Consider the following 72,089-nt stretch of genomic DNA (forward strand, 5'->3'; position numbering starts at 1 on the left):
ATAAAACATATTTTAATGACTCAGAAATAATCTTGAATTCTTTGTTTTAGGAAACCCGCCTTGTAGAGTGACAGTTTCATAATTTCCACAGCTGTATGAGCTGCTAAGTGTTCATTGAATATACTTCCCATCTCCCACCGTGTTCTGGAGATTTGGAGATTTGAAGAGACAGGGGGAGAGGGATGTCTTCTCTGTCCTCAGGGAGAACCACATCTTCTTAGGGAGGCAACATACTTCTTCATTAATCAATGAAGGTATGAGGCAGCTAAAAGCATGGTACTTGCTTCATTTAAATACCTGGGTTTCCAGTTCTCTGGTAGGTGGACCAGAGGAGGTGTTATAAAAGGTTAGAGTATGATGAGAGGCCCCAAATTCAACGTGGAAAATCTTATGATCAGGGACCATAATGAGAGTAACAATTGGTCAGCAACCTATATATCATTACTGGCTTAGAAGCTGCATTTCTTGTCTTGTTTTATCCTCAGAGCAAGCCCTAACACTAATATAATTATTAGTATTGCTGTTTTGATGATAAGCAGCAGAGTACCTCTGCTTTCTTACTAAAATCCTGCTAGGGAAGTATCTATATGCCTGTAAATATTTCCTTCTGGGAATCTGAATTGATAAAAGCAATAAAATGGCTAAGTGAATTTTGTTCTTAAAACAACATGTATCTTCTTAGCATATGATACTGTTGTGTGAAAAGTACCCAGCACACTGCTTAGTACAGTGACTGGTACTCAAAACATGAAAGCCATTATGATTGTATTTATACTTGAAAGTGAAATTTTTGTTACACGCACACTCTAAAGAATATTTTTCTATTATTTGATGTCAAGTACTGCTTTAGTGGCTCAGTTTCCTATAGAAGTTTATGATGACAGAGATCTTATTAGTATCAGAAGACTGATACATCTTTAAGAGGCTATTGTGGTTTCACATCTGCGTACATGTGTTGGAAAATGGATGCTATGTTTATGGATACTATGCCTGAAGAAGTTATCTGAACTTATATAACTCTATCTAGAGTGAGAGGGTTGGAATAGAAGATTGTTAAAGTCCCTTTCAGTCCTAAGAGTCTGAGAAATTTCCTTTCTCCATTCAATCTTCATGAAATACAGAGGTTAAGAACATAATCCCCTTTATGCTACATATCACTCTTCAGTTTTAACATCAACCCAGAAGCATATAAATTTTCTTTAAATGGCAAACATTATGGCCAAAGCCTCATTTTAAGCTAAGACATGTATTGTTAATTTCACCTATAATTATTAGTTTAGAAAATTTGTTTGTTTGACAATTCAATAGCTAATAGTATTAAATGGGAAAAGACATGTATGGTTGAAAGTATACAAACAAACAGAAAATAAGCTTTTATATTAAAAAAAATCACCTTAAGAAAAATACTTGTAAAAAACCCAAACCCATCAAAAATTATTCTGATTATTCAAAATAGTTTGACTTCACTATACAAAACAATTCAGTATTTGTGTGTGTGTGTGGGGGGGGGTGAGTTAGAAAATGTTGGTAATTTGAAAGCCATTTTCAGAGAGTTTCTCAGACACCATGTTGCAGGCTTATACCTCTATACGTATATATGACCTTATGTTAAAACTCTAAAATTCTGAGCGTCCAGTGGGAAAAAACTTCCTCTGGTCCAGTGGTATATTATAAACATGATTTTTGTCCATCCTTTTTTTCAAGGTATGCACAAATATTTAATTTTCAATGAGCTAATAATATATCCCTTATATTATTTCTTTTACCATGATATTACTTAAGTGTACTGTTTGGCATATTTATTATGTATTTTAAATTCCTAACTATCACTACATATTGAAAAAGTCTGCAAGAAATCTCTGCTAGAGGAACGTGGAGAATTAAGGCCCTTTGCAATTGACTTGGCACTTTGTAGAGCCCCTCCTTCTTTCTTTCCTTTCTTACTATTTTTAGATAAGTCACTTGACTACATGCCTTCTGTGAAACCCTTGTTCATTCCATTTAACATATTTTAGTTTTGTGCCCTGAACTATGGTCATGTTTCTTTTTTGGTGTTAGGACCTAGCAAACCCAAAGAAACTTTCTGAACTTCTGGACCCTTGTGCGGCCCTCTGTTGGGAGGTAATTAGATCATTATGTAGTACACTAACAGATTGAGTGTTTTCATTCCCACACCAGCCCTCAGTCCCCACCTGTCAGCTGGGGAGAGACAATCTCATAAACCTGCCAATACTATGATTTAGCTGAATACATGTTTGTTAATAAATCTTTCATCATATTATAATCAAAGAGCTCTTTCAGTTTATGACCCACCTAATGAAGGATTTGGGGTGTCTGCTCATCAATTTGATGTTTGTAAAGACAAAGCTAACGAGTGTCATTAGCGTATATTTACCCCTTGGCTCAGGTGAAGAGTGGAGCAGGGAAGGTGGAAAAGGAAATGAGAGAAAATGTTAATTAAAAATAAACTCATGGTGTCAGCCACATACCTGTTACCTTGAAAAGTAATGTCTTATGAGAAAAATCGAATGTTTTGATGTCTTTTATAGTCTACTGAGCCACTAGGATCTACAGCCATTCTTTATCAAATGCCTTTCTCAATGATTTCACTGCCACCATTATCATGCAAAGAATTTGATGTGGTTCTCTCCATAGGGGAGTGTAATTATTAATATGGTGTGAGCGAAGTCTAGGACTTGCTAAGGCTTGCAGCCATGCCAGGTACAATAATGAAAACTTGTACTGCCTTTTTTGATATCAATGCTTTGTGTTCAGATTTCAGTTTTACAGTTTCTTTGTGGTTAAAATTAAAATAAATTGAAATATTCTCCTGGTTATCTTTCTTAAGGCATTTAGGGTAGATATAATGATTGTAGTCCTGGTATCTTTTAGGTAGAACACTGCATACTCTAACCTCCCCGCCCCCCACTGAAATATGCCAAAGGTTTTAATGACTGAAAAACAAACAGAACGGGATATATCATTTTCTAAAGCTATAAAGTAGTTTGTAACTTCTGCTGAAAACTCTTTAAAATTATACCCACCATCTGCATGATGAATTTCTCATGGTGTTCTCTGCCCTGTCAAAACTTCTCTCTGTGGCCCAGTTCTTAGCTGCCATTGACTGAGATCCAGACAAATAAATCTAGGGAGAGAGACAGTACACTGACCTTGGTTTCCTATGTGTTTCCTTCCAACTCTAGAGCAAGTTATATTTCAGCTCCACAATCAACAAATAGCTCTGAAAACCAAATAGGCCACGCTGTTGGAAGTCAGAGCGAACGAGGTCAAATAGAAGCCTCAACTGGCTGGATATAAAGTCTTCTCAACTCCTTTGTGGAAATTTCCAGGCTTCACATTCATTCATCAGGATATCCTCTTTGCACACACTTACCATTAAAATCTTTGGGCTGCTGCAGACTCCACCTGAAGATGACACAGCTGTACCAGGTTGGATGACCTTTTATGTCCTATCTGCATCCATTGCTTTCTCTATTTGCTTTCCTTTTGTGATATTTTCAGCACCAGGAAGTTTCACTCACCTTGACCATTGTTTTCACACATTTGGGCTACAGTCATGAGGTTGTTGTTTAATTTGAATCCAAAAAGATGGACAGGAAGGAAAACAGACAGTAGAGATATCATCCATTTCCTAACCAAATCATAACACTCTATTTTCATGACTTTGTCACACTGCAGAAAAATGCAGGGAATTCATTTGAAGAAGCATAAACAGTGAGACTGTGACATGCTCTCTTGTCCAGCATCTCTATACTAAACATAAAGACAGCTTGCTTGCAGAGGGGATTGTTAGCTTCTCTGATGACACACTCTCCTAATAAAGTCCAGATTTGGCTCAAATTTTATGTGTAATTTCCTACTGCTAAAATTATGAGTTCTTAAATAAAGATTACCATTTTTACAGGAATAAACCTGTGTGACTGATGTTTTAGCATTGCTAGTGGATCTTTAGCATGTGGATGTATTGGTTTTTCTTTGTTCTGTTTTTGACCCAAAGCTTTGGTGCTGGACAGATCGGGTTATAAATATTGGTTTGGCCACATGCAACACATGTAGCTTTGGACAAGATAATGAAATTTGCGAAGATGTGGTTTCTTCACTACTAAATTGGAGATGAGTGAACTTGAGTTGTTGTAATTATTAAATGAGAACAACCTACAGAGAATACTTAACACAATACAAAGCACATAGAAAGTATTCAAAGATAGTTGTGATTCTAATATTCTAATATGAGTGTTAGGATTTCTAGACTGTACATATTCTGTAGATCACTACAGTCTATGTGTAGTAAAATCTGCACTCCAGGCATCCATAGTTATTTTGTTGAAGTACTATATCAATAATGTTTTTATTATTTTGTGTTTCCTTTATATTTCCTACAGTTTTTTCTTAACAAAAGGACTATCTCAGGAGCATTACATGAAACACAATATGTCAGTTTCAGCATTTACTAAAATGATTTCTAGTTTATTACTTTCAAAAATATTTATTTTCCAGTTTTGATTTCTTTATGGAAATGCATATTTCAGCAATTTTCAAGAGAATCTCTAAACTCTGAGCTTCTTTTTTTGAAATTTGGTTTTGCTTATAAATGAATGAATAAAAGTAGCAACTCCCAAGTAGATACCAATATTTGACATATTGTATTAAACTACAATGTTCAAAAATTAAATTTAAGGTAAGTACAAGTTGTGGTCCCAGAGTGATAAATAATCTTCTGTATCATGTAATAATTCCATTTTCTTTAATTAATTATTACTTCCTGTTTGCCAAATGTTGATTTTATATTTCCATTATTCTTCCTACAGTGGAACTCTAAAAAATGTCCATTTCCTCTATATATCTGCCTATTTATTTATCTAAGCATGGAGTCCTGAGTATTTATTTTATCCTACAGGTTATACTCTATTACTATCATTATTTACTTCATTGTTCAAATTATCCAGATTGGCCATTGTGAGCTCCTTTAAGTTGACTACTATGACCTTTTGACATGACCTTATTTATTTTTGAGCATTTACTTAATTTCTGGTACCACCGGACCTTCCAGGCTCTTCATGTACATTCCCTGATCCAGTCCTAAAAGTATTCATTTCTCTGACTCTCTGTTTCTTGCATTTATTAATAGAATTTAGAAATCAAGATCTGGGTACTGGATGTCCACTGGCACTGGGGTACCATTGCTTCTAGAGCCTCCCAGCATTAAGAGCCAGGAAATATATGTATGTATATGAGCACACACATTCCTACACAGGTATATTTATTTCTATATAGCAGCTATGAGTTCATGCTCATACCTTTGATTCTAATCCAATACCATGAGGCTTATTTTATATTTCTTTATGTGTAGCATCTTTAACAGTGAGAAACCTGGCTCTCAATTTCCTTAATATATTCATTTATTTTTTTAATATTTTTAAATGTTTATTTATTTATTTTGAGAGAGAGAGAGGGAGAGAGAGAAAGAGAGAGAGCAGGGGAGGGGCAGAGAGAGAGGGAGACAGAGAATCCCAAGCAGGCTCCACACTGTCAGTGTAGAGCCTGACACAGGACTCAAACTCACAAACCCTGAGATCATGACTTGACTGAAACAAAGAGTTGGATGTTTAACCAACTGAGCCACCCAGACACCCCTATTTTTTAATAATTGTGTACACAAAAAGTAGCTTTAGAATTGTTAACCTACAGCCCTGTAGAAAAATAGTACATTTGCAAACAAGTTTTGCCCCTTATTTAGCCTTATATCATACAATCAAAGTAATCCTTTCCAGTGCATGTTATTTCCTTCCTCAGACTCTTCTCTGTGATTATTTTATTTTCTTTATAATATAGGTAGGTCTGTTTGCAATTGTTTTGGATCTACTTTGAATCCCCCCCATCTCTCTCTCTCTCTCTCTCTCTCTCTCTCTCTCACACACACACACACACACACACACACACACCTTGGATGATAGTAATTATTTACTTATTTTGGGGGTAGGTCAAACATTGCAGTGGTTTTAACAGTCCAAACCATACAGATGATAAGCTCAGGCAAGTATCACTTCCTCCTCATCCCTACTACTCCTTTCCCATTCTGCAATTCTTTCTACCTCATTTCTATCCACCCTCTACAGGTAATTAACCTCACTAGTTTCTGGTTGAACTTTCCTGTATTTCCTTTTGCACAAATTAGCAAATATGTGTATATTCCATTATGTCCTTTTCTTCCCTACTTGAAAAATGGCATGTTATAAATATCATTTGCAATTGCCCCTTTCCTTTAAAAAAAACTTTTTAAAGTGTTTCTTTATTTTGATAGAGAGAGAGAGAGAGAGAGAGAGAGAACACCAAGCAGGGGAGGGGCAGAGAGAGGGAGAAAGAGAGAATCCCAAGCAGGCTCAGCACTGTCAGTGCAGAGCCCAACATGAGGCTTGAACTCATGAACCATGAAATCATGACCTGAGCCAAAATCAAGAGTTGGATGCTTAGCGCACTGAGCCACCGAGGTGCCTCGTGATTTCCCCTTTCTTATCAACAATACATTGTGAAAACCACGCCATATCATTTCACAGACATCTTCCCCAATTTTTCTTGCAGTTGCATGAGACTCCATTCTGTGCTGTGCCATGGATTATCCAACCAGTCTCCCATGTATGAGTTCATAGGCTGATTTCAATGTTTTGCAATTATGTATAGTGTTGCTAGGAATACGCTTGTGTGTATATCTCTAAATCACAATTAAACTGATCCATAAGTCTCAAGGACAGTAAAAAAGAACATGTTTAGCCATCAGAGAGCACATTGCTAACATGATGCGCTATTATTCCCTCAACATGTTCCTATAACTATACTCAAGTTTCATCAACTGGCCAAATTCATTCCTGTCAGAAAAGGGTTCTGTCCAGAACTGCACATTGATTTTAGTTTTCTTCAATATGTTCTTCAACCTTTCCTTGACCATCATGACTTCGATAGTTTCAAAGACTAAAAGTCAGTTATTTTGAAGAATGGCTTTGAATTTGGGTTTGAGTAGATTCAGACCATGCATTTTTGGCACAAATGTTACAGAAGTGACACTTCAATCTTCTATTTGTATCCTATCAGGTGGCGAGAATTAAAATGTGTAACATCTGATGATATTGGTTTTGATCACTTGTTAAAAGTTTACCTGCCAGATTTCTTCTTCCTTTACTCCTTTACCTGTGTAACCCTGGCTAAAGGGTCAAATCCAGATCATAGTTTAGGAATTCCACTGCAAGATTTAAGAAAGTTCTGTTTAATGGGGAAATTCTAAGCACACTGATGCCACTTTTAGAACTTTTTTATTTTGGAAAAATTTAGATTTATGGCAGGGATTCTATAGTTGTTTTCTTTTGAGGATATGCCTTTATATTAATGGGGGATATTTTTCTGTAGCTTTCTTCTCTTACAATGTCTTCATTTCACTTTCAGAGTAGGATAATCCTGGCCTCATAAAATGATTTGGAAAATATTCTTTCTGCTTTTATATCGTGGAAGAAGTTGTGTAGAATGGCTGTTTTTTCTTCCTTAAATGTTTAGTAGATTTGGCAGTTGAACTCTCTGTGCTTACCTTGGTGAATGTTTTATCTTCTCTAGAAAAGAATATATATTTGACTGTTTTTGAGTGCTACTATTTTTGCTTTGGTTACAGTCGGTGTACCACATTCTTCACATTCCTCTAGAGATGCTTTGTGCTAGGGTGGCATATGGTTGGTTAACCAGAGCAACATCTATGATTCAAGTCTTAGGTCCTCCATATCTACTCTACCTCAGAGAGGGTCTCTTTGCAAACTCTTGTTCCTCATCTGTCCCTCTCTAGCAGTGTTCTCTCGTTACTTGTTCTTCTAAACTTTGTAGCTTGCTAGTAGTAGTAGTGGAGTGTGGTCTCTGTTTTTCCAGTTAAAGCTTGGGCTTGCATGTCCTTGTGTCCTAGCAAGGTGGCCTTTTGTTCTCCACTCCTCCCCTGGCTAAATTGTGGGCTCAGCATCTAACTCTGTTCTCTTCCCAGGACTAGGATTTTCTCCCACTCTTCCCTTTCCCCAGCTTCAGTGTATGTTCACCTGTGCCCTAAGGCCAGTGGTGTCGCCCTTCTCCCTCAGTGTTCCACGGTGCAGGTATAAGGGAAAGATCCAAAAGAGGTTCTTGTCCCTCTTACACAGCTACCATTTCTCTCATTTAGATCTGTACCATGATAGGTCCTCGTGATCCAGGTGTGGACATCCTGTGGGTTCATGGAGAACAAGTATGATAGATATTGTGACCTCCTCTAATTTCTGTGACCCCACCCTCCCAGAGCTGGTCTCTGTCCCACTAGCTCCCCCTTAGCCTTTACCAATTTGTTAGCTATTGTAGATGAATTGTGTTTGTTGATGTCTGGTTCTGCCTATCCCAGGTGAGTACATGTTTATATCTTCCCTTTCCTTTCAGTCACTCTCCCTCCTTAGATTCTGAGCCAGGTCTCTGTAACCTCCATCATCTGGTGGATTTGAAAGATGCTGTAAACCTGAACTTAGTCTGACTCTTTTTCATTATTAGTGTGGGAACGCTGCTTTTCTTTTTCCAGCTCCTTATACCCTGGAGCTGAGGCTGGAGACAATCCACTGACACTGTTTTCTTTTTTTCTTTGTTTGTTTTTGGTTTTTGGTTTTTTTTAAGATTAATTCCTCACTGTTGTTTATTTCTCTATTTATCCATCCATTTGTTCACTTACTAAGCAACTACCATTTGGATTCTGGGCAAATAAGTAGAATAACATCCTGTTCTCATGAACTTCACTATCTGATAGGGAAAAGAAACAACCAGACAAAAGAGCAAGTAGTCATCTTAGAAGGAGATCCAAGGTGTGTGTAACGCAGGGCCCAAGGGAACAGAGCCCACTGATGTTTGAGTTTTGTTCTTTATTTTTAAGTTTATTTATTTTGAAAGAGAGACAGAACATGATCAGGGGAGGAACAGAGAGAATTAACAGGTGAAAAATTATGTCTTTATTTACACTATTGAATTTTTTCATATGCCTTTCAGAAGAAAATGGAAAATAATGCCTGTTCCAAAGTTAGCTAACATTAAACCCAATAGGCATAAAGACACAATTTACACAGAATTCTTTTTTCACATAAATTTTAGAATAAGGTTGTCTATATCTACAAAAAGCCTTACAGGATTTTGATAAGGATTGGTTTAAACCTATGAACAAATTTGGGAAGAATTGACATCTTTACTATGTTGAGACTTCCCATCCATGAACATAGTATGTATGTCTCTTCATTTATGTAGGATTTCTTTGATTTCTTTCTTGAGAATTTAGTATTGCAGCATGGAGATCCTATATAAGATTAATCTATAAGTATTTCATTTTTTTGGAATAATTGTAAATGGCATTATGTTTTTTGGTTTTATTTCTTTTTGTTTTGTTTTTACCTTTTAAACTCCTTCATCCATTTCTCCCACCCCTCAGGGATAGTGCTTTTGAATTATAGAGTATATATTTCTATAAAGGATAGCTTTGGTTGAAGCAAATCAAATACTGCTGTAACGTATCAGTCTATCATATCTCCTTCTTCATTTTTCCTTGCTCTAAGTCTAAATGCTCTAGAGATTACCATTATTCCATTCAGTCTCAAGTGCATAAAAATATTTTTTCCTTGCCATTAACTAGCTGTGTAACTGTTTTTTTCACCTGTCCCTTGGTGTCTCCATCCATCAATTGAGGTAATGCTCCTTTCTTTGACTCCTTCACAGGAATGGAGTGAGGTTATTGTGAAAGGGAGGACAAGGGCATGACGTAAAAACAAAAAGCACTCTTAAAATGTAACATGAATAGACTTCATTCCTACCAAGAAATATTTTCTGAATTCCTAGATTGGCTGAATGTCCCTTCTCTGTGCTTTCACAATACTCTTGCTTACATCTGTTTTATCACTTAGGATATTTTATTGAAATTATCTATTCGTGTATATATTTCTACCAGTAGAGAATGAACTCCTTAATCCAAGAGGCATGGGGTACTTAACTTCATAGTTCCTGTCCATATCTGTTTTGCTGCGCTGAAGTTCATCAGTAGAAAAATCTTAGTTTCTTGGGGTTTTCTCTTGGCCTGGACAACCTTTTATTATATATGAGCATCCCTCTCATCAGGCTCTGTGGTCAGGCTCCATGATGCCGCCTGTTTCCATGAAGACATCCACCATAAAATCTGCTTAGGTAGGGAAACCCCTACCTCTCCTCCCAAATGACCCCAGAATTTCTGAAACTCCTTAATAGCAAACCTTCATCTCATGAAAAGAAATTGGATGAAATTCAAATAGAACCATAAAATGTCAGAGTTTTAAGGGCCATTAGAGACTACTAGTAAATTTTATTATAAAAGAAGTTGTTTCCAGGAGGAAGAGGAAGGCTGTGGGAGAAGTAGAAAAGATACTTTGATGAGGGCAGGGCATAAAAGGGGAGAATAGAGTCTCCACATCTTTCAGTTTTTCTCCATATTGCCAAAAGCCAACCTTTGTCCCTTCCATCCTTTAAGTTTAAGAATACCCAACCTCAGGAATGGTATATCCAGGCCCTTTGAGGATAAATAGAGGTCAGTAAGAGGACACTTCTTCAAAAGATGACCCCTAGGACTCCATGTGCCTATGCATTATAAACTGAGTACTTGTTTGCATGCTATCAACCTGATTTGACTTACATCAGGTCAAGGATGTAACTGTGTTTTGTAAATAATGAGGAGCTGTTTTAGTGTGAGAGATAGCATTAGTGATGGTGACCCTGAGAGAACAGGTGGGCCTCTCCTTTTCTTCTTGAGGGTCACTCCATAAGGCACTGCTAGTGCATCAGAACATAGTTGGCTGGGATACTTGAGACACAGATCTGGGTAGTCCACTTTTGGGCCTGGATAAACCTTCTATGCCTCAGAATTCAATGTGTAGCTCCAGCAGGGCCATGGTAGGCCTGTCCTCACTCCTACAATCAGTGACAGGGAAGGGGCACACCCCAGGGGTCACAGCAGAATGCTACAGGGCCCCCAAGTGCTTGGCAGAATGCCCAGCATACATTTCTTTTAACCAGAGAAAGAAGACAGATCTTTGTGGGAACAGGATTCAGAAACTTGGGAATACATTGGAATTGAGCCAAATGTTGAATCCTGAAAGAAAAAGAGAAACTCCAGGCATTGGACCAATGTCCCTGGTTGGAACAATTGAGTTACATATATACATGCATGTCTATATATACTCACATGTGTTTATGTATATATGCATATATTTATTTCATATTTCATAATTTGTAATGTTCAGACATATAGCAGTTACACTCCAGGAGGTGGATTTAAACAAGGTCTTCAAGAATCTGAAGCTTTTGTGCAGTGAGTTTTAAACTCTGTCCTTGGAAATCTAAACCGGAAGAGACCTTAGAAATCAATCCTGGCCCTTCCACTCCTGTTTCGTAGATGAGGAAAAAAATAAGGCCTGAGGAAATGTGGCAATGTGCTCAAAATCACATGGGTAGAACTACTGGGAGTTTTTCTAAATTCAGGGCAGAGACAGCCTGATCCCTTTACATTGCAAAGTGTGGGGCCCTCTGGATCACGTGACTGAGGGTCCTGGTAGACCTAGTCCTATACTGTGCGTAAGGGCTTTTTCACTTATGACGCTTAAATAGTTGCCTCTATTTAAGCCTCCCTCCACTTTTCTCTGGATGGAACTTATTTTCTGCATATTTCAGAGGAAGAAGCTGTGGTCTGGAGAGGTTAAGTGACTTGTCCATGGTCACATGTCTAAGAAATGGAGGAGACTGGCTCAATCCAGAGACCATCTGCCTGAGTCCATTACAGCTTCTCAAAGGGAAAGGACAGAAATAAGGTGGTTAGGAAACCACGAGTGCTCTTGTTTAGGATCCTTTCCAGAGCCTCACCACAATCCTCTGGGATCCAGCCACACTGGACTAGGCAGCATTGTACAGATATCACCTGTACCCCCTGTACTTGTGTGGTTGTGGTTCCCTCTTCTTGGAATCTCCTTTTTTTCCCATTCACCTGTACCAGCTGGCAGACTCCTGAGTTAAGACTTCCCAAACACTTTCCTTGCCATGCCTGCTGTCTTAGTTAGTTCAGGCTGCATTCTGGAGTGTGGAAACCCAAGATCAGGGCACTTGTATGGTCACATAAAGGTCCTCTTCCAGGTTGAAGACAGCCAACTTCTTGTTGTGTCCTCACATGATGAAAGGGGTCCAGATCTCTCTAGAGTCTCTTTTATAGGGATACTAATCCCATTTAAGAGAGCTCTGCCTACATGATTTAATCACCAGATTCCACTTCCTACTACCATCACCTTAAGGGATTTTAACACCTAAATTTTGAGAAGCATAAACATTCAAATGATAGCACCCTTTTTTCTTGAAAGAACAATTGCTTCTACCTTTAGGATTATTTTAGTGGGTAGTTTGTACCTCTGTTTCAGCAGATATAAGTCAGACTGTGCTTGGATCATCTGTTCTTGACTAAGATAGTATGCAGTGTTCATGCATGCTTTGCTTAAGATCTGGCCCACCAAAGTATTCAATACATACTTGATGAGCAGATATAATATGAATATTAGTCCAGGAATATTGGCTCTTTGAACTCTATGAGACCCTACTGCACACAGAGAATGTTCCCAGAATGTTCCATTATAGGCCTTACCTAAGACTTCTTTCTTATTACATTGTCCTCAGCAAGTTATATCTGTCTTTCCAGAACACTGCTCTCCTGGTCCTTAGTCACTCTATCCCCCACTGATTAGGCTGACTGGGAATATCAGAGGGGAAAATATTTTGATCCAAAAATGTTTCAAGCATATGGGAGAGAAAAATGTTTCAAGAGGAGAAGTCAAGAAAGGGTAACTGGTATCTTGAGAGCTCATATAAGTGTCCCTTCATGGCTAGACTGAGACTAACCCTCATGTATGTGGCAAAGTGTCTAAATGGATAGAAAATCATGACGTGGGGCTATTTTTGTTGTTTCTTGACACCATATTCACACATGAAGCTATAAATCTGACAACATGTAGCACTGTCCTTAGAGTGAAAGCTCAGGGCTGGGGGTGGAGAGAGCTTTCTTTCAGCTCCACTTAACTGCCCTTTGATCTCAGAGTGGAGATTCAGCTCTCAGGGAGAGAGTGCACAGGTGGCAAGATATAAACAAAACAACATTCTGGGGCCTTTGTCAGGCCTTCTGAAAACAAAGTGGAAACATGGTTGGCTCCTGGGCTGACCAGACCTTAAATAATGAGTCTGACACATAACTGAGCAGCTCACACCTTCACCCCTTCACGGGGGTCCGTGGCGGTTGGACGATGAGCCCTCGGCAAGCAGATGGGGTGGGCAGTCCATAGGTTCCTGCTGGAATTCTCTTGGATAATCTTTCAGTGGAATCACTATTATTCTTCCATACAAGACTTTGGTAACTGAAGAGGAATGTGCATCTCTACCCTGGCTTTTCCACTGTGCATTTCCTGTGTATTCTCCTGCTCTGGGGTGGGTACCCCGGGATAGCTGTGGGTAGGGGTTAAGAAAGAAAGAGTGGTCGATTTATGGTCTCTTTCAGGAGGAGGCAAGGGCACAAGGAGGAGATGGGTTTGGACACTTTTGAAATCTCTCTCCATTTTGTCACTAAGGAAGGACTGAGGCCAATGCTGTTTCTTGACAACCTGTGCTGCCCCAGGCTCCATGCCCAGGTGCTTTCCTGGAGCCTCTGCCTGGGCTCCCAGGGCCTGGCAGCTGCAGTCAGGCATTGGTTCAGCTGGGGCCAAGTGGTCAGAAGCAGATCAGGGGCTCGCCTCATTCACTTCCGGACCAGAAGCTTTTCACTGACTTGGGTACCCACTCGACTCCTTGCTCCTGGCCTATCCCATGTTTCTCATGAATTCCTTCAGAGCAAGAAACAGCATTTGTGTATTTTGAAAAGTCAAAGGCCAGTGTTAAATGTTCCTATGCTCTGAGAAAAAGCACATTGCCTTACCCATCGTTGTGCAGGGGATGAAACCCCAGCTCTGCCGTGTGTTCATGACTCCAACCAGGCCTGTTGGGTGCCAGGCTCTCCTCTCTGCCTCCGCCCTGAGAAGCCCCTGAGAACCAGCAGTGGGGCTCAGCTGCAGTTAATTTTCATTTGCTGTTTGTATATAAATGCTTTTAGTACTTAAACTAAATTCAGATCAATTAAACTAATGTTGTTTGACATAATATTCCTTGTTCCAAAATCAATATCCCTTCATTTGACAGCCTTATTCTTGAATTCAGGATGTTTATTGTTCTTAAAGCTTACCTATAGACCTGGTTTTTGTCTTTAATGATATAAAACAGCTCTTCCTTGCATACTGTACTCCAGCGTGTAATGGGGTTCGAATTTCTCTGGTAAATATCTTTAATTGTACCATCATGCCTTCTAATCTCAGCAGCACATGACTGTTCTCTCTCTGTCTCCATTTGTCTCCTTAGTTTTAAATACATTCTTTTAACAGTGTCTGTTTAGAAGGAGCTGGGGTGAATGGAGGAGCCAGACGAGGATTTCAGAGCTAGTGCTCCCTCTTTGCAGAGAGCTGAGCCAACTGAGGAGAAGCCCCCGGCCTTCCAGATACTCTAGGCTATTTGACTGTGGCCACTTATCCTTTGCCAGCCCCCCATCTTCCCTTCTGCTCCCACCCCATCATCATAAAATAACATGCAGCTACTAAAACGTGCCACATTTTCTCATGTGGTCTTTCCCCCTTTGCCCTGCGGGTCTTCTTCACCCTGCCTTTGGCTCTTATAAATCTTGTTGTGTTTTCCCTGGCCTTTGTCCAGAGACAGGCCTCACTCAGCTCTGGGGAGAGCAGGCTGGGGGTCATTTATCACTTGAACAGTGGGAATGGGGGACGCAACAGTAGTTGTTTTTTTTTTTTTTTTTTTTTGCCATCACTATGGCAAAGGTCTGTGCACACTCACCTAATTGGAAGAATCTGGCCCGTGTTTCTGTAATTGCTCTACCTTGATAACTTTGCCCAGGTCAGACTTGCCTGCTTCGTGACAGAGAGAAGGATCTACTGAGAGTAAGGACCCTCGGTGATAAAACAGGAATGGTTTGCAATGTTTTTCTTTATTTCCAGGCAAATGTTTTCTTTAAATTAATAGTCATTGAAATGATGTAAGTTGGCATTTGTGAGAGCTTTAATCAGCCCCTGAAATACACCCGACTTTGCTCTATGACCAGCCTTCAGACAGGATGAAGCCTCATGAAACCTGAGCTGGGCTTGCTGTCTCAGCCTTCTTACTGAAAAGGATCGTGCAGCAAAATGTGCCCAGACCCTGGGAAGGGAGCAGCTCTGCCTCGGCCCCAGCATGCAGACGTGCACACACAGGCACACACAATCACATGACCAACACACGTGTGCATGCACACAGATGCACACACATGCAAACAGTGTGCACATGCATACAAATGCCTGCACACAAGCAATGCATGTGTGTGTACAAATAGCACACGTACACAACACATGACACAAGCGCACATACACGTACATATGCTTATATTTTTCCTATATTATTCTTCAGAGGAGTGTAGACTGAGATCATAGAGACTTGATTGAACTCAAGAGTTCTTCAAATATTGCTGAAGCTGGAGGAAGGTAAATTGGGGGGAATAGGGGCGCTGGGTGGCTCAGTCGGTTAAGCGTCCGACTTCGGCTCAGGTCATGATATCGCGGTCCGTGGGTTCGAGCCCCGCGTCGGGCTCTGTGCTGACAGCTCAGAGCCTGGAGCCTGTTTCAGATTCTATGTCTCCCTCTTTCTCTGACCCTCCCTTGTTCATGCTCTCTCTCTCTCTGTCTCAAAAATAAATAAATGTTAAAAAAAATTGGGGGGAATAAATGGTCTGTGCTACCATACTTCATCTTCTGTGAATATTGGACACAGCTTAACTTTTGTTCTATATGAAAAGGATGACCCCATCCTCTCAGGGATCAATTGTCCTCTCTATTCTCTACTGTCTTGTTTTCCTCTGCTCCCAAATTGGTTCTTTCTCCTTTTTTCCCCCTTCTCTTTCTCTCATCCTGCCCCTCTCCTCTGCTTGCTCATAGTATCCCCTCTGGAATAATATCGTGGAAGGTCTGAACTTGGCTATAGTGAATGTTTTGTAATTTTAAATTGCATCAAACAGCGTTGGCTGACACGACTTGCAGAAGAGAGCTTTCCTGCAGTCCCTCTCTGCAGTGAGCCATGTTTCTTCCCATGAGATGCCTTCAATCATTGCCTTGACCACACCTGGCTGCATTTCACTTCCATTTCTCCTGATTCCTAGTGCTTCCAGCTGATGGCTCTGTCCCTCTGCTGAGTCCTGTTCCTGTGAGGATTTAGTCCAGCTGGGAGAAAAGGCAATGCCCTGCTGCTCCTTGGAGAGAAGTTTCTGAAGGACTGTCAGATTCTCATTTGGCTCCACCCTGGCAAAGCTTTCAGCAGAGGCCAAGGATGAAGGCCCTGAATCAGTCAGGAAAGGCACTGAGGGCCCAGAGCTCTTACTGTGATGTCCTAGAAAGGATCAGAAAGAGGAAAGCCTGTGAGAGTTTTCTCTGGAAATGTCCCTCACCCAGCACCCCAGGAAGGAGAGCAATGGCTGCATCCTTGGCACATCACAAATGCTCATTGATAACATCTATGTGACTCAACACTGGACATCAGCAATTTACAGGTAGTTTCTTTTTTATTGTTATTTAGACTCCACCATTTCCATGTGAGGTGGGAAGAGCTGGAATTATCATTCCCATTTCACAAATGAAGAAAATGCGGCCCCAAGTGGTGACCTGGACAAGGTCACTTAGCTAGGACAAAGGGGTGCTAAGATAGGGGTCTAGGCTTCCAGTGCCTGCCCCACAGCTTACTGCAGGGCACTATGCTGTACCTCTTCTCAAAGGAACACCCCTGTGCCTGGTCTTTGCCATTCTGTTTGCTGCCCTTGGCCTAAAATACTTGAAACGGGCTTACATCTCAGAGGGCTTAACCTGTTCAGCACCAGACCTTCCAGAATGGCTGACCAGAAGCCATTCAAGTGGCCACATGAAGAATAGTGCTTCAGTGAACAGCTGTAGCAGCTGTGTGGAAGGGAAGCCTGCAGGTCCCCAGACAGCAGATGGGGCCCCACCATGTGGTTCTTGCTTCCCAGTCAATGTAATACTTGATTTATTTTTGGTTTTAAGGCCAGTCAGTTCTGCATGGTCCTCTCAGAATCCCTGGTTTCGTTGGGTGGGGGAAGGTGATGCAACTCCTACTCACCCAACATATGCTGCGTGGAGATAAAATTAAGTGACATAGCACATACAAGGTGGCCTACACACAAGCACGGGAGACTCTTGATAAATGGAAGATTGTGTCCTTTCTAGGGGATTTGAGACCGATTCCAAAAGACAAGGTGGCAGACTAGAGAACTGGAAGGTTGAGGTGTCCAACTCTGGTTTAGGTAATCATTTTAGCCCAGAGTCACTTTATCTGGCTATTTCTAGGAATAGGCTGGATAGTTTACAGACTCTCAGAAGGACCAAAGCTTGAAAAAAGTGTAATTCTTAAAAAAAATGCCTTTTGGCAATTTTGGCTATAGTATGCCAAGGGGACACTTGGTTTATCCCATTTCTCTCTGTTTGAGGAAAAATAATGTTCCCATATGGTATAGTGAATTTAGGGGAAAATATAGAGACATTAACAAATTGAAAATGTCTAAGAGAGTCTTTTAAATATTTAAAGACAAGAGGTAAAAGCAATGTATTCAACATTAATTTGAATACAACTTACAGAGCAATTGTTAATCTATTATTGCATTCTTACCACAGACCAGTAATATAGCTGTATTTTCATTCCCACTTTGTGTATGTTAAAATCTGAGATTCAGGAAAATAAAGTGACTTGTCCAAGGCACATTGTAGCTGACAGTTTGGGACCCAGCTGTCTCAGATCCTGTCTTCTCCTGCTCTCACATAAACAACACTGAACACACAGTATTGATAAAGAGAGGTGATGAAAATCCTTATAAGCCAACATCAAACCCCCATGGATTTTCAGTGAGATTGACATTAGGATTGCATAAAAATGAGGCTTAATTGAATATAATCCCGGGCCCAGGCTTTGGTTACACACTCAATAATTCACCATCTACCTTCGTTTTGTGTAGGTCTTAGCATATATAGAGGCTTCTAAACAAACGTAGTGTATGAACTTTAATAAGCAGGAAGATCTTAGTAAAGGAACCAAAAGTGGTAGGTGGGGGAGATAGGGAGAAGGGAGTAGGCAATGAAACAGAAAATTTAATAAATAAAGAGAAAGAGTGCAAATGGAATATTCTCTTAGGAATTTCCATTAAGGGCATGGTGTCTTCCCTAGTAGCCCAAGATTGCAAAATTCAAGGCCAAGTGGGCCTTTCTTTTGCATCTGTGGACCATCCTCAATCCCACTCAACGTTCCCCTTTCAATAGCTTCTCAAAGCACACTTTGCCTCTAGTACTGTTCTCCTTTAATTATAAAGCCCAGCGTATTATTAAGAGAAATGCATGCCATATGTTTCTGATTCATTTAGACTTAAATCCTCAGCTCGCTGTTAGCTAAGAAAAAGGCAATATTCAGGAACTCATCTTAACAAGCAATGTTAGCAAGAACGCTCTTAAGAAGCAAGTTTTGATTTTGCTGGGAAAAGTGAGAGAGTATGAACCCCAAGCGGTTTGGGTAGGATTTGGAACGCAACCACCGTCAACTGCAAAGTGAGGAGTGTATTGTGAGAAGCACGCCTTCCCCAGTCGCGACTGAGGATCAATCTTTGTCAAACTGGAGTTAGTTAGGTCTCCAGGGAGCAAGGGGAAGTAGTAATTTAGGAGAAAAAGAGCTGTTACCTAGGGCTGCTGTTTACCTTACAGTAAATATGGGGGGATCGTGGTTAATAAAATAGTTTTATATTTTTTCCTTTCAGAAAAGAGCCATAATGTATGAAATATATTGGTATTCAGGCTTTAAAACAAAACAATAGACTTTGTGATTTAATTAACAAAAGAAGAAGAAACACTGCTTCCCCTTTTCATTGTTTGCAAACATATACCATCTAATTATTAATTGGGTCTAATTTTTTTAAAAGAGTATTCAATTTTACTGTGAACTTTTCCCCCCTTGGGCTCATTATGTTAAACGTTGCATTTAACCTACACTTTACAGGGAAAAAAAGTAATATTTCTGTTGGTTTAAACTGTCAGATTGACTCACATAATGGAGGACGGGCTAACTGAAGTGGGGGAAAGTATTTCAGTAAAAACAAACATCCCCAGGAAGGGATTAGCTCCAGCCTATTCCCAGCAACAAACCTGTGTTGCACTGATGCCTTTTGGCCTCTCCCAGGGGGAAAGTGTGGGGACAGGGCACGTGGAAAAGAGGTTGCCTTGCTGGCAGCTACCATCGTGAAGCTGTTCTTTCTGTCTTCTAATCTGATATCACTCGCATTAGAGAAACCCTGGGCAAGACGGCAAGGAACAAAGCAGCTTTTCTTTCATTTCATTATGCTGCCTCCAAATCTACCGTTTTCTATACTTTTTTTCAAAACATGCTGCCTCACCGTGTATCTTTTCTCCTGAGTGACAATGCAAGTCAGATTCTCCCTATGGAATAAAATTTAGTGACTTCTCTCCAGAATGTTAGATCTTAGACGTTACGAGCAATTGGCGTATGGTCAGAGCTCACTAATAGTAGCTGAATATTGTTGAGAGAATCCCTGGTGATGGAAAGAATGGTGAGAAGCAGGGTCGTCACGCAGTAGGTAGGAGCGTATACTTAGTAATTAGGTAGTTGGGTTCAAATCCTGGTTGCGCCACTGATTAGTCATTAGGTTAGGTCCCAGGCCATTTGTAAAGTAGGTATAAGAATGGCTATATCAAATTGTGTAGAATTAATGAATTTATGTATACGTCAGTCCAGATACATGGCAAGCATTGAACAGAGAGTTGTCTGCTTATTTGGAGCATTATTTAGCTCTGTACATAGCCATGAGACAGCTTGGGTTAAAATCCTATTTAACTGCTAATTAGATAAGTCATTTAATCTTTGGAACCTTTAATTTCTCTCTGGTAAAACAGAGATATGATACATGCTCAAAGGGTTGTTGAAGTATCAAGTAAAGTTTTTGTTTAAGTGTGTGTGATGATGGGTAAGACTATTGACCTCAGCCTTGTTTCTGAAAATATTCCTCAAGTATTCTTCATCTTGAAAGTATCTTCTTCAAGCAAGTTCAAAGCTTTTGGTTTATGAGATGGCATCAGTGACTGTATCTTCAGGGAAGATGAAGAAAAGGTCACCATTTACTTCAGTCAGTTACATTTTGAGGGGCCTCAGGGAAACCTCAACAACTTGGTAACAACATGAACTTCAGCACTGCCTACCCAAAACTACCTTGCTCCTCCATTGACCTTGGCTGAAAATGAGCATCTCTTTACTGTTGCAATTGTACAGTATAGTGAATGCCAGAGTAATTGTCAACTGATGGTACTAAGAAATGATTTTTCCTACACTGTGCTAATCTTTTAAACTTTGAGCATATAATGTTGAAGATAAAGTTGCAGTAATATTTACTTTTGATAAAACTTCAGATATATTCTTGTTTTTCAAAAGTACAGTCTATGGTAGTAATACTCAGTCTCTGCCTTAGTTTCTAGCCACATACTGGCTTTAACAATGAGCCATTCAGCACTAGGCCAAAATTTGTGCATCCTGAAGAACGTGTAGTACCTTTAGAATTAATGTGTAGTCAATTGCCTGAAAAAAACAAGCACTCCATGGTTGAATATTTTATTATTACTGGTTGTGAAGATAAAGGGAGGTTTTTCTGGTACCCTAGACATCACAACATACAGGAGGCTGTCCACTGATATATTGCAGATCTTGGGCAAGTTTATTTCTCTTCCTGGCATGATTTGCTGGCATGAAAGACAAGGGGATGGTTTAGATGCCAGAACCGCTAACCCTGAACTCTATTCTCATCAAGCATTCTCAGTGTTCCCTCCACTCAGCACTGTGGGTACAGTGCAGATCCAGGAGGCCGTGCTCCTAGGAAGACTGCTAGCTCTTTATTTTTCATCAAAATGCTAAGAGCTAGATTCTCATGTAAGTGAAAAACCTGAAGCCATTAGAAAAAGAGAGGAAAGATGAACTCCTTTCCTAACGATGAAGCATCGACATAGATATACGTTCCTAAGGAATAGCCCAATTCTAGGACGATAGCATGTCAGTGAAAATATAAATTAAAAAAAAAATCTCATTTTGAAGAAGAACCTAGATGGAAAAATATATGAGGCAATGAGCAGTGACAAGAAGTGGCCCAGAGAATCAGTGCTGCATATATTTCCTGTTCCTTTATCGAAGAAAATGATATGGAAGAATTGGCCATTTATTGATCTCTATGTTCCAAGCCATTACTAAGGATCTGATGTACATTTTCTATTGACTGCTCATTATGACACTGCCAGATGTGTATCAAAACATGCTTTTTATTGATGGGAGAGCCAAGGTTCAGACTGATAAAAATGCATGCTAAGGTCATGTAAAAGTAGAGCTCAAATGTTGGTCGCTGACCCTGGAGTCAGAGTCTGGGTGTGCATGCTAGATCCACCTTTAATTCATTCTGTGCTCTCAGGCAGTTTTTTCATCTGCAAAATGTGGATGGTGATAGTGAGCATGGCTGAGGGTTTAACTCCCTTTTTCCTTAGGTAGTTTCTGGAAAATTCTCTGTGTATAGGTTGGCCAAGAAACCCAAATAATCTGAATATATGTATATTAGAGAAGCTGGTCTGGGAGTCATACATCATGTAAACTCAGGAGTGGAAACGTTAGGCCATGGGACTTAGTCACTTTCCACCTCAAACTCATAAAAACCTTGATGCCTATGGGGGTCTTGAATCTGTGATGCAGATGAAAATCCTTAGGAAATTCTGTGAGAGCATTGCTCCTAATACCTACAAATGTTGTCTCACATGTATCCTGGGGTTCTGAGCTTCTGGATGAAGGGGAGTCTTTTCCCTTAGGGAGAACGCTGCTCATGATGGTTCTCTGCCTGTATTAGGAACGCAGGATGCAGGCAGAACAGTGGGAAGCTAGTCGGCTGCTTTCTCTCTCCACACAGAGTTCCCGCTGGCTGAACTAGAATTAGGACAAAAAAAAGTGTCTGCAAACAGCCATCTGTCATGAGTCGGAGAAGAAAGGGATCTGATTAGAAGAAACAAGTGGTGGCTTTTGTGTGTGTCTCCTACATCAGTATTTCTTCTGAGGCAGGGAGAATTGCAGCCAGGGAAATGAATAATGTTGAATTTACTACAAGTTTACCTGAGATTAAGGGTGAGTTGGATATAGCTAGCATCTTTTGTCCCAATATTGACTTAGTCTCGTTGTCACAAATCAGCTATTGATTTTTGAGGCCCCCATTAGTCTCAGGGAAGAGAGTTAATCCTTCTTTCATGTTTGTTTATATACCATATTTGGCTGGAGCTCAGGATGCACTTTTCACCTTGATCTGCAAGTAAAGAGGCAAACACATGACCTCAGTACTAGAAGCCACCCTGGCTGGTCACTCTCCACTGTTTGTTTAATTTCTCTCTGACTTCTGCCTGCCTCCTAATCCTAGGTATTCGGACATGTTACAAAAAGAAAGAGACCCCAAGATCAAAGCACTCATCATGATTTTACTAGGGAGCACCTCTGAAAGCATTTGTAGTCCTGTGTGAATGGTAGTGTTGTGACCTCTAGAAAATACTTTGCTCTCCAAATTGGGGCTAACAGATTTATCACTCGCCAGGCCCAGGCCCTCCAGGTCAGTCTAAGGTTATTTTTGTGTATTGTGTGCAAAGGCATGGTAGGTCTATTACAGAAGCCTGAATAGCAAATATTTAGAACATGCTTTAGAGATGAAAGAAACTTTTGAAAACACAGTTTTGATTTTAGAACTCCCTATTAAAATGTTATTGTCATCTTCTTGGGATCATTGCCCCTGGACAGCTTTCTCTGTGAGCCACCAGCAGTGGTGCAGTTTGATAGTGGGTGCTTTTGTCTTTTGCTCTGTGAAATTTGTTCCTTTCTGTGGAAGACTAAACCAGATTCAAAAGGAATTCTGGAGGACAGTCAGACTGTTTTTATTTGATTAGTTGTATGAAGTATATTTCAATAAAGAGGGAGTATCAACATATGCAGTATAAAATAGTGTTCTATTCTGATTTTATTGAAAGGGCAGTGATTTTAATATTTTGAGGGGCATTTCTGTTCAAATATGCAGACTAAGGAATTGACAGGCAACATAATGCAGCAGTTTAAAACACAAAATATCATAGACTTGATTCAAATCCTGACTCGTTATCTGTGTGAACTTGGATAAATTATTTTACCTCCTTAAACCTTAATTTCACAATCTATAAGTGGGAGTAATGTTGGAATTGAACTCACAGGGTTATTAGGAGGACAAAAATAACTCTATGTAAGGTACTTAGCATTATGCCTTACACATCAATAAAGGGTAATATATTATTATTATTGTTATTATTATTATTATTATTATTATTATTCAATCTCCAAGACCTCCATTTAACTCCTTACAAATGACTATGACTTTTACTTTACAAAGGAGATTGAAGTCTACTTTTTTTTTCACCTCAAAACATTTTCATATATCGAATCAGTTTTGAAGAGTGTTGAATATTTGGTGGGTACTTCCTTTGCACCAGGCTCTGTTCTAAGCCCTTTATGCATGAAGCTCATTCACTATCTACAATGACCACATGTCATCTCCCTGTCACTTACAAGAAAATTGAGGCCCAGCAAGCTTAATAATTTGCCCAATGTCATATTGCTAGAATATGAACAAAATAATCTACCTCCACATCATATCTTCCCAACTTCTGTGCTATCCTGCTTCTCTTCAATGCGTTAGATTTTCAGTTCTATGCATGATTCTCTTGCATGTTCATTTTTTTCCCTTTCCACTATTACTTTGACATCTTTCTCAAAGAATGCCTAGGTTTCTCTCAAATTAGATGAATGAGTAAATGAATTAATGAGCAAATAAAAAGTCTTCATTACTCACTTCTAAAATCCTTATGGTCGAGTTTTTCCACTGCCTCTGAAACTCCCCTATCGAAGGTCACAGTTAAATGGGAAAATGACTGTACAAGAACAAGAAAGTAGGTAATCATCCTGGAATCTGTTGCAATAGTCCAAGTGAGAGAAGTTGGTAGCTAGCACTGGAGTGCTAGTAATGAAGATGGAAAATATCAGATTATTTTTGAGGATATTTTAGACAAAAAATTGACTATTCCCTGAATGATCTGATGTAGGAAGTGAGGTAAAGGGAAGAGTAATAGATGGTTTCTAAGGTTTTGGTTTGATAATTGGTAGATGATATTGTTGTTAATAGAGAAGAGGGTACTCGGAGCAGGTTTGGGAAAAATATACGGAAATTGAGTGGACAAATTTTTTTTTTTTTCTGGGTAAGTGTTGTAAGGTGGAGATGTCAAAGGATTATAAGAGTCAGGAGCTCAGAGAAGAACCGTTGGCATGAAAATGATACGTGAAGCCATAGGTGTGAACACTTAGGGAGAGAATATAGACAGAAGAGAGAAGCAGCCCAGGAAAGAGTGCTATCATTTAGGGGCTGAGCAGAGAAGATGGTAAAAAGGATAATAAAAAGGAATAGACAATGATGTAGGAATAAAATGAGGAATGTGGTATTACTGGAAATTATGTACGCACTTCTTGAGGTTTTCAAAGTCAGTCCTCCTGGTGAAAACTTCTGTACTTCTACATACCCTGCCTCCACTGCCTGAAAGTCCTTCCTCAATTTCTCTGACTGACAAATTTCTACTCTTCCTTTAAGACTTAGCTCAGTTCCTCTGGAGGCCTTCTCTGATTACTCACCTCCTGCTTCCTAGACGGGCAATCTGCACAGCACTGTGCCCCTACCTCTACCTTAGCCCCCAAAACTTGGCACTTAGGATCGCATGATCTAACTGTCTTATAAACTTTGGTTCCACTGAGGTAAGCTTCTTGGGGGCAGTCGCTTAGTCTTTTATTTCTGAATCCCTAGCAACCAGCGCAGTAACTGGAAAATTAAGTATATAACTGTTGTTGGTTGAAAAAAATGTATAAATGACTTTCTTTTGAGCTCCAGGATTTAACATCAAGCCATTTAATTTCTAGTAGAGAGCTCCACCTAGAAGCTCAACATTAAGTTCTACCAGGAGTTCAAATTCTGCATATCTTAAATTGATATTAGTCGCTTCCCTTAAGACCTTCTTCTTCTGTGTCTATTTATGATACCAATATTCTCACATCCTTCAACCAGAAACAAGAAATCACTTTTGACTCTTCTCTCTTTATAGCCAGACAGACCCTATTCCTTTCCGTTTTCCCTCCATATCTCTTGAATCTGTATCTTATTTCTTTCCCCTAGTTAGCATCTTGCCCAAGGTTACTGAGCTATTCAGATACAGAGCCAGGATTGGAATCCATTCCATCTGACTCACTAAGTAATATCACCTTTCTGGCTTATGCTTGGTTAACTGCAATCCTTTGATAATATGAGAGGCAATTCCAAAGAATATAACTTGTAAATTTCTGGAACATGTTGGGAAGGAAAATACTCCATGGACTTTTGTTTTGTCTTATGTCTGAAACATAAACCAGCTATTTTACGAGGCATTGACAGAGAAATAGATGGATGGACTGGTTTATTTTCCTCAATAGGATGCAATTTGATGACTGCCTATGGATATAAAAGTTTATAAATATAGTAAAGTATTTGTATCTAGAATATTTCTGTTAAAAATCATCAACTGCATTAAGTAGGACATCTTACTTTCACTCCCAAAATTCTATTCTGCTTAGTTTTGATGTCTTCTTCTAAGACTAATTTCCTTCCTAGGCTCTCATCTTAGCCACAGGCTAAACTTTATCTGAATTTTTATACATTTTTGTCTTAATCCTGAGTGACACCTAGGAATGTTTGCTGAAAAAAAATGAATAAATAATTGAATGTACGTAATGCTTAGTGAGTGAATATGTAAATATGTATGCATGATACTACCAATTAGGTGATTGATTTTTTTTCTTCTTTCTTACCATTTGTCTGTCAAATAAAGAAGGAGAGGAAGTTACCCTATCACATTGTGACACTGTGTCACTGCTAATAGCTGCACCATCTCCAAAATCATGAGTTCTCATATGCTTTTTTCTGTCCTGTACATCAACTAATTTTGCACCATACCATTAAATTCATTGGTTCCACCAGTTTATGTGATCCCCAACTTTCAAAAATCCATAGCTTAGGTTTCTACTTCAGCCTAATTAAAGTTACTGGATGGGAATTCTTGCTATAAACACTATAAGAACTGTTCTAAATGTTTGAAATGACTGTTTCAGACAATGCACACAGGAAATGCAATACTATGATTCATTCAAGATTATCCGGTTGATATGAGAACTTGGTGCATGGAGGATAAACTCAAACACAGCATGGTGGTCTCACTGAGATGAAAAGGAAAATAAAATAGCTTGGAGAGACTGAGGTGGCTGGAATTTGTGGAGCAGATTGCCAGAAATGGGAAAGGCTAAACGAGCAAACTCCTATTGACTAAACTGGTTTACCCCAAAACTCCTATGTTGAAGCCCACACTCCCAACATGGTGATATTTGGAAGTCCTGACATCAGATACTCTAAGTACCTCAATGTTGGTCTCCTATTAAAAAATCATTTTCAGTATTCGAGATCCTTTTCATATTTATATGAATTTTAGAATCATGTCCTCAATATCTCCAAATAAAGGAAATCTTGCTGAGATTTTGGTTGAGATTGCATTGAATGCATAGCTCATCTTGAAATTTTACATCTGCTAAGTCGAATCTTCCAATTCAGTATAATGTTATATCTTGTCATTTACTCAGGCCTTCTTTCTTCTGGAAATGATTTGTAGCTTTCAGTGTAGATGTCCTGATATGTGATATCTGGGATCTTGTTTAGGAAATCCATGAGAAACCTATAGCTAACATCATGTTTAATTGTGAAACACTGAACACTTCCTTCCTACAACCAGATATAAGGTAAGGGAGGTAAGGGTGTCTCCAGTGATCAACTTGGTCTACTCAGAATTTTACTGGTGACCCTAGCTAGTATAATTAAGTCAAGGGAGATAAATAAGAGGCAAATATAAGGAAAAGGAAAAAGCAAAACTGTATTTCTTTCACAGAAAATATGATCATGTATTTAAAAGATTTTAAAGGATCTCCCCAAAACAAATAAACAAACAAACAAAAAAACCAAACACCCTACTCAAACAAATAAGCAACATCTCAGGATACAGAAGCAACATATAAAAATAGTTTTATTTATGTATACTAGAAAACTAATTGGGAAATTAAAAATTAAAAATACCACTCACAATAGTATCAAAAACATGAAATACTTAGGTATAAATTTAACAAAATATGTGTAAGACCTCTACACTGAAAGCTACAAATCATTGCCAAAAGAAAGAAGACCTGAGTAAATGACCAGATATAACATTATACTGAATTGGAAGATTCGAATTGGCAGATGTAAAATTTCCTCAAGATGAGCTATACATTCAATGCAATCTCAGCAAAACTCCCAGCAAGATTTTCTGTCTTTGAAGGTATTGAGGACTTGATTCTAAAATTCATACAAATATGGAAAGGATCTCGAATACTGAAAATGAAAATGATTTTTTAATAGGAGACCAACATTGAGGTACCTAGAGTATCTGATGTCAGGGCTTCCTGTAAAGCCATAGTGATCAGAACAGAGTGAGCCTGGAGTAAGGATAAACAAATGGGACTGTGGAACTTGATACTCATCTCCAACTCAGACCTCTCCTTTGAGCTCCACAATATATGTTAATAACTATTTTACATCTCTTCTTGAAGGTCTTAAAGACATCCTAAGGTCGATATATCTGAAATCCAATCCGTTATCTTTTTCCCTAAACCTGATCCTTTCATTCTGTTCTCCAGCTCCTTCATTTGCAATTCCTCCACAGTTGTGCAAACCAGACACTTAAGAGTAATCCTTAAGCCCTCCCTCCTCCCTCCACATCGCTGATGCCTTACTAGGGGCTTTCAGCCTTATCTCCTAAATGTATTTTCATTTCAACCACTTTTCTCTATTTCCACCATTCTATTCTAGTGTCTGTTGCCTGGACTTATGTGAAAGTTTCCTAAACTAATAACCCACATCTATTCTTAACTACATCCACAGTATATTTTTGAAGTGAAAATTTTCTCATGTTAAACCCTGCTTAATGTATTTCAATGTTTCAATGAATGAGTTTAGGAGAAAGATAAATTATAAGGATTTCGAGATTTTACCTGGTCTAGTCCCTACTTGCCTCCCTAGCATCATCTTGCATCTGTCTCTTGCTTTCTTAGAGAGTAGTGCTTATTTTTTTTTTTTTTTTTTTTTTTTTTTTTTTTTTTTTGTGCAGAGGAATACTAGCGCTCTTAATATAGTGGCTAACTAAATGAACAAAGGCATTGCATAACCTAACAGTACTAAAGGCAAACATATAATCATCTTCCTATTTCCTACCGAAATTTGGCCATGAGCTGTCATTCAATCTGTTCTATCTTTTTGGACAACTGGGATAGTCAGGTTACAGATGTGTGCACATACTACAAAGCGATAAGGGTTTTATAGTTTCTTCCAAAAGTCAATGCATTATTTTTGTGTTTTTAATATACATTATGTGTTTCTATTTAGCTACCACTGTGTGAAATTGAGAATGGAAAGATTTACCTTAAAAGCATTTTTCAGCGTGTGCTCCTCTGTCCATCACATGTAGTTTAAAGGTCATGCAAATGTAGAGTTTTGGGATGACAGGTGAACAGTGTGTTACCTTATACTCAGTGTTTCAGAAGAGAGTTCTCAACTTATCAGTCACAACACATATAACAGAAGACATGTATCACACATTTCCATGGGATGCACCAGAGGCTATGTGCAATTTCCTAAGTACTAATTAAAACTCCACCCATTTCTCTCTCTTTCAGAAAGTATATTGTAAGCAAGCGAGTGAGAATTACATTATATGGGGAATAATCTTGTATCTGATTTATAGTGTTCTAAAATTACATCATTCACAAATTTCAGACTTTACCTACCATTAATAACAAACTACTTGTAGTGCATCCCACCAGTACACTGGGCACGGGGATGCATTATGACACTGAGGTATACAAACTACTTTTTTGCAAGGTAATATTTAAGTCTTGCACCATCACTGTGCTCTAGCCTAAATGAATATAGCAATAACCATGCTGACTACTAGAGGGTAAATTACGCACAAATTTATATGCCAACATTAAAATATGCCTTTATATAAAAACATTTCTCTACTGGATGTGTCTGTATACCCAAATATCCATGCATGTCCCCAATAATGTTGCTTGTAAATTCCTTACCCACAAATATTGGAGAGCAGAGGTCATGGAGTTCTTGTTAATAATATATATATTTTAAACAGTTATAAGATTGGAGAAGGTAATATCCTCAGGGCTTATGTGGAGGCTGTATGCTGTGGTTAAATTCATTAGTGACTCTGTACATGGAGGAGTTAATGGGAGGTTGTAGGCTCCAATAGGTTAGCTGGTTTCCTCTCCACTCCATTGCTGTCCCATTTCTCTTTGTCATCCCTGATGGTCAATGCCTGTGAGAAAAGCTGAGCATTTATTCTCCTAACTCCTGTAGCAATGTCTTCTATGGCATCATCTAGCCTTCTCTTGAAACCTGGAACCCAGAGTTTTCTACAGGAGTATTGCTTATAATCTTTAATTATATTTGGTTATAATCTTTAATTAGTTATAAATCTTTAATCTCAAGAAAGCCTTTCGAAAAATATGTTAAATCTGACTTTAGACTACTTCCACACCAGATCCTGGTTCTGACTCCTGGGCCATACTCAACAAACCTCCTCAACAAACCTCCTCAATAACCTGCTTCTTCCTATGATATTTCTTTGTCAGTTTTCTTGTCTTTAATTTTCATTTTTTTTCCTGCTTAGCTCGTCAGTTCCATCAACTAGTTTCCATGGGAAATGTTTCTCTAACCTCTCAAACAATGTCCTCAGAAAGTAGGATCCCCAAGATAGAAGGTGGTGTTCCAGGTGGATACCATTTGTAACTTCTTTCTTTCTTTCTTTCTTTCTTTCTTTCTTTCTTTCTTCCTTCCTTCCTTCCTTCCTTCGTTCCTTCCTTCCTTCTTTTTTTTTTTTTTTACCATTCAGGGGATTCCTAAGGAAGCGTCATGCAAACTGAGGCAGATGGTGAGGGGAAGGTATGCAGGTAGAGGGAGTGCTTGTGGCAGAGCACAGCATCATGAAAATTCCTGGCATCACAAGAAAATCAGCATGGCTGCCTAGTGGAGTGTGTTATGCTAAGGAGTTTGGTAATTTTCCTTCGGGTTCCCCAGAGCTTTCAAAGGATTCTAAACAGAGCCACTGCACAGTATGATTCACATTTTAGCAAATCTCCTTGGTGTTAGCTGCAAAGTTTGCAAGGAATAAAATTTGTTCAGGAAAACAAGTTAGGAGATTTGTCCAAGTAAAAAGGATTTGATAAAAGCAGAGATGGATCCTAGGGATGTTTTATTTTACGACACGAGTAGATAAATAATTAGAGGCTGCTTCTAAAATATACACCTTTAAGAGCACACTTGGAGTCTAGGTCCCACACTAATTCTATGGAAACACACATATTTCCCCCATAATGGTTCAGAAGCAGACTTGCTCCACTCGGTGGGCCATGTCCACTCAAAGTTGTACGTTAGGCTAAATTTATCTTGAGATTTCCTTGTCCTGAACATTTCTACCATGTTTTTAGCATGTTTCTTTCTGCACTCTTTCTGCAGGCCACAGCAGTCAAGATGTCATCCTTCCTTCATCTTGCCTCACGGAGAAAAAGGAAGGCAGGTTTTAGCAAAAAAAAAAAAAAAAAAAAAGTCCAGCTCTACTGATAGACAATCCTGGATTCATAACTTAGCTCTGCTACCAACTACTTTTATAATTCTAGACAAGTTTACCTTCCTGACATTCGATTTCGTTACCTGTAAAAAATATTCAGAAGTCCTTTGAAGTGATAGATATAGATATAGATATATAGAGATATATATATCTCTCTCTACACACACACACACACACACACACATATATATATATCTCCAAAGGAGTGATATATATTTATATATACATAAATTATATATTTATATAAATATTATATATAATATAATTTATACATAAATTATATAAAATATGTTTATATATAATTTATGTATATAAAATTATGTATAATTTTATATACATAAATATAATTTATATTTTATATACATATATATTTATATTTTATATACATAAATTATATTTATATACATAAATATAATTTATGTATATAAAATTATATATGAACATATTTTATATAATTTATATATGTAATATATAATTTATACACACACACACACACACATATAAATAAACAATGCTTGACATACACTACACAGTCACAGGAGCAAGTCAAAAATATTCACACCGAGGCATAGATTTAAAATTTTTAAGGATTTAGGAGAACGATGAGGTAGAGACATCATTGATGGCATTTGTGTCACGTCACACTTCAAAAATAAACATTCAAATGGTCTCTGCCAGCTCAACTCCCTGGGGTAAAGAGATTGGCAATGATTGCTCCAATGGTGGATACCTCATCGGACACTGAGTGGGAGAAGAAAACCCACTAAAATATGAAGCTTCAGGAACCTGGAAGTTGCTGAGGGAAGTAGTGTGTCATCTCTGGGGAGTGCTGTGGTCTCACGGTTCTGGTTTTGTCTCTTGAGAGTGATGTGGTCTTTGCTTCCATGGTACAGGATAAGGGTGACCCAGGGTATGTTTATTCCAACAAAATGCTAATTTCCATGGTCTGTCTCTCCATGACTACTCCATTCCCAAGTCAAGAGACACAGTGTATCCTCTGAATGAATTGTATTTGGTTCAGCTATGAATTATTTAAACCTCCCAGCCTTGGGTTAGAATGTGTAGGGGATGAAGTAGATGGCAAAGCTTGGAACCAGTGTTTCACAGAAGTGTTATCTGGCTTCTTGCCAGACCCCAGTGCCTGATGACTTATGAGTGACACTTTTATCTTGAAGTGCAGCACTGAGCCTGATGGAAAGATTAACTGGGTTACATTCAGCTCAGGAATGTTTTAAAGCCTAAATAAGCTGGACAATCCCTTTTGCATGGACTTGGTGCTGGCTCAGCAGCTTGATTTCTACCTCTGCTGTCACCTGGTCCTTCTGTTCTGTTGGGAGAAACTTTGGGGGAAGGCTGGGCTTCCTGAGTCCTACACTGTATTATATTAGCAGGTTGTCAATGTCTCACCACCTTTCCTGCAAAACGGGTACTGTTACAGAATTTGCAGACTGCACCGCCATTTCATGGATTGTTGGTACCCTCAGCAAAGCCTGCTTTTTTTTTTTCACACTTTCTCACATAGGGCAGACTGGAGAAGCCATCCCAGGGAAGGTCACACAGGGTAGGTGTAGATTTTGGATGGTTGAAAGGCAAGTACTCGTGTCTTGAGCTCCTCTTCTGTATCACTGTGATTTTATGTGCTAAGGGACAGGAAACACAGGAGATGTCAGCCACTTTCTGTTCTATGAAGAGAGCATAGGACCTGCTTAGCGCACAGCTAAATAATGGGGCGATGGTCAGCTGGGCAAACACCATGATCTACCTACCCACCCAAGATTCTGCTCTGGCAGGACTCCTCTTAGAAGTGAATCTGCAAGGTTAACCTCTCCTAAATTAATTTTAAATGCTAGGGATTTCCTTTTACATCCGCTGTGGATTGATTCTACATGAACATCAAACCATTCTTGAGAAAACAAACTCCGTATTTTATAAACACATGAATATGTGGATACCATTCAGGGTATGATTTTATTTTATCTAAAAGATGCCTCCTTCAAATCTCAAAATGTGTCCGATAGTGGCTTATTGGCCACATATGTGCCCACTGTGTCCAGCTCTCATAATTACATTTATTGGCCCACTTGGGTAGTGAATGATTTGTAAGTGCCTACTAGCACCCAGGATTGTATAAGTGGGGATATCAAGTAGAGGATAGCAAGGGACATGTGATCATGTGTTTATCTATCTAATCTCTAGAATATCAATGCCTTGAAATCAAAGGATTCTTTTTCTAGCTTCTTTTTGTGTGCCTAATTCATTCCTTTATATCGTCCATGTAAAAGACATTGAGCAAAGGATGTCTGAAGGGGGAGTGAATGGATAAATGGAGGGGCAACCCTACTGAAGGAAAAGAGTATACATCTTTCTCTTTTAAACAGATCAGATAACTATTCAGTGGGTCTTGGGTAGGATAAGCAATTGCTGTGAGGTTCTCCACATTCTGAATAGTAAAAGAATAGGGCAGTACAGAATGAATTTCTTCTCTGCATAGGTATTCAAAGTTTAAGGATATAAATGAAATAGTAGTCTTGTGTGTATGGAGGTGGCTATATACATTAGTCATGTAAATAAAATTCAGAATACCATTCAAATAAATGAACCATGAATTCCACAAAATTATGGTAATGAACAAAGATGGGCAGTTTTTCTATTCATCTGAATACCCAACATTTTTAAGCCAACTATTAAATACATAAATGCAGATAAGTTTGGATTACCCCATATTCCATACCCAGAGATCTCTGGAACTGGCAAGTGACTACAATACTCCTGTAAAGACTTATAAACCCTTAGAAAAATATACAAAATGCATACTTTGTGAAATAACTTTCATTAATAATATAATAAAATGCCTGATGATATAACTCTCAACTAAACAGAGCGTTTGATAGCTATGGAACGAGCCAAACATTTAGAAAGCACCTACTTTATAACAGGCCTCTACCTGTGGAAATACAGTAATTAATAAGATCCTCAAAGAGCTAATATTTCAGCTAGTGAAACAAGACACAGGCATCTGCAAACTTATCTGCCACTAGAAGATTCAAAGACAATATCATAACACGGTACCAAGTTATGGCAATTACTTTCTACAAGCATGATAATAAAAACAAATGAATAATTTGGTGGGGGCAGCCATCTACCATAATCACTCTTGCCTGCCTTGACCTTGAATTTTAAAGCTTCTCTGTACATGGCCCACTGGGCTGGCTCCTAATTGGAGGAAAAGCTTGGGCCCTTTGCTCCTTCTAGTAATGGTCTTATACTTTCTGCTTTGTTCCTAGTTGCTTTTTATTCTTCCTTCTGTCCCCACATGTCCTTGTTTGGGGCTCCAGAGTTCTCCTTAAACATATGGGAAGGTTCAGGTACTTTTGTTTTGACTGTAGGTATTCCTTATCAGACATGGCTCCACCAACTGGGTCCAGACCCCAAGACTGTGCCATAGATAAGCTGCATAGCTGATGCATTATGCAGCTTCTTTCCAAGTTTCACCATTGGGACAGATGTAGGGATATTTAATTCTATGATGCTGAAAACCCCATCTTCGTTTGAGATGGATATTTTGTTTCTAGTATAATTTGAACTTGTATTCTTTTCTGACAGTGAAATGACATTATTCCTGTGTGAGAGAACGTGAAACTGAATTTTTCAGATTCAAAAGGAGTTTCGTTGCTGCACTTACTTGAAACAACCAAATATTTTCACTGGCATCTGGGAGTAAAGCCAACAAACACAAGTGGTCGGTTTCTTTATGAGTAGGATGAGGGGATTTGAGTTTGACTACTTCTCAGGTTTATAGTTTTAATTTCCAAAGACTCTTTAACTTTAATTCCTAGGGAAGATGGAACTATATTGACCTGAAATTCAAAATAAACACATTATCTTCAGCCATGTGACATTAGAATTAGGAGGAACTTAGGTAGCGTGCATGACACATCTCTAATTTTCAGACAGGGAAAAGGAGGAGGAAAGGGAAATGACTTGTTCAAAACCACACATCAATTGAACGCAGAGATGAACTTGGATTTGAGGTTTCTTGACTCTATTCCACTGACCTTCCATTGTCCCAGGGAAGACAGTCTGGAAGAGTACTTGTGGTAGCAAGTGCTTAAAGTTTTCCACAAAAAAATCTGACACATTCACACATGCTAAATGTGGAGTTTTGATTTAAATACTCAGCTCTCGTGGAAGCCATCGAGATTGGCAATTGATCCCTCAGCTTATATTGGTCTACAGCCCAGTAAACTACCCAGGCATGATCCTGTGCCTGAGGTGCTCATTTTTGCTCTTGCTTCCTGGTGACCATTTAGCCCTTGCTGGAAAACTGTTCCTAAATCCCCATGAAGGTGCAGTGAATTTCACTTCTGTGCTTTTCCATATGTGCCTTCTAACTGAAACATCATATTCAGTATTTCTAACGTAGAAAAAATTTTATTTCATATTCTATCATTGACCTTTTCAGAATTCAGGAATGACATCCAGAAGTTTTCCAAGACATCTTAGGAAATATCTGGCACTGTGGAGGCAGTACTGATGGCTTTAATCAAAGAGTGCTTAATGTATGTTGAAGGGACTTCTTCAAACTCGCTTTACTAGTCTCTCCTGAATTTTCAGATAATCATAATTTGCTCCCATTTCTTCTGAAAATTTAAAGTGATAACACATTTCTTAATGAGATCATTCTAAAAATTATGAGGAAAAGGAAACTTTGAATATTATAAGACATGTTCATTTTTCCTTGGAATCATAAAAGCTGTAGCCACAGCCATTTTGCAGTTCCATTCCTCCTTCTCTAGCTACCATTTCTAGATTTAAAACCCTGGAAAAAGTACAATTTTACCAGCCACCACTAGTACCCAGTGTCAGCAGCTCATATAAAACCAGGGAAAATATAGTCAGGATTAAAGAAATCTGTAAAACTGTGAAGTAAGGCCATAGCATGTAAAATGCAATTCCTCTTACCAAGTACATAATTTATTAGGAAAGCTTTTTATAGGAAATCTGCTTGCCACCCTATCCTTGGCAACTGCTTACTTTTTTTTGGAAGAACAAAAAATGGATAGAATGTTTCCCAATATCGGAATTCATTAATGTCTCAATAAATATCTCTATGTCTCTTCATACCCTTGTGCCCTCAAGCACAATTCTCCTTTCCCACCTTTCTTCCTCAGTCCTAAAATAAGTCACCTTCCTATAACCAGTCTTGGGACTAGAACTAACGAGCAGTCACATCTGTCCTCTCACCCCCATCCTCACTGTCTTCTTCCTTCCCCCTGTGCACCACCATGCCCGTTGTTAAATCTGCTGCTGCAAGTGAGAAGCCTTTGGCTTTTGGACCCTGATTGCTATTCACTTTCACTTCCCTTCTCTTTCAGTGAGCTATGCCCAACTTCATAGTGAGGGGGATTTGGTCTTTCTCCATGGTTATTTTCTTAAGAAAACATCAATTAGCCACATTTTGGGACAGCTTTGCAAACAGAAGGAGCCCTTCATTTTCAGATCTCTTTTTACAAAATATAGTAGAGAGGAGTCAATGTCACAAGTGCTTTCTCCTGGCCAGAGCTCCTCTGTCCTGCCAGGCATATATTGTTCTTGTATATCTGAGCTGCCTGACATCCTTGGGTTACAGAAGCTTCACAAATGATTTTAGCTGCATGTTGAGTGGGGCCATGAAAGCATCAGGACTTGGTTGTAGAGATTAGCTTTTGATCTTTTAACAATGTTGTCCTTTGCCGTTTCCAAACTCCATTTGGTTTCTGGAAAAGGAATGCTCTGCTTTATATTTTCAAAGGGAAGCCTTGAGATATTATATCACGTTGTCATCTCTAGGGCTTCTTTCTATTCTGAAGAAAAGATGGGAAAAGCCTCATTCATTCATTTAAGAAACAAAGCTACCATTTGGTGGTGAGGCAGGAAAGTGGGTGGCAGATAGCATAATATGTGGCCATTAATCCATGAAGGACAAGTGGAGAGGACCCCACCCCACGCCCTGTACACAGAAGTTCTAGGCCAACTGACACCATGATCTTGCCCTTGGTTTTCCAACTCTGTTCATACCCACAGCTCCATTGTTTGCCACGGGGCTGGCTCAGGCCAAGGATAAGCTTATCCTGCGGTCACCGAAAAAAGCTGATGTGTAGGTGTTGGTTAACAAAGGTCATGACATCATACATTTCTTATTTAAAACTTTGCACCCAAGACAATGTGTCCTTGGGCAAAACCTTCGGTTGTTTCTTCTTAATTTATGTATGAAAACATCATGTTAAAAAATCAATCAGAGTTCAAGTTTTTAAAAAAAATTATTTCAATAAAATATCAAATAAAAATTAAAACTCTTACCTTAGGATTTGCATTTTCATCTATTGGTTCATATACTAATAGCAGGTCAGTTGGGCAGATTTTATTAGAATCCAAGTGAACCTACACTTGGGGTAGAGCAAGAAGAAAATATAGAATAGAAGGGAGAGTGAGTTAGAAAGAGCTAGTAGTCTTCTTGGGCACATCTTTATATCTGAACCAAAGCCAGATCAATGCAATGTTTTATTTTGGTGATTTGTTCATTTGCCTTGCAAAATAAAGTACATATATCTCATGAAATACTACAGTCCTGAATGTAAAAAACAAACAAACAAACAAACAAACAAAAAAACACTTATAAAGCATAGACTGGCCATAGTTTATTTTTTTTTTATTTTTTTTTTAGCATTTATTTATTTTTGAGACAGAGCATGAACGGGGGAGGGTCAGAGAGAGAGGGAGACACAGAATCCGAAACAGGCTCCAGGCTCTGAGCTGTCAGCACAGAGCCGGACGCGGGGCTCGAACTCACGGACCGCGAGATCATGACCTGAGCCGAAGTCGGCCGCTTAACCGACCGAGCCACCCAGGCGCCCCTGGCCATAGTTTTATTACCACCATCATTATTACTGTGAGCCATCATATATAAAACACTTACTATGAGCTAAATACAGTACTAAGTATTTTATATACCATTTCGTACTAATAACAACACTATGACCTGCTATTTCCACCTAGACTCAATGAGGTTAAGTATTTCATTCAATATCATACAACTCACAGTTGACTGAACTGCAGTTCAGAGGTCTGCTGTCAGCCTGCATGAAATCTGGTTCCTCATGAAAATCCATTCTGAGACGTATATCCTTCTTACAACCTGGGTCAAAAAGAAAATTCTGACTTTGGTTAAATTTGTGTTGAATTCAGTGGTTCTGGACCACTGGTGCCTTTTTGGACTCACAGAAGTTTCCATATATCAGTATTGATTCTGTCATACAAGTTGCAGAGCAAATGAGACCATGGGGCAAGCACAAGGAGGTAATTTGATCATTTTCCAGGTGAAAAAGTCATTATTATTAGGTTAAAAATATTTCTGAAAAGTTCATTTCATTAAAAACCATACCTTCTTAAATAAAGTAATTCTTTTTTTTTTTTTTTTTTTTTTTTTAAATTTTTTTAACGTTTATTTATTTTTGAGACAGAGACAGAGCATGAACAGGGGAGGAGCAGAAAGAGAGGGAGACACAGAATCTGAAACAGGCTCCAGGCTCTGAGCTGTCAGCACAGAGCCCGACGCGGGGCTCGAACTCACAGACCGTGAGATCATGACCTGAGCCGAAGTCGGACGCTTAACCGACCAAGCCACCCAGGTGCCCCAATAAAGTAATTCTAGGGATAGTTATTTTAATTTTACAGTGTTTTTGTTGTTATTGCTATTTGTTTTCTTTTATTAGTTAGAAATCTCCCACTTCTCTAAATTGTCCTTTTTTAATCATAATATTTTAAACATGATAAAAATACAGAATAATATATATATATATGTATATATATATATACATATATATATATATATATATATAACAGACATGTTTTATATTCATCATCTTATAGTCATCATTCCCATGAATGGTTTTATATTTCTGTCTGTGGGTATTCATATACTTTATATTCTTTTGCAGGTTTTTAAACTTGATGTGAATAATTTCAGATTTTATGTGTTTTATTCAAAATATTTATGTTTTTGAGAGTTATCCCTGTCCATATACAAGATTTATTCTTTTGAAATGCTGTTGAGTATTCTGCAATATAAAAATACCACAGTTTATTGGCCCTTTGTCGTGTCAATAGACATGTATGTTGTATCTAATTATTTATTATTATCATTATTATTATTATTATCATTATCATTATCATTATTATTAGAACCAATGCTTCAAGGAGCAGAATTTTATGGACATAATATATAAAAAGTACTAATATATGAAAAGTACAATTGCTGGCTGGGATCATAGAGCATGTCCGCCTTTAGCTCTATAGCACATTGGCAAAATTCACCTGGCCTGGGAGAATTCCAAACACCCACATGGGACTGTAGCAACTGGAAAGTGGATTTGCTGATGTGGTTAGCTTTACAGGTATACACAGGGGTGTATCCAAAGGTGCCTTCTTTTCCTGAACCTGTTGTAATAACACAGCTAATTTCTTGCAACCTTGAAAATTTTGGCAGATTATAACCTGATGCTGAGATTTCTGTATATATTGAGTTTTTCTGTTTCAGTTTATTTCCCTCTCACTCCAATGTGAAAATAAAATGAGTTTTCTCTAAGTCTGAGCACTCTGTGGAAATAATCCTTCTCAGTTAGGCCCCCACTACTGGTATAGGGTGTTGATGCATTAGAGAGCTGGAAAAGCAAAGGTTTAGAACAGAGCAGTGTTTCTCAGACTTCAATGTGTATGACATGCCCACCTGGGCATGAACTTAAAGATTTCTCATGAACTTAAAGTTCTCATGAACTTAAAGATTTCTACTTAGTAGGTCTGGGGCTGGGCACTGAGTCTCTAGTTCTTTTTTTTTTTTTTTTTTTAATTTTTTTAATGTTTATTTTTGAGAGACAGAGTGCAAGTGGGGGAGGGGCAGAGAGAGAGAGAGAGAGAGAGAGAGAGAGAGAGAATCTGAAGCAGGCTCCAGGCTCTGAGCTATCAACACAGAGCCCGACATGGGACTCGAACCCACAAACCCCATGACCTGAGCCAAAGTTGAATACTTAACTGACTGAACCACCCAGGCACCCCACAGAGTCTCTAGTTCTAACAAGCTACCCTATGATGGCAATGCCATTACTCGTCTGAAGACACACTGAGAAGGGGGGGCTTACCTTGAGGGAACGAGCATTTGCCAATATTTAAACCTTTCCAGAGTTCATGCAAATTATCTTTTAAAATTCCTTATCTTTTGTTTTTTCTTTAATCACCACCAGGTTATGTAATGACCAAAACACTTTAGGACGAACTTCTTTCAAAAACTCCATATATTCTTGATAGAAAGGCAAATGATTAAGTCTGTTAAAACATACCAAAGGTATATTTGTCAATCTCATTTTTTGGTGAAATAACTTGGGTTTGTATTTACTTCAGACATAGTAATATGTTAGTACTGCATTAACTTCTCCCCTATCTTCATTGAGACATAATTGACATACAACACTGTAAGTTTAAAGTATACAATGTGATGATTTGATATATGCATATATTGCCTGTGTGTGTGTGTGTGTGTGTGTGTCTGTGCATCTGTGTATAGGATGAGAATATTTAAGATGTACTCTCTTGGCAACTTTCAAGTTTATACTGCAATATTGCTAATTATAGTCACCATGCTGTATGTTATATATCCAGAGCTTCGTCATCTTGTAACTGGAAGTTTGTACTCTTTGACTAACATCGCTCACTTCCTGTACCTCCCTTCCCCTGACACCACCACCCCCACTCAATCCCTGGAAACCACCATTCTACTTTATTTTTTTTTTTATGAGTTTGGTTTTTTTTGATTCCATATGTAAGTGAGATCATACAGTATTTGCATTTCTCTATCTTGAGCTTTTTCACTTAGCATAATGCCCTCAAAGCCCATCCATAATTGTCACAAATGGCAGCAGGACTCCATTCTTTATTATGGATGAATTATATATATATATATACATAATTATATATTATATATTTATATATATATATTATATATATTATATATAATTATATATATAATTATATATTATATAATTATATATATATATAATAATTATATATATAATTATTATATCACACACCACATTTTCTTTATCCATTCATCCATTCATGGATGTTTAACATTGTGTCAATGTCTTGACTGTTGTGAGTAATGCTGCAATTGTGAATAATGCTCCAATGATGTTGCAGATATCTCTTTGAGGTAGTAATTTCATTTTCTTTGGCATATATTGAGCAAATACAAGAAGATCTGGAGGGAGAAAAAGACACTATAATAATCATAGGAGAATTCAGTGCCCCGCTTTCAACAATGGACAGAAAGAAAGGAAGCAATTATACTTTAGCATCCCTGCAGCAACAGCCTTCTGCAGAAAGACAGGAACCTGGTGGCCAGAGTAAATCCTTTAGGAATTACTATTTATGTTCCCAGTGTTCATGGTGCCAAATGCCAGGCAACTATATCATGAGTGAGAGCTTTGAGGAACATATGGGGGCTGGCATACTGTTCCCTTTATCCTTGGGTATTTTACAATACATAATGAATTAGTACAAATTGGGTGGACACTAATGGTAAAAACACCTATGTCTTTTCTTCTAATTAAATACCAAGAACTTCACCATTAAGACCGGCCTTAAGCAAAATGCTACAGGATAGGGAAAGTTGCTGTAGTTGCTGTTTTACACATTAAAAACTATTTACTAATTATTATTCTGCATAAATATACATAATGCCCCACTGAGAATAGTGGTTGACCAGAACATGTGATAGCATTCTAATTAAATAATAGAAACACATGTTAGTGACCTATATCAATTATTTTTTTAATTATTTTTTTACTTTTTATTTACTTCTGAGAGAGAGAGAGAGAGAGAGAGAGGTGGGGGGGAGAGAGGGACAAAGCACTAGCAGGGGAGGGGCAGAGAGAGACAGAGACACAGAATCCGAAGCAGGGTCCAGGCTCTAAGCTGTCATCACAGAGCCCGACGCGGGGCTCGAACCCACGGACCGTGAGATCGTGACCTGAGTTGAAGTCAGACGCTCAACGGACTGAGCCACCCTGGCACCCTGAGTGACTTATATCATTTATAAAACTAGTTTGGCATAAATCTTGCTAATACGTCTGCCTTCCTATTTAAGTAAATTGCCTTGATTTCAGTATTTTAAATGTACTCCTTTCCCCACCCTGCAAAAAGAACTGAATTCTAAGTTAGAGGATAATAACTGCCCTTTGTATAGAACTGTGGCAAATTCTTTCAGCCAGCATAGTAGCCATGTAGCAGAGACCTAGAGCACACTCCCAAGGATAGAGAGCTTATGAATGTGTGTCTTTTATTCTATGTAGAATTGCCCAGTTTGCACTGGACAAAGACCAAGGCTTTTCTGGGAGTGGGTCTGGACCATCTTTGATTTCCTGGCAGGACATACATTTCTGACTGTGCCGGGTCACGTGCATAAAAGATTAACTATCGGAAAGGGCAGCAAGAGAGTTCACCTTTGTTTTCCTTTTTCAGGACCTGGTCTCTGTCGCTGGAGTATGGAACAAGGGGGAGGCATTGCTTTGGGTGTGGCAGTGGGAGAGAGTCATACCCTGAGCCTGACCTTGGTACAAAAAGATTTTTCTGTGTCTGGCCAACCCACTCTGCTTACCTACACCCTGTGCACTTCCACTGCCTCCTGCTGATGCCTCTCATCAGTAGATGGTTCTTCTCGAATACCTTTGGGTTACCCTTCATAGCAAACCCACACTTCGCTATGTGGGAGGCTCTGTGACCTTGATGCTCTACCTACCATGTGCCTTAACTTCACTGTATAACACGTGGTCCCATTCCCCACTGATCTCTGTCACATAAGAACGACAAAATGCCATAGAAGAAAATGAGCTTTGCAGACAGACCAGCAAGTTTGCTTCATGACTGTTTGGATGTGGGACTTTGGAGAAATTGCTTAAACTCTCCGAATCCTAGTTTCTCTAATCAAAAATGAGGACTAGAAATATATTCTTTGCAGTAAAAATTATGTAAAACATCTGTTGTGTTGTTTGGTACCACATATGCCATTTATATTATTTTAAGACCCATGTGTAGTTGGACATTGCTTTTAATTCGTATTTTACCACATAATAGCTGGAATAGAGCTAAAACACTAAAACACGGTACATGTAAAAACTGAGGTAATCTATCTTTGCCGCTTTCCAGTTGTGTGATTTGAGGAAATTCCTTAAACGCTCTCAGTCTATATTTTATTATCTAAAATTTATCAGAATCACAGTACATATTCCAGAGAGTTGTGTAAAGATGAAATGTGATAATGTTTTGAGGTAATTAACAAAGATCCACACCCAATAAACATTCAACCACTATTAGGGACTGTCCTTCAGCAAATGGAGAGTTCGATCAAGCCAACAGTAATTGTTTCTAACAGTTAGATTGGCCTCCTCCTGTCCCTCAGAGCTCACTGTCTTCTAGGTAAGGTACTGAGGGGGAGGAGGAGGGGGAGATCCTTAGGGATTCTCTGGCCTGTGGCTCTCTCATGTACGAAAGTAGAAACTGAAGCTCAGAGAGCCATGGGGCCTGGCTCAGGCCACACAGGGAGCTAACGGCCAAGCCTACTGGAGTCCTGGCTGTTTCCACAGTTCCCCAGGGCCTGACCTCTCTGCCACCTCTCATTTCTGCGCCTTTTGACCTACAGGAGTGCACAGCAAGGCCTTTGACAAATAAACAGTGGCCCAAAGATTAAACTGCACCTGAAGCTGGTTATGCAGGTTCACTTAGCATTTGAACCAAGGGCGGAAACTCAGCTATACCCAGTCTGCAAAGGGATTAACCCATTCTCAGACCCAGCTTGTGAATTATGGCCCACTTAGTAAGTACAAAAAGGGAGGGAAGAACTAAATCTCATTAAAAGAAACATAAACCTGTATAAATTTTTTAAACAGGCAAATAAAAAATTAAAAAAAGATAACATAAATAAAACAATTGAAATGGAACTAAATATATTTGGATATGCAGAAAAAACTCCAGATAACCTTTCTTCTGGCTATCTCATACATCATGGACAAGAGGGAATATGACGGAATATAGTGGAAAAGGTCATTTTCTGTGAGAAATCTTGGGAGCCATCTTAGGATTCCTCTACTGCCATCAACTGTCAAAAACCTTTGTAATCTTTTCAATTACTCTACTTCAGCCAAACTGGGCTTCTTTCTGCACCCTAAACAAGCCAACTTTATTCCTAGCTCAGGGCCTTTGCATTTGCGATTCCATTTGTATAGAGGTTTTGCCTAGACGTCACATCCACAATGAGGTCTTTCTGACCATTCTAGTTAGAGAGGTTCTCTCTGCCTCCTCATGGAAATTCCCTCTTTATCTCCCTAACACTTATTGTTACTTAAATACTATTCACTTACTTATTGGCTTTTGTGTTTATTGTCTTTCACTGTGCCCTTCTCCCCATATAAACTCCATGAGTGGAAGGACATTCCGTGAGTGTCTTGTTCATTATTGTAGCCCCAAGGCCTCGATCAGTGCTGGCACATAAGAAGCCTGCCATGAGTACTAACTAAGCACACACATGAATGCATGTTTTGTGGAAAGTGAGAGAATAGAGGGGAGTAGGAGTGAGTTGTGAGGGAAGAGGATGCAGTGTTTAGCTAGAGCTAAACACCTTGAATGACTGATTAAGAATTTGAACACAATCCTAAGAGCAGTGGGACTCTCTTGGAGACAAAATGAGGTGTTAGAGAATGTAAGTTCACAAGAGAGTTCCAGCTCCAGGTAATCATGTAACACAGCCCCTCACCTGTGTTTAGGGAACATCGAGCTTTGAGCATAACACTTAGGAGTGAGGTGACCTAACACACCTGCCACCACCCCTCCACTCTGATGCCCTGGTTCCCTTGAGGCTATAGAACAAACCTGCCTTCCCACTTGACCTTGTCCAGAGGAATGATGGATGAAAATATAATCTTATATATATGATGCAGGCTCAAAGGAGAAAAAAACGTGTACTTGTAATAACAATTCTTCAATGTTAATTTCCAGATATGTTTAAAGGACCAACAGAGCGAGCACACAGCCATTAGAATCACCTTTCGTTCCATGAAGTCTCAGGATGTGCCTCCTTCCAAAACATGAGCTGGACACAGTGGACATGGATGTAAGTTTCTAAATCTGAAGTTCATCAAGCCGTTCCTTTGGTACAATATTATTTTTAGAAATCCCTGATGGTTTATTGTGAAGGAAAGGAATTCCTTATGTGACATGTATTGGGTTCATGTGCATAATAAACTGACATTTTAGCATCCCTTGACAATTACGTTCTTTCCCATATCAGCTGTTTTCACACATTTTCTTCTTCTTAAGTTATTTAGATTTAATTATATTTATGCCCAGACACTAGCTATGGTATTAGGTTCCAAATGTTAAGTAAACCATGTTTGTACCATTTATTGTGAGATACTGTTTTTCTACATTTCTTATTAATTTTTCTAATTCATTTAACTTGTATGGATGGGGGGGATGTATTAAGATACTTTCAGCATTCTCAGCATAGGACCCTTGCTTAGGCAGGTAGCGGGACATTGTATGTATGTATGTAATATGTGTATTATATATATACACACACACACACATCACATCAGTGATGCCTTTTATTTACCTTAATGGATGAATAACCTCAGCTGTAAATATTTTCATTCATAGAATTACTCCTGTGATACCAGCAGACATATGGTCTTGTGGCAACACTTGAGCTCACTGAGCCCAGATCAAAGTAAGTGAAAGAAAGTAGTACCTGTTCAGGCATTTTAATGGTCAACTGGGAATTTCTTCTATGGTTACTTCCTAATAAACTGAGATTTCACTGATATGGAATGACAGGAATTGCAAGGTTTGGTCCAACTCTCCAGAATTTGCCAAGAGAATCTATGTCCCCTGGGCTTGAGACCAAAGTACATAATTAATTTTTTTTTTTTTTTTTTTTTTTTTTTGCCCATGCCTGTGGGAGTACACATGATTTGTCATAAAACAGGCTACTGGCATTCTCACACTTTGAGTATATTTGTTTCACTAGAAAGACTGAGGAAGAAGCTATTAGTAAAACTATGTTGATCTTCTTTCAGAGGAGGGGAAATTGAGCCTTAGGGTGAAAAGGAGAAGGTTCAGAGGAATAGCTGATGTGTCTGCGATAATTATGTTTACATGGGTAAGAGGTGTCAAAGTGACATTACTCATGAGGCTGATTTGAACAGAATGTTGCAAATCACTTTCAAGATTTTTTTTGGACTTCCCCATATTTTTGGAGGTTGGAGTCAGGATTACTGGCTTTGGTAATTAATCCTTCCCAGCCTGCATTCTTTGCTACTGAGCATAGCAGTGATTCAGGGGCCCAACCTGCTAAATCAAGATAATGCTTGACCTCTGGAAGCAGAAGCCTTTTCCTCACTTAGCTAGAGAAACTAAACCCGGGAGCACAATTGGGAAAATGAACAGAGTTCATATGTGAAGATCTGTAGAGGGAACTTAGAATGCCTGTTTTGGGCATTTTCAGGGTATTGTACGAATATAATATAAAAAAGTTATCAACTCAGAGGACAGAGTTAGTTGGGTTTTGTGAGAGAGTACAGACATGGGGCCCTTAAAGAGCTGTAATAGGTTCAGGAGAGCCATTGATTTCACCATAAGCTTATCACAGATCATCTTTCATGTCTGCTGTGCTTGCCTGTTTATTTGCCTGGTGTTCGTTTCACAAGAACATTATATTAATATCATAGCAGTGTGTAAAGGAACTCCATTGGTTTGGTTTCACTAGAGCTGGGATTGTTTGAAATTGTTTTGTCCAATAAACTATCCTTATCTTTGTTTTACTTCGCAATTAGTTATAATGCCATTAGACAACCCGGGTGACTCTAGCGAGATTGTGTAGATAAAATGATCACTTTGCTTCTCGTCAAGAAAGGGAAATAGGATCACTTTTCCACTATGAAACCAATTAAGTCTTTTTAAAAATATCATCCTTCTTTATGCTCTCAAATTATCGTGCTGGAGGAGACGCACCAAGTTTTATAAGAAGTTAAGACCAGAGTGTCCCCTTTTGAAAGAGTTAAGATTGAAGGAGCCAGCACTGGGCACAGAGTAGGTACTTTAAAAGAACATTTGAGTGATGAATGAAATTGACTGGTGATTTTCTGTTGTTTTAAAAAGAATTGTATTAGTCACTCAAGCAGCTTAAGCATGAGATTTTTAAGACCAGAGAGGAGAAAAATTGTGATCAAGTTTGCCATTGCATTTTTCCAGCTCCACAAACCAATAGGAAAGTCTTACTATTTCTTTGAGTTTAAAGATCAGTTTGAGGTTGGATGAGCCAGTAATGGGAGAATCATCTCCTGTTTTGAAAAAGAGATGGCACAGTAGATATTTTCTGTTCACTGTCACTCCACCTTTGGCCTCTCAGGACAATCTTAACTTGCTTTTATGGTGGCCCTTATCACTATGTCCTGTAACTGTTGGATTATTCTGCCTTTTCCAGTGAATGGCATACTCCTCAAGGACAAGGTTTAAATGCATCATCTGATTTTATATTCCTGGGGTGCACTTAGTGCCTGGAACATCTAGGGACTTGAAAATAGAGGATTGAATGAAAGATTAAATGACAGAATTCTGAAAGCTTTTTTTCAAGCTACAGCATCCCTTCAGTTCTTCTGTGTCTGTGGCGCGTGTATATATGTGTGTGTGTGTGTCTCACCCATGATGTTAATGGCTTCATCTAATTATGATTTTTTTTCTTACTGTGTTCAGCCCAGTTTAATTGTACCCTGACTCCCATATACAGCCTCATACCTCATACCCACCACCATAGCTATACACACCCCATACACTCTCTCATTTTTAGGCTTTAAAAGCAATAAGGATAATTTCCAGATTTGTTTCATTCCCAACAGCCAAGCCTTTCTGATGTCGGGAACCTGAACCCCTTGTCAGTGTAGCTGTAGCCTGTGGGCCATCATCAGATATTTTGTTTTTTAGGATCCAGCTAGACCAGCAGTCATAAACATAGATACTGGCCCTCATCCTCAAATTCTTTGCTCACTTAAACCTCCTTTGCATGGGAGTCTCATCCAAGGACAGCTCTCAGAAGGCTGACTTTTGTAGCCTAACGTCTGTGGGACTCAGAGAAGGTGGGTGACACTCATGAATCAGAACCAAAACGCAATTTTCCTCTAAGTCAACTTTGCAGTCTTGGCTCATTTTGACGTCAAAAGCCCGAGATCTGGAGGGGGAAGATGTGAGATGAGTGTCCTTCCTTCCGTGCTATAGCACAACATGAACTTTAGAGGGAGGATCTGCAAGTTGTTTAAGGTCTGAAATATTTGCTCCCTGACTTTCCAGTACACGTGTTTGAGGCTGAGAATCTTATCAGTAGATAAGGGAAGAGAGGCTGCCATCCCACATTCCACAAACTCACTTCCAGATGGTTTAGAGACTAGGGGTGAAAAACTCAGGCTCTTCAATCAAGCCAAACAGCCCACACCTTTATTGCCCCATTTGTTTAGCAGCCTGTCACGGGCCTTCTAACATCTCAGAATCAGCCGTGGGGGCAGCTGTTTAATTAACTCCTCAAGGCTGCGTTTTGGTGGGGGCAATTCATTTATTATGAAAAACAAATTGAAAGCTCCGAGGGTTTTTGTTCCTTTTCTTCTTCAGTGGTTACTGTTATCTGGAGCTTCTGGCTTAGTCCAAATAGCAACGATGATGGTTTTTTAAAAGGAGCCACTTGATCTTTTGTGTTGTTACTTTTTCTTTCTTTCCTTTTTATTTTCCGAAATCAGACTGGCTATCTGCCTTGAACGTGGAGAGATTTCTTTGCCTTGGTACCAGGAAACAATGGCATTTTCCCAGACTTTTTTGTGTGTTCTAGTTGTAGAAATACCACAATTGCAATATTAACTTTTTATAACAATGACAAGGTTACATGTCGCTCTGTTCCAGTTAAATTGTGGTTGTAAATAATTTTCGACCCACTTACTTCTAATAATGGTTTGGGAACTTACTGAAAGACACCTCTATGCTAGGCCTGAAGAAATATACTGAAAGATAAAAGAAGACCCCTTAAGAAATGTATAGTCTCACTTTTTGGGAAAATAGATATTCATGTTTTTCTTATTTTTAATTTTTTTATTTGGAGATAATCTTTGACTTAAAGAAGATTTGCAAAGATACTGTAGACTGTCCCCATATACTTCTCACCCAGCTTCCTCTACTGCTAACATCTTACCTAAAACAATGATATCAAAACAAATAAATTGGCATTGACATAATATTCTTAACTCAACTGTGGACTTACAGACTTTACCCAGTTTTTCCACCAGTGTCCCTTTTCTGTTCCAGAATCCAATCAGGATCCCACGAATTGCATTTAGATGTCATGTTTCCTTTGTCTCCTCCAATCCAGGACAGCTTCGTGGTCCCTTCTTGTCTTTCATGGCCTTGACATATCTGAAGGCTAGTGGTCAGGTGTTTTGTAGAATGTCCCTCTATATTCATCTTTTAGTGTCTTTTGAGAATAAGCCTCTTTCAGAATGTGCCCTGGAGATGATATGGAAAGATTTAGAATCACATGGACTTAGAGTAAGAGCCAAAGGGTCCCCTCTTTTTGAAATGCACAAACTGAGGTCCAGAGAAGAAAACCAGGACTTGCCCAAAGTGAGACAGCTGACTGAGATAGAATTAGCACCAACCCAGACCTCTTGACTTTGGAGGCAGTGTTGGAATTATCTTCCTGTCCTATTTGGAATCCTGGGGAAACTTAATTCCTGAGGAAGTCTGACCTCTAGGTGTGGTCCCATGATGCCCGGAGGACTAGGCCCTGCATGTTTTCCCGAGCCCCAGCACAGAGCCTGCTCTATAAGCACTGTTAAGTTAAATTAAATTTTGCTCCAGAGAGCCAAAATGGTGAGAATGGCTAAAGAGCTTTTGCCAGATATGAGACAAAACTGCATGGAGGGGTAAGAACTTAGAAAATGTGAGTAAGGTCAAGGGAAAAACAAAAAGCCAGATTCCTTGTAGCAACCTGAGATGCTTATAGGGGAGCCATAGTTATCGGGCAGCAGGCCTGCAGAAGCTCCTCAAACAGTAGGTAGTGTTCCCCATCCTGTGGCAAATACTTTTCTTCACCCACAATGCTGAAGGAAAGGACCTATCTACCCTTGACCTCAGAGCACTTTCTGCACATCTTAATTCCTGAGATTTGAGGGCACAGGATGTGGCAGTCATGGATTATTTTATACTGCATCTCAGTTTAGTCTCTTGATTTCAGAGCCTGTTTGCTAAGGTTCAGACAGGACCTAGCGAGGTAGTAAGATCCCCAAATCTCAGAATTGTAGTATGTGAAGTTAATAACTGGGTCAAGTAGTGCAATTATTAGTTATCTAGAATCCTAGAATGGGGAATTTATAACTCTGAGTCATAGAGTGTTCTAAAAAGTAAACTCATGCTTTATATTAGTGGTCAGTAATCAACACTCGGTTCTCAATGTTTTGTGTAGTCCTCTTGGGTATAGGAGGGCTTTCTCCTGCCATCCCTTCGGACAGCATCCCAGTGTGTCCTAAGTGCAGAGTGGATTTTCCCCATGCTTTGGAGCAACCACAGAGTAAGCAGGGAAATGGTCTGGGAGTTGAGAGTACTGAGTACCAGTTCCGGCTGTCTCCTAAGTGATTATGAAACTTGGGAAAAGTGGCTACGCATCTGTGTTGCAGAGTTGTTCCTAGCTGTGCTCTTAATCTGGTTTCACGTACCAGTCACTTACTAGCTGTGTTCCTGGGGCAATATGATGAACTTTTCTGAGTCTTCGTTTCTTCCTCTTTAAGGCAGAAATAATAACTTTAACTCCTGCAGAAGTTGGTGAGGATTAAGAGTTATAGACTGAAATATGCTTTGCACAGTACCTGCTTCATTATAAGGTGCTGTTAATTATAAAGGCTGTTCCTCCTGTAATGTTCTGTGGCTCTGAGAGCGGGACCTGGTGGTTCTACTAGAGAGCTATTACCATAATCACCATCTTCTGCAAGGTTAAGGTAATTTCTAAACCTGAATTGTGAGATGCTCGCAGGACAGGGTGTCAGACCAAGCAGGCGAAGGTCCATGAAAATGAGCCCTGCAAGGTCATCATAGCTTGAATCTTTGTGAGAAGGTGACAGAACTTTCCTCTAGCTCTTACACAGGGTGGGAGACATTCTGTTCTCGGTCTCCTCCTTCTTTTCTTACCCCAACTGTGCAGAGCTATTTTGGGTCTATGTATTTTGGGAGCCATAATGAGGTGCTTCTCATCATACCTTGCCATTTTCAGGCAGCCTTTACTAGCCGCCTGGACACGGGAACAACATAGCAATTTAAGAGCTATAGTGGACTAGGCCGGAAATAGAGAGGCCCGACTGCAGTGGTGAGAGATGGGAGTGGGGAATAAAAGAGGAAGGCTAAAATGGCTTACCATCATACACAGAAACATTCAGAGGATGAGAAACCAAATTTCCTCATGCATGTACCGCAATACGCCTGGAGAATGCAAAGAGTGGGTGATCTGCAGCAAAGAACCATCTTCAGTGGGTCTAGAGTCGAAAAATGAGCTTTCTTCATTTGCTAGAGTGTAAGGGCTGTCCAAGTTGCCTGATCATGATTCATTTAGACCTCAGGTTCTACAGACATGGGAATAAATTTGAAGAAAAGGAAAGCTGTCAGTCACATCAGCTTCCAAGGCAAAATGCTACCCATATAAAGCCTTCAAATTCAGAATGACCGGGTCATCTCTTCTTTTCCTACAGCCTAAAACACTTTAGAATTTCAAAGCTAGTATTCCTAGACATGATTTTCCAAAGTCTGGGCACTTCCCTTTTTTTTATTTGGAAACTACGTAAGAATTCCATGGTACAGGTATTCCTGGACCCACAGCCTTTCACCCCCAAATTACATATTCTTTGACACCATAATGCAGGATCTTTGTAAAAATATGTGTGCAGATTGATATCTCATTCCACGAACCCCCACATTTCCTCTTGTCTTATGGCGGGGGCTAAAAGGAAAAAAAGTGCTGCACACATTAACATGTTGCTCAAGTTTTCAAGCGAAAAATGTTGTTTCTGCTTCAAACCCAGGATAAAGGAAGCTCTTGTCTCCAGGAGCTGACACTTCCCTGGTCATATTTCAGATACAATTAGCCTCCATTGATGGCGGTGGTTGATCTATCAAATGAGCAGCTAATCTTATCTGTGGTTCACAAATGGCTCAGATGGTAGCTTGTGACTTTGATTACTGGAAGACTGGACCCCATCAGACGGCTTTGCTCCAAACAGTGGTCCTTTCAGCCTTCTGCTCATGGAGATCAAAGCACTCTCCCCTGTCCCTATCTGCAGGGAAGCTCATTAGAGGGAGGCTGTCAGGGTTATAATCACGCAACAGTTTTACTTCTGGGTTATAACGCTTTCCCCTTCTTATCAGCCTGTGAGGTCCAAAGTGAGAAGGATAAAGGAGGTACCGATGACATCTGATACATTTAATAGGCTCACTGGTGACTGCCTGGCCCCAGCTCTCTGCCACTGCTGCCTCACTGACTACTGAAGGACTTCCCTCCCCCTAGACCTATAGGGATTATTCTTTATTCCGGGAGCGTGAGATGGGGGAGGGGTTGCAGATCCATTGTGTCCTAATAGTTGCTTTACTATCAGAAGAAAATCAAATAAAATGGGACTTTCTAAGTCCAAAGATCTGTCTTTACATTTCATCTCTTTCATACAATGGCTGTGTGAACTTGGACATTTTGCTATGATCTTCAGCTTCTCCTGTAAAATATGTAAATTGATAATTTTCTCATTGGACTTAATGTGCAGACCTCAAAGTTTCCCTCTCCCGGAAGCCTTCTATTATAACCTGAGTTCTTCCCTTCTTCTCCTTCCCGCTTCACCTACCAGAGTTAAGGTGCTTCCCTACAGTCACTTGTCCCTCTTCTGTCTTCCCAGAGATTACCTCTCACATTGCACTTGTCGTGCCTGATTTTCTGTGGGCTTGCCTTTTCCTCCCCAATAGACAGCTGAGGCGCCATATATCAAAGAATGTCTTCACTTGACACATAGTTGATGCTAAACGAGCATTTGTTGTCCTCACTAAATAAAGCACTCTATACTAAAATGATTTGCAAAGCACAGTGTGAAGAGGTTGCCTTTATTATTGGATGTAGACACTTTTAGAGATTCATAGGGACTCATGTTAGATGACCTACTTTAGTGTTCTAGGGTGGATCCCAAGAATTTATAGTTCTAACAAGTTCTCACTTGTTCTCACTGAAAGGACCCAATCTTTCTATTTGTAGACAAGGAAACTGAGGCTCAGACTCAAGAAGTGTCTTGGTGCAAGGTCGTATAATTAGAGGCACTCAATGTGTTCTTATTTCTAAATAGTTTATCAAAGTAAATTCTATGTCACGTGTGTGTGTATGTGTGGGTGCATGTGCATATTTTGAAACCTATACCGAATAGGCCTTTTTGTTTGTTTTTAATTTACGTTGAGCTCCCTAGGGCTTCAAACTTTGGTCTTTTAATTATACATCTCATGGCCATTTCACAACATGGTCATTTCATAACTTGCTGTTTTCATGTTAAGAAGCAATACAGTCATGCTGCCAAGACACTGGCTCAGTTATTATCGTTGTTTGTCTCTTGTATTCTGTCTATTCATTGATGCTTTTAGAAATATCTGGTAAGAAATGCCCAGGGGAACCCAGCTCACAGAAGAATCAGAGAAGGACTCAGTACTACCACGTGGCAGCCTTGTGGTCTTTTCATCACATAACCTGGCATAACCTAGGTCCGGTCTTTACCCATCCACCCAGTTGGGAATGTGGAGTTCTTGCCAGCAGTGGTCATTCCCAACAGAATGAGCAGCAACAGCTATTGCCTATGGCAATGGGAAGTCTGGAGCTGGACAGGCCTTGGCTTAATTTTCACTTCCTCATATCCCTGGTGGCGTAAAATTGCTTGAGGGATTTAACCTCTAGGAAGATCACTTAGTTACTCTGTAAACTAGGACACATATCTACTTCACGGGGGTATTATAAGAAGTAAAAGAAGGGATTTGTAAGCATCTTGCCCTGTGTTGGGAGCATACCCAGTACTTGGCCAATATGAGCGCCCACCTTCTCTTTCTTCCTCTCTTCCCCTGCTTCCCACTCCTCTTCCACTATCATCGAAAAACCAACATGGTGGAACATGGGTGAAAAATGAAACCCAGCTGGAAAAATAAGCAAAATACACCGTCTTTTATTTATTTGTTTATTTTTACCTATCTCCTTCTGATTTACTTACTGTTCTTTCTTCGACATTAACTTAACTGTGATTTTGTGTGTGTGTGTGTGTGTGTGTGTGTGTGTGTGTGTAAATCCATTTGAAACTTTTAAGAAAGAAATTATTTGTAGTTAAAATAATGACCTTTCCATTAAATATAATTTGGGAGGCATTAGCACTAATTGTAATTATAATGGAATTTATGTCTGACACATTATAGTTCATGTGATGAAAGAAAGCCAGGCACTCCCCAGAAATCAGTGACAAGCTTATCAGAATATTAATCTCCTTCAGTTACTCTTTAAGAGAATAAATAACTAATCAGTCACTGACTGCTAATATAATATATGACCCTTTGCTAAGATGGATGATAATTTAAGCTTCAACAGAATATATTTATTTAACTGACAGAAATCATGACCCTATTTTATTTGTTTTAAATGTCAATGCAGTAAAGCCAGGCTAGCAATAATGCTTGGAAAATGGAAATTTTTGAGTAATAATTTTTAAATTAATCTTTGTGAGAAATAATAAATTCCATCTTAAGCATTCAACATATATCTGAAATGTCTGTTAATTATCCAGTCTTAGTAAGTGGTCTCTGAGAAATATCCTTAATCTGTGTGAGGCCCATTCCTAGAGTATAATTATTTTGACCATCAAATTTGTGGCATATAATTTTAGTTGCAGAAGTTTTGAGAAACTGGGCAAATATATGTGTTTGTTGACCCTGACCAGAACTTGCTGTTATGATTCTGAATAAATAGCAGGTATTAATCAACTTTTTGGTGATTACTTTTTTCTCCTAGAGTGGAATAAGGGGAACAAGATCCCATTAAGAGAGAAGAACATTTACCTAAATGCTGGATTATTTGTTTTTTTATAGATATACTACAACAGCAGGTGTAATCTTCATTGGCTGCTATTTCATCATGATTTTGCTAAGGTCTAACTAACAAAGTAGGACTAGCTATACCCTTACTAGCAGAGGAGCAAGCCATTCTCAGTCCAAGGTGGTAGGTGTGAGCATTAGCAACATGATAGAGTCTATCTATTTCCATATGGAGAGACTTTTAGTCCATGGAACAGTCCGGTCCTCTCTACCCGTTTTCACTTCTTTGGAGGAGGAAGGACTTACCCAATTTGCGAGTTAGGAAAAGACACTGAACTAAGCATCATGTGCTTCTTTAGAAGCCTGCCTCCTTAAAGAGAAAGTACCTGGTTCACTCTCAATTGTTTGGAGAGCAATCTTGGAGCAAAAGGTTCTGTCCCTTCAGGGACTCAAAGAATTGTTAATCATTGCAAATTATTGGCATTAAGTTTGTCTAAAAATGGGGTAAAATATTTGCAAACCCGCTTAGTTGAAAATCTAAAGTTACCTTCTCTAAGTATCTCGTGAATTAACATAGGATGAAAAGAACATTTACTTACTTTTTGAGCCCTCTGTCAATCTCCTGCAGAACATGAGGGAATCCTGATTCTCCAGGGTCTGATGCAAGCAGCTCCAGACCCATGTATGGACATTTAAACCATGTCAGGACTCAGTAAATGTGGATAGATGAAAGATAGCACAGAAGTATAAAGACTTCTTGTGATTCTTCTTTTCCTGATGTTTATTTGTCTAACAAGGCAAAAATATGTTCTGTGATTGAAATGACTCTTGGTATGACTCCTATGTTCTTACCCGCCGCCTCTTCTGTCTATACCTCCATTCTAGGTGTGTGTCTTCCCCGTCTACCACATCCCTTAGATCAGAGTTGCTCTCAAGAGACGGGGTGAGTGTTTAATATAAAGTGAACACAAGAACAAGATGGCTAATCTGTTCCTGGACTTTTCTGAGACCAGAAAGAAGGTGATACAGATGGCCCTGTGGAGACATCAGCCACACTTGTCATTTGGGTGTGTGCTTTATGCTGCCTCCAAATATAGATGAGCTTTGATGTTTCTTCTGAAAAAAATATCTTCTTGGGAGTGTAACTGGGCCAACAAGCACGAGAGTGGCCCTGAATGAGGCTTTGTTCTGAGATAGAAATGGACCGTGAAAGTCCCAGCTAAATGATGCTGTAAACATTCAGAGAAAGGAAGATACTTGCTCCAGTGAGTTAACTCTGGCTGTGAAACAATTTCAACTCACCCACTCTTACAGCAGCAGGCCCCTCTGAGTCTGCCAGTGGTTTACACAACGGCATGATTCCGCAGAGTAGAGAGTCACCCGGAGAAACAGAGCTCACAAAGTCATCTCTCTAAGATGTGGTTTGCTGAGGGCTTCCCTGCCTGTGTTTTCATGGTTAGCGACAAGACTGGGGAAGCCTATTCATGATTGAGTAATCTGTTTGAACTTCCAGCTCGGAGATGGAGGAAATAGCTATTCATGTAATCCTATTCATTTATTCATCTATTCATGCATTTATTTATTTATAAGATATGTTTAAAGTGCTTGTTCCGTGTCACTTTATTTTAGCCATGGGGGACACAGAGTTAAATAAGACATAAGTTGCAGTGAGCTAACAGGCTGGTGGAGGAAACAAAGATACAGGAGATCACAACAAAGTGCAACATATTCTGTGATATTAAAAGCAGGGAAATGGCTCACAAAGCTTTCTGTCCTAGAGAATCGGTGAAGGCTTCTCAGAGGGATTGGTACGGGAGGTGAGGCCGAGCTAACCAGATCCTTTTGTGGCCACTGGGTATGTTCAGGGAAGGAGAAAAGTCAACGGAGTCCTGTTTTTTAGGTACCTGGTAGGGCTTCATCTTGCATGTTTTTAGAGGAGTACTTCTTCAGAGTATATATCTTGAGACAGCTGCCTGTTTGTAGACATCCCAGTTTATATCAGACACTGTAGGTGGCAATTTTATGTCAGTTATTTTGATTTCTTACAGCAACCCTGTATACTCAAGACCATTATTCAATTTTCAAAATGGTACCAAGGTCAGGATGGATAAATACCTCACCCCAATGTACACACAGGGTATGTTTCATCTCGGAGGCACAGAAAGCACTCAGGAGCAGAGAACCTGTGAGCAAGCACACACTGCCTGCGGGAGCCTGGCTGAGCCTGAGTCCTGCCCGTTCTCCTGTCAGGGCCATTGTGAGCCTCTCATCATCAGAGCTCAGATGGGCACCTGCTTATCTACGGACTTGCTACCTCCTCTCCCTGCAGCCCTACCCCCACCAATTTCAGTTTTGATTTAGCTCTTTGTTCCAACCCTGACTGTAACATATGGCCTAGGCCAGGAGGAGGCTTCTGCCACTCACAGGCCAAAAAGCCTTGATGCCTCTCTGCTATGAAGTTCTTTTCAAAGTATGTGGGAAAGCATCGTTGTCCTCTTCTCGCCCACCTCTCTCCCCACCCATCCCCACATATACCATCTTTTAGGCAAAGCACAGCAGCCAATATGAGTGGGGACTAGGCAGCCCAGAAGTAGGCTTCAGCTGCAACTTCTCTCTGGTTGTTTCTTTGAGTCACAAATAAAACTATGTCTCATTGACCTCTTGCTTCTCAAAGGCAGAGTGGATATTGTTTGTAGCTCATTTTCTCCAGGCAGTTTTAGCAAAGTATGCTTTCAGAGATATCATGTAACTGAAAGACAGAATTAAGTAAGAATGGCAGAATTCTGGCAGCAAGTAGCCTTCTGCTCGTGTTTTTCATTGAAAAGCATATAGGATTACCTTATTGTTCCAGATATTAGCTTTCTGTACCCAGCATATACATATTTAAACAGCATAACAAATGGGCTACATTATAAAGCACCTATATGTCACCAAGGCCCAGAAAGCCTGTGTTGTGCCAAGGCCTGGAGACATCCTTCCAAGTTTCCTCGCATCTGAGAGGCAGATTGTCTCAGTGCTTGGGGTGGGCCAGCCAGCCTGAGTTTAATAGCAAACATTCTTAGGGTTTTTTTTTTCCAGATCCGTGTATAAAACAACTTTCATTTGAATGTGACATCTGCCTGCAAAGGAGCAAATCCCCAGCACCACTGGTACATCCTGCCAGGCCAAAAACTGGAGAGGCTCTATTTGGGTTTTTCTTCAAACGCTGTGGCTCGGGCTCCAGACCGTACCCATGCCTGCTCTAGAGAACATTATCAACCTGTGGTTCAGGGTTAAGGGTTGGGGTTGGGGTATTGTTAGTGTTTTCATCACCAGCTGCAACGCACAGTCTGACAATCACCATGCCCGCAGATCAAAGGCAAGGGGAGGTGTTATCTTCTGCCAGCTGTGCTGTGACTCTAAGCACATTTCTGGTGAGCTGACCCCAAGGTGAGTTGCCGGGGGAGGCCGTTCTCCAGCGGATGACTGGGTGTGGGCTCATGTAGGATGGTGCTCTAAGAGCAAATTCTCTGTCCTTTCCTTTTGGGTAGTTCCGCTGTGCCTAGCCATAAAAGCATGGGATGTTTTTGGAACTGGTGTTCGATTGCCATGGGGAGAAGCACGTCAGTTTGTAGGAAGATTGGCCTGGTGGAAGTGAGGCACCCTGAATCATCACCCAAGGTCTGCCACGGGTTTGCCTTCTGACTTGGGATGAGACCCAAGCTCCCTCCAATCACACTGACCCCTCACCCGGTCCCGTCACAGAGCGTGGCCCCTCCCAATTCTGCTTTTCACCCGTTGCACTCACTAGTGGGATATTTCTCTTTATATTCCTTGCAGAGCAAATTGAGCCTTTGTCCCCAGGACTTGTCCTACATACTTCTCCTTTAGGATTGATGAGCATTTTCTTATTCCCTTAAAAGATAAATCTGTCCCTTCCTCTGCGCTCCCATTGTTGCACATATCTGCTGGAGAGTTTACTGCCGGGCATTGTTTATGTGTCTGTCACTGTCAGATGTGAGCACCTCGAGGGTGACCTATTCACTCTGTTCTCCAGATGCCTATTATGGCACCTGGCAAGCAGAGCTGAGGAGATGTTAGGTGAATGAATGCATGTATAAGAGAGCAGGCGGATGAAAGAGACGAAGTATTCTCTACATCCTTAGAAAGAAAGCATTTCCTTTGGATATAGGCATGTTTCTGCAGGAGGAAATGTTTCCTGATCTTCTGGTTGCTCCCATTTTTTGCATCATGTCTACAGTTGCTAGAGGGGGAAATCTGCTCTCTCAAGTTACTATCTTCCCTCTCTCTCATATTCATACTCGTGGCTCAAGCCCTGTTAACCTTAACCTTTGTTAAAGCATGATGTTTCTTACCAGAAAATGCTCTGATCCCTCTCAAATCATAATGTCTAGCTTCTTCTGACAATTTCTGATAAGCCATCGCTCTTCTCTCTGTACAAAATATATTTCTTATGCTACCCAGATCCATGCAGCTTTGCTAGTCCTCACTCTGGGTCTTAGCCATTTGTATCCTACAGACTAAAAGATCTGAGCATGATTTTGAGCTAGTCCCATAGTTACGATGCCATGTTGCTGCAGCTGCTGGTTGAGGAGTCTTATATAATATATTGACTGACAAAGGGAGACTGACTAGATGCCTGAGGGCTCTGATTCAAGGAAGCCGGATGACATAATCTAGGAGTTAATAGATTTTTACCACTGGGAGGCAAGGACAGGAGAAAGTCATTGGAGAAAGTATTCACCCTTCCTCAACCCCATGTAGTCTTCTGAGAACAGGTAGTTCATACCGTGCATGTCTCTTTCTCAAGATGATGTGAGAAAAAGAAAAACTGCCCATGTTTTCTCATGAGGCTGTGCCCAAATGGGCAATGCACCCCCTCATCTTTGCATTTGTTCCTCCTGCAGCTTCCCTTCTTACTTCTGTTCTGGTTCTCTGGGCTGCTCTCTCAAGCATTAGCAAATAAGCTTTTCCCTCAGTCTCTGTTTTTGACAGACCCTGGGCTAAGACAACTCCTTGACCAACTCAGGTTAGTTTGACCTCCTTTGTGTTCCCATAACATGGGGTGCATATATATCTCATTTCCACATGACATCACAATTATCTCTTTATGTGTCTCTTTCTTTTTTCTGGATTATATATCTCTTAAAGTCAGAGACTACATTGTACTTATTTTTGAATCTCTGGCACCTAGCACAGTGCCTGGCATAAATTAGACTCTGAAAATAGTAAATATTTGCCGAATGACTGACTGTAAAAGAGAGCTAGATTTCCTCTGATCAGGGAGAGATTCCAGCAGACCTAAGAAATATTTTAAACGGTTCACCATCTCAATGTGTGGTCTCTTTTGGCTTCACCTAAATTGAGTCAGGGATGCTGCTAGTAATTACATCACACTATAAGATTATAGCTATATCCAGGAATAATGATAATAATTACTACAATATGCTTGGCACCTACATGTTACCATGCTGTTAGATATTTCACATACATAATCTCATTATTGCAGCAAACATATTAGGTTGTTATCACATACTTGGGACTTTGGGGATATGTAGCTGGGCAAGTGGCCCTGACAAGACATTTCTCAGAGTATGTTAAAGGTTGTTTTAATTATAGTTGTTTTTTAAATGGGGGTTTCCACAGTGGTTAATACTGTATCTACCAGAATCTACCAATTGGCACATAAATGCTCAAGGGCAGAGTGCTTTAAAAAGAAAAGAATTTCATTCTCAATTAACACAAATGTGACTTTACAGCCAACACTCTTACTCCACTTTTTGCTCATATGAATGTGCAAGTTATGTAGTGACACGAACTCAGGATCATAGAACTAGTCACCTCTGTCACCCTGCCTTTCCCTGGTTCCACTAAGGTTTAAGGAGTGAGCAAGATACAACAGAGGGAGTTATGATCAGGACACATTATGGGATAATTATGGGACTGAAAGTTAAGTTTCACCTGTTCTATAAATCTTCTCAAATCACATAAATATCTTGCATGAGTATTTCAAAGGTGCGATTTTCTAGGGTAAGGGTTGTAACAAATTCTTAAATGGACTAAGGGTCACTAATTTTAATTCTATGTAAACTTCCATCTTGAGGAAGGCTATGAAGAATGGGAACAGAGCTCTGTGCCTCAGAGGTCCCTGTTGGACAACTGAATTCTGAATGACCAGGAATCTCAGGAAGAAACTCCCTTGATCATTCATGCTTTAGGCACCTGAGTTGAAGCTTAGGTATAAAGGAACTCATAGTATTTGCTCTTCTCTTTCAAAACTGTGTCCTCCCTTTAGTGTGGCTCTGTTGTCAGGATTTCATATTATGATGTAATCCAGCACAACTTGTCCAAAACAATATTAGATTTATTCCATTTGTTAAAAGAAGATATCACTAGTATGTGGCCCTTTTGGCAAAATCTCAACTCTTAGTTCTAGGCATGGGTTCAATCACCTGTTGCTAAGATACTGCAAAAAATATTATCTGTTTTTAAATGTTGCTTTTTAATTGAATATACTGCTGCTTTGAAATATCAGTGCAAAGGTTAAATAGGTCTTTGAAATCATATATTCTTTTTTAACTGAGTATTTTAAAGGGAGCAGCTGCTGTCTCAGTGAAGTTCCTTGATGGAGTTTTAAAATCTCACAGAAAGGAACACTCCTAGAACAACTGCATTATGGATATAGCAGAGGGAGACAATCAGAAATGTTCATGCTGAAAATGCTAGTCACATTCATTGATTCTGCATCAAAGATATGAAGAAAAATGCATACATGGGTCCAGAATTCCAATTAGCATCTCCATTAGCTCCATTCAATTTTTTTTTTTTTTTTGCTTTTGTTTTTGTTTTATTTCAGAATGGTAATACAGAGCATATGTCCCTGAAACAGTCTGGGCCAGCACCTCATAATCAAAATCATTAATATTTGTTTGACAAAACATTGTAGTGTTTATGCTAAGTTCTCCTATCAGTTCAGGTCCAACTCTGTGGTCAAGTAAGTTTTCTCAGATTAGGAAAGCACTTGGGTGTGAAGAACATTTTTGATGTTTTGTAATGCAGATAGGTGATTGTGGACCATTAAAATGGAGAGAAACTTCAGGATATACATGATTCAGAATAATTTTAGGATCAATTTAGACCCCTAATAGCCTGGCCTGTAGCCAGGTTGGGAGCCAGGAGTCCAGCAGGCTGTAGGGAATGGATTGAATACTCCCACGAAGTCCAGACTAGGCAAAGTCAGCAGTGACCAGCAGGGAGGGACAGAGGTCTACAACCGTGGTTAACACTTGCAAGGTCTGATAAGAAGAAGAAGCACTTATGAACAAAACAAGTGACATAAACTAGGATGCATACTATTCTGGAAGTATTAGAAGTGTTATGTGATAGAGCCTCTAGATTATTCTGACACCAATAATATAATCCCTGTCTCTGTCATTTCCTGTATCCCTGTGGATATGGCCAAGGGAAGCAGAGTTACTTTAACCAAATGAAAGGGATTTCCCTATGATAACATTGGGTGGGTGGCTAGTGAGATGGCTTTAGGAGAGTATTTTTGACAGGAGGGCCCTGTGCATCTATGAGAGTAAATTGTGGACTGCCTAGGGAGTACTACCTCCCTGGGGAGTAAGATGGATTGTCTTACATTGGAATCACATTATTGTAATGACCTAGGGATTTTATTTTATTTTTTTTAAATGTTTATTTTTTTTCAATATAAAATTTATTGTCAAATTGGTTTCCATACAACACCCAGTGCTCATCCCAAAAGGTGCCCTCCTCAATACCCATCACCCACCCTCCCCTCCCTCCCACCCCCCATCAACCCTCAGTTTGTTCTCAGTTTTTAAGAGTCTCTTATGCTTTGGTTCTCTCCCACTCTAACCTCTTTTTTTTTTTTTTTCCTTCCCCTCCTCCATGGGTTTCTGTTAAGTTTCTCAGGATCCACATAAGAGTGAAACCATATGGTATCTGTCTTTCTCTGTATGGCTTATTTCACTTAGCATCACACTCTCCAGTTCCATCCACGTTGCTACAAAGGGCCATATTTCGTTCTTTCTCATTGCCCTGTAGTATTCCATTGTGTATATAAACCACAATTTCTTTATCCATTCATCAGTTGATGGACATTTAGGCTCTTTCCATAATTTGGCTATTGTTGAGAGTGCTGCTATAAACATTGGGGTACAAGTGCCCCTCTGCATCAGTACTCCTGTATCCCTTGGGTAAATTCCTAGCAGTGCTATTGCTGGGTCATAGGGTAATGACCTAGGGATTTTAAACAGAACTCAGAGAGGTTAGCTGTGATGAAGTAGATAAAGCTCTAGTCCAAGGAACAGAAATCCATCCCAATCCTCGGTCTCAGATTTGCTTTGCCTTTAGGAAATTAGTTACCATCTCTGTCTTTGGTTCTTCTTCTCTAAAACAGAGACAGCAACAACCTTAAAGGGCTATTGTAAATATTAAGTGAAAAAAATATATAAAAGCATCTGTTGAATAATATACACTCAAATACATGTGGATGTTTTAGAAATTCTGTTACCTGGAGAGTCAGTATAATGAAATTTAAAAATATCATTCTATGATAGACTAGATTTTTTGATATTAGGATAGGGGGATATGTTAGTGTAATCATCTGCAAAGTCATTAGATCAAGAATTACTTTAGTTGTCCATCTGGAATATAAGAGTGAAAAATATTAAAAACTCTACTTCAGTATATATTTATTAAGCAACATCTTCATCTTCATTGTTTTGTTTTGTTTCGTTTATTTTTACAGAGTAGAGTGTTATCTAGACCCTCTGTGACTAGGAACTACACAAAGTCAAATCCACTCAAAGTAACCCTATATATTCACTTAATTATTAGAGCAAGACCATCTAAATATAACCCCACAATGATTCACAGGGAACTAAGGATTTAAGAGACAACAATTAAGTCAGCAAGTACAACCCTGTGGTTCCAGTTTAACAAAGGAATGGGAATGGGCGAAAGGAGTAGAACTTAATTCTTATCTACCATGACAGGAAAATGAGAGATAGTATCTAAGACAGGTGGGACAAGAGACAAATTACATGTATGTTGTTAAATGCCTGAAGAAATAGTTCTAGAAGGAGTTGGCTGTGAATTGAGGAAAAGGATATAGGGGAATGTATAATGTATATACATAGATATCAATATGTACATACATATCACACATGTACGTACATTTTATACTTTTCAACATTATCAACTTTGTGTCTTTATAAATTTTATAAAAATTAACATCATGTTTAACACAGTTAACAAGCACATTTTAAACATAATTGTAGTACACACGCACACACACACACACACACACACACACACACACACACACACACATTTCCTCTAGCAAATGAGACCATCATATATCCTTTGTTATCCAAGGTTCTCACCTTTATCCATATTTGTTAATTTAAGAAAAATCTTTCATTGATGGATATTTCAAATCACTCAAAGAAAACATATTTCTTCTAATTAGTTTTTTAAATCTAAGCCTGTATATTCTTAGCAGGAAAAAATAAATTTAAGTATGTGTATACATTTAAAGCTCAGAACCCTTAATAACATGCTTACTGTTTAGTAACTTTAAACTCCATCTGTGCCCCAATCATCTTATATAGGATGTTTTATTTCATCTTCTAATAATTATCTACATTATATAGCTTTACTGAGGTATAATTGATAAAAAAAATTTCACACATTTAGTGCATGTATCTTGGTGAGTTTGGACACAGGCATATATCTGTGATACCATCACCAAAACCAAGACACTAAATATATCCATCACCTCCAAAGATTTTCTTCTGTTCTTTGTGGTTTTGTTTTTTGTTTGTGTGTTTGTTTTTATTTTTTGTTTGTTTGTTTGGTAAGAACACTTAACATGAGATCTATATTCTTAACATATTTTTAAATTCAAGATATGTATTGTTAACTACGGGTACTATGCCCTACAGCAGATTTCTAGGACTTACTCATATTACATAACAGAAATTTTATACCCATTGAAAAAAACAATTCCCCATTTCCCCTTCCCCCCAAGCCTCTATCGATAATGACTGTATTCTCTGCTTCTATGAGTCTGGCTATTTTAAATATTTTGTATAAGTGGAATCATGAAATATCTTTCCTTCTGTGACTGGATTATTTCACTTAGCATCATGTCCTCTAGTTTGGTCCATGTTATCACAAATGACAGGATTTCCTTTATTAAGACTAAATAATATTCCATGGTGTGTGTGTGTGTGTGTATATATATATATATATATATATATATATATATATACACATATATATATATATATTATCACAAATGACAGGATTTCCTTTATTAAGACTAAATAATATTCCATGGTGTGTGTATACCACATTGTCTTTACCCATTTATCTGACAATGGACATTTGGGTTGTTTCTGTACCTTAGTTATTGTGAATCATGCTGCAATGAACATGACAGTGAAGATATCTCTTTGATATTAACTCCTTTAGTTATATACCCAGAAATAGGACTTCTGGATCATATGATAGTTCTTTTTATAACTTTGAGGGACATCTATACTGTTTTCCATACCTGCAGCACCATTCAACATTCCCAATGGCATATAAGGATTCTGATTTCTCTCTATTCTCACCAATACTTATCTTTTGTTTGTTTGTTTTTTATAATAGTCACCCTAATAAATATGAGATGATATCTCACTGTGCTTTTGATTTAAATTTCCCTGGTGGTTAATTATGTTAAATATCTTTTTTTATGCCTTTGGCCATTTGTGTATCATCTTCAGAAAAATTTTTTATTCAGTTCCTTTGCCTGTTTTTATATCAGATTATTTGGCTTCTTTGCTGTTGGTTTGTGGGAGATTCTTATATGTTTTGGATATTAACCCCTTCTTAGATAAATGGCTTATAAATATTTTTTCTCATTCTGTAAGATGACCTTTCATTCTGTTGATTGTTTCCTTTGCTGTGCAGAAACTTTCTAGTTTGACATAGTCTCACTTGCCTATTTTTGGTTTTGTTTCCTGTGCCTTTGGTTTCAAATCCAAGAAATCATTGCCAAGACCAGTGTCAAAAAGTGTTCCCTGACTCAATGTCTCATACGCAAATATGAAGAAACATATCCAGTAAATAATGAAACATGAATTTAACTGATCTTTGTTTGAAGATCCAGCCTATGCATTCTGAAGGTAAGTTGAATAGAGCTGAGAGACACAGGTCGAGATAGTAAAACATTAATTAACAAAGGAAGCAATGATCATATGGCCAGATAGGAATGTTCTGGAACTCAGGGGCTTCAGATTCCATGCTTTTAATTGAGACTATACATCCTCTCCTTTCTTCCATTAGGAAGAGTAGGCCCTGATATTCTCAAGCATCTTGAAAATGTTGTTATTGGTATTACATGCATCATGGAGTTGACCATATAGGCATTTCTATAATTATTGCTCTTAAAAATCTTTTAAGGCATTTTCTTATATTCATCCATTACCTTTCCTATACATTTAAATTTTTTACTCCTACCTCTGTCTTCTCTTTGCTGCACATAACTCCAACTCCCACTTTTGAAGCAGATAGAAAAGCTGTGAAAGGTGTTCTGTTAGGGAAGGATATTCTGGTTTCTGTACTTAAAGGTGGCTTAAAGACCTGAATGTTAAGCAGTCTGAAAGCATCTCTGATAAGTACTTTAACTGGCTGTTATTTCTCTGTGTTCTTATTTGAAAGCCAGTGTGGCATAGTAGTAGATTTTGGGATTGATATTCTTGGATTTGAAGTATATCTATCTAGGTGCCCTGAAGCAGGTTTTCTCAATTTTTTTCATCTAATAATGAGCTTATACATAACTTTACAATTGTAGTAGAGACCGAAAGTATATAAAACATAAAACCTAGTGTCTGGGACATAATAAGTGTAATATAAATATGTAATATACTTATGATTGATATTAACAACAATAATTATAAACTGCTTTCATAATTTGTCTCCGTAATAATAATAATGCTGTTGTCCTTGGTATTATATGTATCATGGAGTTGAGTAGATAAACATTTTCCATAATTATAATTGCTTTTAACAACCTTTTAAGTCATTTTTTTCATATTTAGCTATTACTTTACTTACAAATTTAAAGCTACCTGTCTCTTCACTAATGACTTGATTTGAAGACTTAACATGAAATTAAAAAACTGTAATGCTTATTCCATTCTTCATTTCTGCAGACTAAGCATGTTTAAATTGTCTTTTAAAAAATCAGGAATACTTGGGGCGCCTGGGTGGCGCAGTCGGTTAAGCGTCCGACTTCAGCCAGGTCACGATCTCGCGGTCCGTGAGTTCGAGCCCCGCTTCGGGCTCTGGGCTGATGGCTCAGAGCCTGGAGCCTGCTTCCGATTCTGTGTCTCCCTCTCTCTCTGCCCCTCCCCCGTTCATGCTCTGTCTCTCTCTGTCCCAAAAATGAATAAAAAACGTTGAAAAAAATTTAAAAAAAAAAAAATAAATAAATAAAATAAAATAAAAAATCAGGAATACTAGATAATGTACATGATAGAGTTATTGAATTTTAAAACTTGAGAGGACTTTAAACCCAAGGCCGTGTGGGTAATCAGTAGCCCAAGCTGGTCTAAAACCCAGGTCCCCAGATTCCTACCCAGAGCTGAATGATAAAATGCACATGACAGTATAAAGTGGAAAATAAAAATATAAAAATGCCGTTGGGTTGAATAATCAAGAATGTCTCCATCTAGTGGGCACAACATGTAGATTTTGATTTGGGGGCCAATTTTGGTCTATCAGTCTCAAATTCCCTGAAGTTCATGTTAGAGCAAGATACTGACATATGCCTACTGAGGACGTTACCAACATGGCCTTGCCACAGATGGAGAATTTCAACTTGAAGTTATTGTAACTATTCTCCCCTGTCTCCCAATAATCAGAGGGCTGGTGCAGGCTTCAGTGAAGCTTAATTCAAAGTGCCAATTTCTCAGAACCTAGTTAGTCCTACAACCATGGGAGCCCCTGGAACAAATTATATGTAACTAGGGAGAAATAGGAAATGCATGATTCTGTAACACAAGTTTTGTGTTCCTAGTATTTTCTAATGAAGTCACTATTTTTCACTCTTAGTTACTTTGGTGTGAGATACTGAGTACTAATGGTTTTCCTTGTCCACTGGCCATGGTCTTTTCTATGTACTAGAACCCTAGGGGCCAGGAATGTTGGGGGTGGGACAGGCTCACAGTCTGGAGGTACAGACAAGACTTCTTACCTGTCCCTGAATAGAAGTAAGACAAGGTGAGACATTCTTTTGGAGTCTGGACAGGAAATTTTTGGAACTATGAGCCACTTGTCTTCCCTTTCCCTAATCTGAAGTATGTATAACTTATAAATATATCATAAATAGGGAACCATCCTAGACACTATGAGGGATATAAAGAAGAATTATTTCTCCTTCAAGTTCAGAAGGCAGCTGAAGAATTTACACATAAGTATTGATATAATTAGCAGCTCAGATGATCAATAATTGTTGAATACAGAAGTGAACATGTCTCCTCTTCCCATTTTGGCCCAGACAGAACAATTCAGGCATAATATATTAGTTAGAAAGATGTTCTTCTGCTAATAACAATATAGAAGCAGCAGTGGCTCAAACCAAAAGGAGTTTATTTTTCTAATAAAACAAGAAGGCTGAATTAGGCACCATTGGTGTTTTAATAATGTAAGGGCCAACTGCTCTGTGATTCTCCTGTCCTACAGAGACAAAGTGTTAGGGTCTCTATCTTTAAAAGAGATAAATAAAGAACCTGCATGCTTTTCAGAAGGCATTCTTTCTCTGGAATTTGGTTGAGATGAGTCCATTGAGGAATAGTGAAATAAATTACTCATGAGATAATCATGAGTATTCCATATGCTGATGGATGTTTTATTTCAGCTAAATTGTCCTATCTCCTATGTCTAAATCATAGCTGGTACACCTTCAGACATCACATTTGTGCTCAAGGCTATACAAGGATGAAGGGGGAAACCAAATCTCTGCAAAATAAGGACTTTTCTGTTGGGCCTACTGGCTGAACCTGGACTGTGTAGGAAGGCTTCCAAAGAAGGCTTGGAAAACAGAGAGACAGGAATGTCCCAACTGACCTAAGTCAATCATAGCATCTTTTGGAGGCTCAGCACATTGCTGCTATGAAGAAATGTGGGCATATGTTGTCAAAGAATAAAAGTGGGATGGATGTTTTTGAGCCAGTGTCTGTATGTGCCACACTCTTGTATGTCTTTCTAGGTCATTTGCTTAAGTAGTGGAGTAGATACTCATAGAATTATAATCAATTGCTTAAGTGTTTTTTTTTTAATCTACCAATAAATTAATAGCTCCTGGAAGGCAAAATCTATGTCTTGTTTTCACTTATATTGTAGGATTTTACCACATGTCCTAGAATGAAAATGTTGCTTAATGTTCTGTGGAGTTACATTAAATTAAGTGCCTTGAGCAAAACATGTTGAATTATGGGATTCTAGGATTACTGTGTTAGATTGTCATAGTTTAGAGATGTGAGTGACCACATTGGGTTTGGAGTGAGGAAAAGGGGGGTAAGAAATGTTTCACATAAGATGTAGATTTTAAAGGACATCTTAAAAAATGGGTAGAGTTTATGTCTGATTTCATTTTATATAACATCCATGGCACCTACAAAAGTATTTTTCAATAATGAGCTCTCTCTCTATATTTGTTGAACTGGATTGTATTTGAGTTAGAAGAGAAATCCAGGGAGGGGACCTTTGCAAGTAGAAGTTTATAGGTAGAAAACGCAGACAGGAACTTTCCCCCACCTACCTCTCCCTTCCTCTTCTCATCTCGCCTTAAAGCCTAGAGTCACAACTGTTATCTTATGTTCAACCCATGGGTACTCAGGATTTGGGCCTTAGTGGAACATATTGGTGACTCTTTAGGGTAAAAAAGAGGGCTGTTTTCCACCTGCATATACTCAGAGATCTGGTATGCATCTAATATTAATTTGAGGCATGCAGATGACAGAGCTGGCAAATATAAGAGCAGTTACTTTTGGACAAACTGAGCTAACCATAGTCCTTTGCTGAGAATGCCTGTTATCCAGAGGTTGAATGGATCTCTGGTTTTAAAGTCTTTGAGAAGACTCTCTACACTCAGCATGTGATAGCATGTCAGCCTCTGCTTTATCTCATTGAGGTCATGTCAGCTGAGTTAAATTTACTGAGTTCATTCAGATGGAGCTGTAGGCCACATGGACAAATACATTACTAATAGTTACCTATTGATTTGGAATGAAATAGCAAAGAAACTCTTACTGGGCTAGTTTGCATGTATAAACATAGATCCATAGTCATCAAGGTTTTGTGATTCTTTAAAAAAAATTTTTTTAATGTTTATTTATTTTTGAGAGACAGAGAGTGAGTGGGGGAGAGGCAGAGAGAGAGAGACACAGAATCTGAAGCAGGCTCCAGCCTCTGAGCTGCCAGCACAGAGCCCAACACAGGGCTTAAACCCACAAACTGTGAGATCATGACCTGAGCTGAGGTCAGACACTTAACCGACTGAGCCACCCAGGCACCCCAAGGTTTTGTGATTCTTAAATTAAATGAAAATTCCTTTTGCTAGAACCAGGATAGGGTATGTAGAAAATTAAAGAATATCGAAGCTGTAGGGACACCTGGGTGGCTCAGTTGAGCCACGGGTTGAGCGTCCGATTTCGGCTCTGGTCATGATCTCATAGTTCCGTGAGTTCGAGCCCCACGTTGGGCTCCGTGCTGACAACTTGGAGCCTGGAGCCTGCTTCCGATTCTGGGTCTCCCTCTCTCTCTGCCCCTCCTCCACTCACACTCTGTCTCTCTCAAAAGTTAAATAAACATTGGGGCGCCTGCGTGGCTCAGTCAGTTGAGTGACCGACTTCGGCTCAGGTCATGATCTCACAGTTTGTGAGTTTGAGCCCCGCGTCAGGCTCTGTGCTGACAGCTCGGAGCCTGGAGCCTGCTTCCGATTCTGGGTCTCCCTCTCTCTCTCTGCCCCTCCCCCTCTCATGCTCTGTCTCTCTCTGTCTCAGAAATAAACAAAAAAAATTTTTAAAAAATTAAATAAACATTAAAAAATAAAAAAAAAAAATATCAAAGCTGCAAAAAAGCTGAGGTTAACATAAGACTATGTCACCTCTAGGTAAGGAATCTTGATCATTTCCAAGCAAGTAGATACTATAATTGTCAGTCAAGACTCTTGACTCTCAGTCAAGTAGTTCTTAAGTGGGGCCTTACTTATATACTAGAACTTATCATTTAGACATCTGATTCTGTAAAGTATTACTACTCCATTATTCAACATGGTTTTCTAAAAATATGTTCCATGTGCCAAGCACATAAAAAAGTTTCTTTGCCTTTGAAGCAAAGAGTTTTAATAATTATTACATAAATGTGGCCCAACAAAGCAAGTCTATCACTTCCTGTCCAAGCAGAGTCTGCAATAGAGAAGACTTGTAGGAGTTAAAAACTACATCTGACTGTTGATAAGAATGATTGAAATAACTGTGTCTTAAACCAATTGGGAGATTACTTTTTCCTTGGGTAAAAGAAATCAAGAGGGATACAGTCCTGAGAGAGTGTGATAGATGTGTGCTATCATCAATGTTCTGGGTCCCTTTTATCTTTCTGCTCCACTGTCCTTAACACATGGCATCCATCCTCAAGATTACAAGATGGCAGCTGGAAGGCTTACCGTTACATCCATGTTGCATGAAGAAATAAGAAGGAATGGGGCGTGAACAAAATTATGTACCTCTCAACTAAGACACCTTAAAGAGCTTTTCTGCAAAC

At 39.1% G+C, this 72,089-nt stretch overlaps 1 long non-coding RNA gene across 1 annotated transcript; it reads left to right on the forward strand.

Annotated features, from left to right (window-relative positions):
• The first annotated feature begins 3,209 nt into the window (after window positions 1-3,209).
• Window positions 3,210-45,849, forward strand: LOC132689440 (uncharacterized). The gene is made up of 3 exons (XR_009615012.2): window positions 3,210-3,450; window positions 45,129-45,243; window positions 45,789-45,849. It is a non-coding gene; the product is annotated as an uncharacterized LOC132689440 (long non-coding RNA).
• The last annotated feature ends 26,240 nt before the right edge of the window (window positions 45,850-72,089 follow it).

Source organism: Panthera onca, chromosome A3 (genome assembly GCF_046562875.1).
Source record: "Panthera onca isolate mPanOnc1 chromosome A3, mPanOnc1 haplotype 2, whole genome shotgun sequence".
NCBI classification, from domain to species: Eukaryota; Metazoa; Chordata; class Mammalia; order Carnivora; family Felidae; genus Panthera; species Panthera onca.